This window comes from Euleptes europaea, chromosome 17, assembly GCF_029931775.1.
Source record: "Euleptes europaea isolate rEulEur1 chromosome 17, rEulEur1.hap1, whole genome shotgun sequence".
NCBI classification, from domain to species: domain Eukaryota; kingdom Metazoa; phylum Chordata; class Lepidosauria; order Squamata; family Sphaerodactylidae; genus Euleptes; species Euleptes europaea.
In genome coordinates, this window is record NC_079328.1 from 20,800,750 (window position 1) to 20,872,838 (window position 72,089).

General features: G+C 45.8%; 1 protein-coding gene across 1 annotated transcript; it reads right to left on the reverse strand.

Moving 5' to 3' along the window:
- Positions 1-17,150: 17,150 nt before the first annotated feature.
- Positions 17,151-18,955, reverse strand: LOC130488946 (potassium voltage-gated channel subfamily A member 5-like). The gene has a single exon (XM_056862637.1). The coding sequence runs from the start codon at positions 18,953-18,955 to the stop codon at positions 17,165-17,167; it is 1,791 nt and encodes a 596-aa protein (XP_056718615.1). The 3' UTR covers positions 17,151-17,164.
- Between the last annotated feature and the right edge of the window lie 53,134 nt (positions 18,956-72,089).

Consider the following 72,089-nt stretch of genomic DNA (forward strand, 5'->3'; position numbering starts at 1 on the left):
TAACGTCCGCGAAACAAAGTTATAAACCCATAATAAATTAATATTTTCAATTAAAAGTTCTCTATTATAAAAATATATATTCAAATATTATTCTAAGTTTAATGTTTAACTAACAGTTATGATTAAAGTTTATTTTCAAATTCTCAGAATTTTTATTTTGAACCTTGGGGTCCCTGCACCGAACAAAAAAGTCCTAGTGGTCCCTGGTCAAAAAAAGGTTGGGAACCACTGTTCTAGAGGCTTCGAGGAGCTGCAAACCTACACCCCTAGTCTAAAAAGTTGACGAACCTTTTCCTCCAAATGAGGTACAAATAATCTCTCACAACCAGTTCTTTCCCTTTAAAGCCCTTTACGGCTTGGAGCCCAGCATACTCGAAGAACCGCCTTCTCCCACAGGAACCTACCCAGTCTTTTGAGTCATGTTCAGAGGCCCTGCTTCATGCGCCCCTGGCATCTGAGGCTAGACAGGTGGCCACTCGAGAAAGGGCATTCCCAGTTTGTGACATCCAAACTTTGGAACTCTTTCCCCAGGGAGGTTCGTCTCTATCCCTATGCTGTTATCTTCTGCTAGCGAGTGAAGACTTTTTTGGGGGTTTTTTTTGGCATTCCATCAGTAACTCTTACTAGCCCTCCTCTGTTTGTGTGTCTCTGTGTTTATACATTTTGTTTATTTTAAAATATTTTGAGCATTTATCTATCTATCTATCTGTATTTTTAACATTGTTTTGATTGTTTGCTGTCTTGGGGACCCAACGTTGGGTGGAAGGTGGGGCATACAAATGTTTCCAATAAATAAACAACAGTAATAACAGAGCCAGTGTGGTGAAGTGGTTAAGAGCGGTGGTTTGGGGCGGTGGAGTCTGATCGGGAGAACCGGGTTTGATTCCCCACTCCTCCACATGAGCGGCGGAGGCTAATCTGGGGAACTGGGTTTGTTTCCCCGCTCCTACACACGAAGCCAGCTGGGTGACCTTGGGCAAGTCACAGCTCTATTAGAGCTCTCTCAGCCCCACCTATCTCACAGGGTATCTGTTGTGGGGAGGGGAAGGTGATTGTAAGCTGGTTTGAGTCTCCCTTAAGTGGTCTTCAGAGAAAGTGGTAGAGAAAGTCGGCATATAAAAACCAACTCTTCTTCTTATCAAACACTGAAAATGCACACACATTTGAACTGAAGGCAATACTTTTAGTGTCAAGTGGCCAGGAGGAAGAATTGGCAGAGAGGGGGAAGGTGGCCAGTCTACTAAAACCACCAAAACCATTAGGGCCAGCTTGCATGTGGGTCAGTAGATCTGTGGTTCTAACTCCTGAGTTTCTTTCGATGTTAAAACGAGCAGTAGCACCAAGAGTAAAGAGATGTTTAGTAAATCATTATTCCTATTTTTGTAAGCTTGTAAAGATAAATTTAAAAGGATACCACTGGAAGGTGGATTATACTGTATGTATGGGAACGATTGAGTTTGTCATGTGTGGTTTTGTTTTTGTTTTTAAAATTTCAATAAAAAATATTTTTTTAAAAAAAAAAGAGTAAAGGGATGTTTTTCCCCTTCCTCCAATCTAAAACACTACCACTCCCAACTAGTATGAGCCAGATTGTAAGAGAACATCAGCCTCAATCTAAACTCCTTTGAGAGCCAGCAGGGTGCAGGGGTTAGGGTGCTGGACTAGGATCCAGGAGACTCAGGTTCGAATCCCCACTCTGCTATTGAAGCTTCCTTTGTTGACTTTGGGCCACCCGCACATTCTCATCCTAACCTACCTCACAGGGTTGTTGTTAGGATAAAAAGGAGGATAGGAGAATGATGTAAGCTGCTTTGGGTCTCCTTTCGGGAGAAAGGTGGAGTATAAATGAAGTAAATAAATTGCACTAAACAATGGTCAAGGAGCCCAGTGGCTCAAGGTTGACTCAGCCTTCCATCCTGACCCATGGGGTGACGTCACATCCTGACGTTTACTAGGCAGACTGTGTTTACGGGGTGGTTTGCCATTGCCTTCCCCAGTCATCTACGCTTTACCCCCAGCAAGCTGGCTACTGATTTGACCGACCTCGGAAGGATGGAAGGCTGATTCAACCTTGAGCCGGCTACCTGAAACCAACTTCTGTCGGGATCGAACTCAGGTTGTGAGCAGAGCTTTTGACTGCAGTACTGCAGCTTAAGACTCTGCGCCACGGGGCTCATCTCCAAACTGTGTACATACAGCCAGAACTGGAGGTCTAACCAACAGACCACCCGCAATGGAAACAGAAGCCTGATAGAATGATGATAGCCATTCCTCTCCTTCCACTATCGAGCCTCGTCTTACACTGCACCTAGAAAACCAGTGAGCAAAGGTACGAGAGATAAGTTTGGTTCGTCCAACCAAGTGTAACTGAGGCATGACAGTTCAGCTCCTCTTGTCCAGGATTAACATGACATTCGCAACTGCATTCTAAGGCCTGATGAAGCCAGAATTCTGCTGGTTGAGAGACGAGTAAGAATGGAGTACAGGCAGACTTCCCTTCATCTGGCCAACTCATCTCCTACCATTGTATCCCCTCCACAAACACTAATATTCAAACACACAATACAAAGGGGGGGGTGGAAATCGTAGGGAATTCTCATACCCATTTAACCTAAATGGGCAACCTACCCAGGGCTTTTTTGTGTGTGGTGGTACTCACAGGTACTGAGTATCAGCACCCTTTGGAGGGCTCTCACAAGTCCTGATGGGGTAACTGGTGGGAATCACTGCAACCTTACCTATGAGTACTGGCACTTTTTTAAAACAAAAAAGCATTGGTGTCACCCATGTTCATGGATATGTTCATGGAGGAGAGGGGTATTCATGGCTACTAGTAAAAATGGATACTACTAGTAAAAATGAATACTAGTCATGCTGCATACCTATTCTCTCCAGGATCAGAGGAGCATGCCTATTATATTAGGTGCTGTGGAACACAGGCAGGATGGTGCTGCTGCAGTCATCTTGGTTGTGGGTTTCCTAGACACACCTCATTGGCCCACTGTATGAACAGACTGCTGGACTTGATGGACCTTGGTCTGAGCCAGCATGGCCTTTCTTATGTTCTTATGTACCCCTTTGGAGGCAACCGGCCCACAATAGGGTCCCAAAGGACATCAGTGGCAAGGGGGGTAGAAGTAGTTGTTCTACACATTGATGTTTACTCTGTACTGCCAATACACTTGTTCCCACTCCTATCACGTGACATGGTGACACCTTCCTTTTAAAAATATTTTGAAATGTTACATTTAACTGTGATGAATGCATGCAGGCATAGGAAACAAAAAGAGTGTTAAGAATTCCACTGAGGATCAGAAGTGGGAAGAAGCTGAACCAAGTGTGATATCAGCTCTACGGGAATTCAGCTTTTTGCATGTAGCAAATTCCTATTTGCATCTGTAGCCCAAAATCTATTATTCATGCCCTTCTTTGGAACCTTTTAATGAGCATCTGACTAGAAAGGATGCTGAACTAGACAGACCTTTGGTCTTATCCAGCAGGGGTCTTATATGTTCTTACGCATGGCAGCGGGGTGAAAAATTTTATTCTATGCAGTGTAATGAATAAATAATTATGAAACAATAATTTTCATAGGACCTGTTTGCTGTGATATAATGTTAGCATTAATTAAGGCTGTGCTCAAATACGTTTTCAAAGAAAATTTATCTAAAATCCTCTTCACGCTCTCCCTTTTCAGATTGCTTCTCCTCTTTTTGCTTGTTTCGATGTCATTATTTTCCACTGGTTAGGCTTTTTTTCTTCCAACCAATCAGGGATCAATTCAGTGATCATTACACACAACTGTATAACCTGTTAGGTCCAGATACATGATGACTACTGAGGGCAAACAAAACCAACTGAATACAAAGGCAATGCTTCCTGAACCAGTCACATGGAAAATCTAGGGTTGCCAGGTCCCTCTTCGCCATTGGCAGGAGGTTTTTGGGGCAGAGCCTGAGGAAAGTGGGGTTTGGGGAGGGACTTCAATGCCATAGAGTCCAATTGGCAAAGTGGCCATTTTCTCATGTGGAGGAGTGGGGAATCAAAACCGGTTCTCCGGATCAGAGTCCACCGCTCCGAACCACCCCTCTTAACCACTACACCACGCTGGCTCTAAGAAGCACTTTGACCATTCAAAGATGGCTATAGAAAGGAAGGGAATGCAAGTGGCATGTTATAGGGGGCAAACACAGCAGCGATGGGGAGCTGTGGAGCTGCACCGCCGCCGCCCCCAGCGCGGCCACGCCAGCAGGGAATTCCTGGAAAGGAAAGCCCACGCCAGCGTGGGGAAGGACGTTCATGGGAGCAGAGCTGCTTTCAGGCAGTTTCCTAACCACTTTCGCCCCGGGAATGCCCCCTCGCACTGCAGTGTTGCCGCACCACCTTTTTTTGTGATGGCAATGGGGGCATTTTCTTATTTCCTTTTAAAACGTTTGATTTTTCTCTTATGGCGGCTGGGAAGCCTCTGAGGAGGTGGCGCAGCTGTGCCACTCCTGGCGGCCACGGATCTAACCCCCCTCCCCTTCAGGAACGGCATGTCCGGCTCTCAAAAGCTACTAACACAATAAATGTGTTAGCCTTAAACGTGTTAGCCACAAAACTCATTGTTGCTTTGGATGTAACAGACTGGCAGGGCTATCACTCTGGAATTTAGATAATTTATAGCATCACAGACTGGTAGGTGAAGTTCTTGAGAAGACGAACTTTCAGACAACAGCAACCTCCCAACACAGTTTGAATTCTGCATGCACCACTCTGCTTTTCTCAAGAGAGAAAATGCAGCAGGGAAAATGGTATAAATTACATTTTAAAGTAAACATTTATATCTAACCTGCCAGGAATAGCTGGCTAATGTACCCACTGTGGTATATAGCTAGCTCTGCAAATTACGAATCTTTACTTTAAAAATACTTGATCAAGAATAACGGGAGAATTAGTAAATCAAGGGGTTTTGTTGTACATAGCTCTAGCCTGTCCGGAATTATCTGTTTTATCTATTGTTGTTTCAGATGTTTATAGAAGTCTCTTGCTTTCTGGGGTCTTTGAAATAGTAACACGTTGGCTAATTGCATACTGTGAAGGCTTTGCTCCTATTGTACCAGGACATATCTTTCCCAGACATTTGTAAGCTGAGACATACTTTTCCTGAGGCGCATTTCACTCTTACAGAAAATTATTACTTTAAGATTAAGGATTATTTACCCTTAAGACCAAAGTGGTGGTGGAGAGTGTTGCCAAGTTACAGTTGATATTCCATAGGGTTTTCAAGGCAAGAGGCTGACCAAGGTGGTTTGCCATTGCCAGCCTCTGCATAGCAATCCTGGACTTCCTTGGTGGTCTCCCATCTAAGTACTAACCAGAGCCGACCCTGCACAGCATCTGAGATCTGGCAAGATCGGGCTAGCCTGGGCCATCCACGTCAGGGCAGGACCAAACTATACGCTACCTTTTCCTTATGCATTCCTTATGCGTTTCCCAGATCCATCGCAACGATTTTTGCTTGCTTTCAGGCAACTCTGAACTCAACTCCCAGATGTGGAGAGTCTAATTCTAAGAAGACTGTGGCACGTGGAGTGGGGGTTAATCCTTTCCCCCCCCCACACACACACACCATTTTAACCTGTGAGGTAGGTCAGTCTGAGAGACTGACTGGCCCATAGTCACCCAGCGGGGCTTCTATGGCAGAAAACAGATTTTAACCGGGTCCTCCCAGACCCTAATCTGACACTCTGTTCATTATACCACACTATTTTCCCTGATGGGGAACCATACACATAGTTTAGTTTAGTTTATTGCTGTTACACAGTCTTGAACCATCAATACAATACAACATTCCACACTAAAAGAGTTACATAAGCCGCCATAAAAGTAAAATTATGTACATCCATATTGACACATGTACCTAGTTAAAAAAAACCTATACAGCATACCTAAAAATGCTATAGATAAATTATGTAAATCTTCACTTCAGCACATGATTTTACTTTGAATAAAAAGTTATTAACCGTCGTTCTTTCTTACTAATTCGTTTCTTTTCTTAATGGCCAGATGACAAAATTTTGCCACAGCGTACGACACATGAGCCTCCTTATCTTCCAGTAGGTATCTAATCTGCTCTAGCTCCGTAAACCTCGAGTAATAACTTGTTTGCTCAATACGAGCTAACAGAGGGGAAATGAAATTAGCTCTAATATCAGTATAAAATTAGCACTGCAAAATTGTATGTGATAGTGTTTTGACCGCGTTGGTCGAACATGGGCAATGCCGTTGCTCCAAAGGTAAATGTAGGAACCTTCCTTCCAGCACAGCAGAAGGCATGGGGAAACATACACATAGTTGTCAGTACCCTGTTGGGGAGGGGCGGGATATAAACCAACCAACCAACCAAATAAATGTAAGTTTTCTTATTAGGGCAAATAGCTGGAGACCTCTTTCTTTGTGCATGTGGTCCCAATCCAAATGGGCCCCCACAACCCTGGAGAGTAAAGAAGAAGAATTGGTTTTTTATATGCCGACTTTCTCTGCTACTTAAGGAAGAATCAAACTGGCTTACAATCACCTTCTCTTCCTCTCCCAACAGACACCCTGTGAGGTAATTGGGGCCGAGAGAGCTGAGACTAGCCCAAGGTCACCCAGCTGGCTTCATGTGTAGGAGTGGGGAAACAAATCCAGTTCACCAGATTAGCCTCTGCCGCTTACGTGGAGGAGTGGGGAATCAAACCCGGTTCTCCAGATCAGAGTCCACCGCTCCAAACCACCGCTCTTAACCACTATACCACGCTGCTTCAACTAGTCATTATGGTGTCCCCGGGGACAACCTGGTACTGCTGCCACCATTTTAGAGCTGGACGCAGGCCATTTAAAAACGCTGCAGGGGTGGGGGAAGCTGCAGTTTCAACACTTGAAAAGGTGTGGGGCAGAAACACTGCACTGTGGGCCTGATCGGGTATTTTCCCACTGAAATTTTGTTAGCCCAAACATTTAGTTAAGCCCTGTGTTCGAAGCATGGAACTTGAAGCATGCATGTGATTACAGTTCTTGTGGCAGACCTGGAGAAGATGCCCTCAGAGGATCCTACCAGTGTCTCTGTGTGTAGGGGTCCCAGCTCTGGTAGGGTTTCCAGGTTCCTCTTCGCCACCGGCGGGAGGTTTTTGGGGCAGAGCCTGAGGTGGGTGGGGTTTGGAGAGGGGAGAGACTTCAATGCCATAGAGTCCAATTGCCAAAGTGGCCATTTTCTCCGGGTGAACTGATCACTATCTGCTGGAGATCAGCAGGAAATCGCCAGCTAGTACCTCGAGGTTCACTTAATCAAGGTAAGTACTAAACGTTGTTGCCATTAATAATCTGTCAATTTTCTTTTATAGAGTACAAGCTTCCAGGTAAGTGCAATTGTCCCAAAGTATATTGAAGACAAATAAGCGACCAGTAAACCGGTAAACACAAACTACACACGGAACACGACCCGCATGGATGCAACTTATATATTTTTATATTACAATAATTTTTATTGTACATAGAAAGTAATCAGCTGATGAAGCCTTTGCGAAACATGGACAACGATCTAGACAACATGTCCGTCCATCTTCATCTTCTTTCCAGCTGTTTCTTGTCGCTTATTTGTCTTCAATATACTTTGGGACAATTGCACTTACCTGGAAGCTTGTACTCTGTAAAAGAAAACTGACAGATTATTAATGGCAACAACGTTTAGTACTTACCTTGATTAAGTGAATCTTCTTGTTCTTTGTATACTTTGTGTATTGTCTGTTTATGTATCCACTTTACACCTTTTGCACCTAACATATATAATTGCATTGAATATTGTGCTGTTGTTGTTTTTCTTATACTACACAGCACAGAGCCTTGTTTTTCTGGTAGTACCTGGCGGTTGGCAACCGTAAGCTCTGGGTGGGAAAATACCTAGAGATTTTGGGGGTGGAGCCTGAGAAAGGTGGGGTTTAGGGAGGGGAAGGACCAAAGCAACACTGCCCAAAGCAGCCATTTTCTCCAGGGGAATTGATCTCTATCGTCTGGAGATCAACTGTAATAGCGGGAGATCTCCCGCCACCACCTGGAGGCTGGCAACCTTATCTGCATGAGTGCCTTTTCTGAGCAGGCCTCCTGATTGGAAGAAGGGAATCTCAGAGTAGTGACTCAAAGTAGTATCACAAGGGATAGGTGCCCTTCTGTGAGGGCAGGGAATTCTGCAGAATTTCTCTTTTGGGATACAAACTTAAGTGAGAAAGACACTTGACCAGACTAATAGGAAAGAGGCAAGGCCACAGCATAGATGCGGCAGGCAACCTCCTCTCTGGATGGGCGCTTTGGACTCACAAGATATTGTAACTATTTCATTAATTCATTTCTTGCACACTGGCACCTGTATCGTGGTCGAACTGTCTGCCTCAGTCCACAGTGTGGGAACTACAACCCTAGTCATCCCTGGATCCTAAGGCCAGCATCCGAAGAAGAATGAAACTAGTTCCGTGAACCTCCAAGGGCCATTGTTCCTTTCCCTCAAACAGCAGCCTTCCCCCACATGCTACACTTATTCTTTTGAGCCATTTACATCCTGCCCCTCAGTAGGGTTACCAAACTCCAGGTGAAGCCTGACCTTCTTCCAGAACTGCATCTGACCTCTGGACAACAGAGATCAGATCGCCTGAAGTAAATGGAAGCTTTGGAAGGTGGACTCTATGATATACCACAGAGTCTAGGGGGCAACTGATGTCCCTCCCCAGGCACTGTCTCAAATCTCCAGGAATTTCTCGAGACAGAGTTGGCAACCCTACCCTTAGCCCAATGGCACTTAGAGTGACTCACAGCACAGTAAAAAAAAGTAGTCAGTCCCCACCCAAACCAACAATGTAGAATAACAAATCACAATTAAAATTAACTTAAATATAACTCTCCAACCTAAATAAAATAAGTTGCCAACCTCCAGATGGCACCTGGCTCCCACTATTACAACCCATCTGCAGACAACCAAGATCAGTTCCCCTGGAGAAAATGGCTGCTTTGGAGGGTAGACTCTATGGCATTTTGGAAGACTCCATGGCATTGGAAGGTGGACTCTATGATATACCGTAGAGTCTGGGGCAACTGACGTCCCCCCACCCCAGGCTCCATCCCCCAAATCTCCAGGTATTTCCTAGCCCAAAGCTGGCAACCCTAAAATGAAATCATATGTTGCGAGCACCTAAATTAAAATACGAGCAGGGAAAATGAAAGAACATAAATGGTGGACCTGGAACAGAGATATCACATGACAGAAATAGCAACCAAAGTGAGCCGGTTAATTGGACCTCCATGAATAATCCGAGTGAAGCACGATCAGTCACCAAACCCTAAGATGAAACATCTGAAACCGACTGTCAGTGACTTTAAAAAGCTAAAGGTCCCCTGTGCAAGCACCGGGTCATTCCTGACTCATGGGGTGATGTCACATCCCGACGTTTTCTAGGCAGACTTTGTGTACGGGGTGGTTTGCCAGTGCCTTCCCCAGTCATCTTCCCTTTACCCCCAGCAAGCTGGGTACTCATTTCACTGACCTCGGAAGGATGGCAGGCTGAGTCAACCTTGATCCGGCTACCTGAAGCCGACTTCCGTCGGGATCGAACTCAGGTTGTGAGCAGAGCTTGGACTGCAGTGCTGCAGCTGACCACTCCTGCTTCGTTGAAAGCCAAGAGGATGGGAAATGTAGCAACTCCCACAGTCCAGTAAAAATATGGTTTCGCATCAAACTAATTGAAAAATAATCCTGACTGATCCAATTCAAACAAGCCATGCACTGAACAAACCAAAATCTAGAAAAACACAGTTAGGAAAATATTTCCAAAATGGCAATTTTAAAGACGGCTGCCCCCTAATGTGATACAGCATTGAACTTTGACAAATACCACATGCATTAACAAAACAGATCTGTCACAGCTTCACCTTGAGTAACTGTTTGCTTCCCACTGACAAAGAATATGTTATTTGGTTAATACCTTTCTGGGTGATTTTGGGCCAGTCACATACTCTTAGACTAACTTCCCTCACTAGATGGTTGAGAGGATGCAATGGAGGACAGGAGAACTGTGCAAGTTGCTTGGCAACGTATAAATAAAGAAATAAATGCAACAAAACAAATAAAATAAAGATGTAACAATGTGTGCTCAAATGTACTAGGAATAACAGGCCAGGTTGGAAGATCACTGTTATTTATAACCTTTACCGAGCCTTTTTGGAGTATTTTCATTAAGAAAACTGAAACTGGTATAATCCGGTTTCTATTTGGTAAGGAGCCTGTACAAGGCATTAGGTAGGGACAGATTCTTGCGCTTGAAAGGTATATTTACGACTTCTTTAAGAGCACCGTTCATTGAATATACCACATGGTACTTGTAAAATGAAAACATCAATATAAAATATTTTTAAAAATGCAATCAAAGATGGTCAATACTGTGTTTCATCAGCGAGATGCTTGAGAGAGTGTGCGGGTGAGTCAGTTCAGCTGACGCCACAACAATATTTGCCTGCCACTGAACACTATGTTTTTGACAACTGCATCAAGCACTCTCAGATTGTTCTGACACTTGCACCTGAAGGCGTTGAGGAGATCTGGAACTGCTGGTGCCATTTCAGTTGTTACGGGACGTTAAGTCTGTTTTCTGTAATTACCCATCCATAATCTTCGACCCACAAACCATCCACTTGTCCAGTCCAGCACGGGATCTGAGATGACACATGTAAACAGTGGCACTGGACAGCTATCGCATGTAGTAAAAGTTCTGCAAACCATGAACTTCCAGAAACTTTCTCACAAACGGACTTGTGGCTAAGGGCATCCAGGCTCTCAGGAGGGAAACCATGGCACGGGCAAACTGTGTTGCAGAAAACATTTTACTGTTAAGGTGGAGGGGAGGGGCTGTTGCTGCTAACCATATGCCCGGTGGAACAACACTGCCTTACAGGCCCTGCGGAATTGGTTTAATTCCCACAGGGTGCAGATCTCACTTGGCAGAGTGTTCCACCAGGTCAGGGCCAGAGTCAAAAAAGCCCTGGTCCTGGTTGAGGACAGCAGGATGTCTTTCGGGCCACGGATCACCAACAGATTTTCTCCAGCAGAGTGCTCTTTGGAGGCTGTAGCGGGAGAGGCTGTCCCGCAGATAGGATAGTCCCGGACCGTTAAGGGCCTTGAACGTCAATGCTAGAACCTTAAACCTGATTTGTCCTTCAATCGGGAGCCAGGGCTGCCGGCAGAGCACTGGTCGAATATGCGCTCTCCACGGGGTCCCCATAAGGATGCGCCGCTGCATTCTGGACCAGTTGAAGATTCCGGAGCAGTCTTAAGGGCAGCCCTGCGTAGAGCAAGTTACAGTAGTCTAATCTGGAAGTGACCATTACATGGATCACTGTGGCTAGGTCATGGCGAGAGAGGTTGGGCACTAGCTGCTTTGCCCCGCAAAGATGATAAAATGCTATTCTGGCAACAGCAGTGACCTGTGCCTCCATTGTAAGGGAAGCATCTAAGGTCACACCCAAACTCTTGACGGAAGGTGTTGGTGTTAATTGCATGCCATGAAGAGCCAGCTTTTTTCAGTGTGAGTTTTACCTGGTGTGTTTGTAGTGCACCATGTGTTCATCTGCCCTACTTTCATAACTGTTCTTTCACTTATTCAACGGTTATAGCAGTTGGTTAATAAATTAGTCTTTTGTGTTCACTCAAGTGGGGTCCTTCATGCCTCATATTTGGCCATGCAGCAGGGCACACACTGACCAAAGAGGGAGTGGTGGGGGGCGGAAGTAGGGTAGTCAGGTCCCTCTTCACCACCGGTGGGATGTTTTTGGGGCGGAGCCTGAGAAGGGTGGGGTTTGAGGAGGGACTTCAATGCCATAGAGTCCAATTACCAAAGCGGCCATTTTCTCCAAGTGAATTGATCTCTATTGGCTGGAGATCAGTTGTAATAGCAGATCTCCAGCTAGTACCTGGAAGTTGAGCAACCAAAAAGGACACCTCTGTGCTATTCCCAAGGGTTAGAAACTTAGCACAGGAAGGACCAAAAATATCAAAAATATCATAGCTTGACAACAAACTATATAGAACATGAATAACACATCAATTTTATCTCTAAATAAGTGTATACAAAATAGGTAGAAAATTATACAGCAACGATCAAACCAAGGTCGACGTCTTCAAACGAAGAATAGGTAAAAAGGGATACGATCATTTCAAGTCTTCCTCAGTCCCGTTTAGTTTCAATGTTGATGTATAAATTTGATTAATTAATAGCTTTTACAGCTTTCAGTACAATTCTCCCATAGGGATGAAGAACAACCACATACAAAGTTCCACTTTATAAATTCCTGAATCCGGATAAGTATTTTTCAATATACATGGTTGTAACGACAATTTCAGCAACTTTCCAAGTTCCCCAAAGGGATACAATTTAACTACCTACTTTATATACACTTATTTAGAGATAAAATTGATGTGTTATTCAAGTTCTATATAGTTTGTTGTCAAGCTATGATATTTTTTGATATTTTTGATCCTTCCTGTGCTAAGTACCTGGAAGTTGGCAGCCCTAGGTGGGAGGGTGTTCTGGGACCTTACCAGTCCAGTCCTTGAACCAGAGTGGGGGAAGCCAGCAAAGCCGGCTCAGGGACTGAAGGGGCTCCTTGGAAAGGAATCCCCATCCACAACAAAACCCTTCATGGGCCAGCCCGTTTCTAAGACACTTACAATAAAGGAGTTCATTGCTCTGGGGTTTTAATACTTCTGTCACATGTTTTCTTATGTGAAGTACCACTAAAACGACATTGGAGTCTGTCAAGATCCCAATTTCAAGTGAATAGGGGAAATGAAATGCTGCACACCTCGGATATTGGAAATCCACATGACCCCCAACATGGTGAAGATTCTAACAACACAATGACAACACCTATTTTCTACTAACAGAGAAGGCTAACGTAATGTGGTGTAACGTATACTGTATTTTGTTTCTGTCACGCTTATAGAAGGCTTTGAGGTGGAGGCGAAACTATCAGGTTATCATGCAGCTCCATAGAAATTAACATGGAACCATCCATATTTAATGGTACCTGTATGCTATAAACCATGGTCCTTATCATAATTTTGCTCCAAGAAATTGGAGACATTTTCATATAAAACTGCAACAAAACTTTGGCTTAACTGACATCTATTTGGCCCCAGTACCAGATAGACAAAACGCTTCTTGCAAGTGCAAAGGATGAAGAAATAAAAATCAGTAATGTGCTGTTATTGCCAGAAAAAAATTGTTTCAAGTTTGCCATGTTAACTCAAATGCTCAGTAAGAGGCCCAGCCGAGACCCTTTACATGAATGTGCAATCCCTGTCTAACCAGAATGGAATATTCACCACTCATCTCAAGGGAAGGAGGGAGGAACAATCAGATTCTTTGCTTAACATTTAAATGGCAAATAATAGGTTGGATCCAGCCAGCTTTTCCACCCAATCTCTCCCAATTCCCCTCCTTACTACAGCCTCTGCCCCACACATCTTTGTCAATGCAGGCCCCAGGGTCCTCAGCATAGCATTTTCTTTTATTTTATTTTTGAATGGTCAAGGGGGATCCTCTTTCCATTTTCACCACCAGAAAAGCTGATGGGATCCAACTCCATTTCTTTAAACATTAAAAGCAAAAATGCATCTCATAAAAAGTTGGATGCTTTGTAATTTTAACAGTGTCATCCTAAGCAGGTCTATTCAAAATTCTACTCATAAAATAATAGAATCATAGAGTTGGAAGGGACCACCAGGGTCATCTAGTCCAACCCCCTGCACAATGCAGGAAATTTACAACTACCTCCCCCCACACCCCGTGACCCCTACTCCATGCCCAGAAGATGGCCAAGATGCTCTCCCTCTCATCATCTGCCTAAGGTCACAGAATCAGCATTGCTGACAGATGGCCATCTAGCCTCTGCTTAAAAACTTCCAGGGAAGGAGAGTTTACCACCTCCCAAGGAAGCCTGTTCCACTGAGGAACCACTCTAACTGTTAGAAAATCCTTCCTAAGGTCATGATGGAAACTCTTTTGATTTAATTTCAACCCGTTGGTTTTGGTCCGACCTTCTGGGACAACAGAAAACAACTCAGCACCATCCTCTATATGACAGTCCTTGAAAATGGTTATCATATCACCTCTCAGTCTTCTCTTCAGGCTAAACATACCCAGCTCCTTCAACCTTTTCTCAGAGGACTTGGTCTCCAAACCCCTCACCATCTTTGTTGCCCTCCTCTGGACACGTTCCAGCTGGTCTACATCCTTCTTAAATTGCGGTGCCCAAAACTGAACACAATACTCTAGGTGAGGTCTAACCAGAGCAAAGCGATACCATTACTTCGTGTGATCTGGACACTATACTTCAGCCCAAGATCGCATTTGCCTTCTTAGCTACCGCATCACACTGCTGACTCATGTTCAGTATTTGGTCTACTCATGTATATTCATTGGGTCTTAGTCCCAGAAGAGTTCTTAGAATTGTACTGTAAAACCTAGAATTAAGCATTCACACTCTCACACTCACCAATACCATGAAATGGCTTTCTGTAAGATGCTTGTATGAGTCCTGGAACATTCCCTCTCCCATCTTTGCCTAGATCAGTGGTTCCCAGGCTGTTTGTTATGGTGATCCACATATCAATAAAAATGCAAAAACCAAGTTTCACAGGCATCACAACCCACTTTGGGTTGGGACCCACAAGTTGGAAAATGCTCACCTAGATTAACATCCTTTCAAGATGGAGAATATCCACTTTTTATGCACCAGTGCGGGGGGGGGGGGGGAATCACTTGATGTGCACACAATGGTCCCCCTTAGGGCAGGAATAGAGTAACGTGAACTGGGTTATGTCACATTGTTTGAAGCAAACCCCGATTCTTTCTGAGGACAGATCAGGCGACCAGGCAGGTACTTGCAAAGTATACACTCGGCCTAGTTGTCTGGGTGCATAAAATGACTCCCAGGCAACCAGACAGCAAAGCTTTGAAAAAGCTCATTCCTTTAGGTCACAAACAACTAACACTGGTACATGTGGATGAGAAAACTAGTAAAAAAAAAATGTTGAGGCTTGGTAACTGGTATGAGCTTATGTGCAAAAACTGGCCGATTGCATGTGCAATTTTGGAGCAACTGAGGGTCAATTTATATAACCAGCAGGTATTTTTTCCTCAGACTGTACCACTTCAAGATGGGGGGGGTTGCGTGTTTAAATCCTCCCTGCTTATGGGAAACCAGGGTACTAGAAGGAAGGAGTCCATCAGTCTTTTTTTCCCCTGATATGCTATTTTCCTATTTACAAAATGTTTTGTTTCATTCACGCATGCAACACTCCACCTGCAGCTGCAAGTGGTGCAATCCACAGCAAGCTAGACTTGATTCCACTGACTGTATACACTAGCCCTCAGATTGGAGTGACAGTTCTGCCCAGAGCATCACGGCAGATCAGATCATAAGTGATCATCAGCTTAAAGAAAGGCGAATCCTTGTGTTTTTTCAGACCGAAGCTTTACAGACAAAAAACATTTTTTTTTTTTTTTACCCTGCCTCCCGCTTGGACGCTCTGCTAAAATGCCAACCCGTGCATGTGAATGCATTAAGAACATATTGCTGAATTAGGGAGAAACTAACCTTGATTGGTGATCCTCTGGTACAAACTCGTGTCACACGGTACGGAACAAAGGAGCGAGACCTCCACTCACGATGCAGCAGGAGCGTGCCGAAAAGTGGAGAGGGGGGGAAACAACCACGCAGACCCCAGAGAACTTGGTCCTTGGCAGCCGTGACAACAACAGAACGACGTAGACAGATCTCTGATTATTTTTCCCTATTTCAGCCGTTTGCTCCGCCAGCTTTGTGACCTTAGCGGCTGTGATGCAGCGCACACCTGGATGAAGGTAGTTTGTTCAGGAGCCTCTGCGCACACGCAAAAAAATCCATCCGAATTTTTGAAAACAAACCTCTGAATAAAACAGGTCCCCGGGATGATCCTTCTCCACTTCCCCACCCCCACTTAGCGCAACACGTAAGCCACAGGAGTGTTACCGAAGTCGCACCGCCTTCTGTGTTAGATTCTCTTGCCCTCCATTGTGGAAATACTGCCGTTAAAAGCTGGCAAGACGTCTATCCGAGCGGACGCACAATGGGACGGATTTATGGTACTAAGTGGAGCACAAATCCAAAAGACTACCTGAACATATCTGTTCTCACGTTGTACTTATCCTCAGTGCCTTGATCTGTTGTGCACTTGGACCAAACTTAAATAATAAATAATGTTCCAATTTTTTTAAGTATTTGAAAATACTAATTATTTTAAAAAAACTAACACCCCCCCCCAAAAAAAAACCTACCGATTTTTGTTTCCTGGGATAAAAAGCACACGACTTGGATTGTCAGAAATATGATAATGGTATTAAAGGTATGTATCAAGAAACGGATCTGCGTTTTTAATAATTTAAGGCTCACCAAGAAAACAAAAACCGAACTCTGACAACAAAGACGTATTCTGCTAGAAGGCTGAAAAGTATCACATTCACATCACACAGGAGAAAACTGATTTTGTACTTTAAAAAAAAAAACATGGGGAATGTGTTCCTTAGCTAAAAGGTACTAAAGCTTTCGTGAAGCTCTATGTCCTAGAAAAGTGCCTTTTCTCTCTGTCAACTGACTGATACATATAGAAAATAGAAAATATTTCAGGTGGAAACTACAGTACCAACAAATAATCCATTTACTGTGGGGAGAGGGGGGCGGACGAGTAAATTGTGCTACAAATGAGCTGTTTAGAAACCACTTCATATCATGTATGTTGGGCTTTTTTGTTTAGTTTTTACTAAAATACATATCTGCAAGCAGTATCTATTGCACTTGTTAAGGGCAACAAAGCCCCAGGGAGGTGGAGCCGGCTTAATCTTAGCTGGTTTCATAAACAGGTGACACTCTCCGTGTCATGGAAAAGAATATATATATATATTTATATTTTAAATCTTTGCATTTCCTGGAGGTTTTTTTTTTCTTCCTAAGAACAGCTACCCTGTTTAAAATATATCCTAATTCAAACGGCTAAGTGGCAGTGCTAGGTATCCTTCCCAACGATTCCATCGCAGCAACCCACACCCCCTCGGCGTCCCATGCCCTATAAGTCTGTTTCCCTATTGGTGTCTAGACAGAGTGCATAGAGAGATTTTTTGAGATCTACGCTGCTTTTAGCTTTAATATTGGCTTTCTCTACCGATCCAGTCCTGTTGTGGGCCCCTTCTACGTTCTCCAAGTGCACAACAGATTTGTCCAAAGAGTTTTTGCTCATGCGTCTCTTCAAGTCCCCGGCTGAGCTACCTTGCGTGCTACTGGGCTCATCCTTGAGGATGGCCTGCTCTTCGTGGTCTGTTTCCCGATGGTAGAAGTAGTTAAAGTTGGACACAATCACAGGGACGGGAAGGGCAATGGTGAGCACGCCCGCGATGGCACACAAGGAGCCCACAATCTTGCCCCCTACTGTGACGGGCCTCATGTCTCCGTAGCCCACCGTGGTCATGGTGACCACCGCCCACCAGAAGGCATCGGGGATGCTGGAGAAATGCGAATCGGGGTCGTCGGCCTCGGCGAAATAGACGGCGCTGGAGAAGAGGATCACCCCGATGAAGAGGAAGAAGATGAGGAGGCCCAGTTCCCGCATGCTGGCCTTCAAAGTCTGCCCCAGGATCTGCAGCCCCTTGGAGTGCCGGGAGAGCTTGAAGATGCGGAAGACCCTGACCAGGCGGATGACCCGGAGGATGGCCAGGGACATGGCCTGCTGCTGGCCCCCGTTGCTGGAGCTGCCGGGCTGCTCCTTCTTCTGCTGCTCCTGGGCCAGCTCCGTGCCCAAGGTGATGAAGTAGGGGATGATGGCCACGATGTCGATGATGTTCATGATGTTCCTGGAGAACTCGGGCTTGCTGGGGCAGGCGAAGAAGCGCACCAGCAGCTCGAAGGTGAACCAGATGACGCAGGTGGTCTCGATGATGAAGAAGGGGTCGGTCAGGGTGCTGGGGGGCTGCTGGGGGGGCGGGGGCGCCTCCCCGGGGGTGGCGTTGAGGGGGGCGAGGAGGGGGACGTGGAGCTCCCGCTCGTCGCGGAACTCGGGCAGGGTCTCCAGGCAGAAGGTGATGATGGAGATGAGGATGACGAGGACGGAGACGATGGCGATGCCCCGGGCCGAGCTGGAGCTCTCGGGGTACTCGAAGATGAGCCACACCTGGCGCTGGAACTCGTTGGCGGGCAGGGGCCGCTCCTCCTCCTTGATGAAGCCCTCGTCCTCGCGGAAGCGCTCCATGGCCTCCTCGCCCAGCTGGTAGAAGCGGATCTCGTCGGCGAAGACGTCGATGGAGACGTTGACGGGGCGGCGCAGCTTGCCCCCGGACTGGTAGAAGTAGAGGATGCCGTCGAAGCTGGGCCGGTTGCGGTCGAAGAAGTACTCGTTGCGCAGGGGGTCGAAGTAGCGCATGCGCTTCTGGGGGTCGCCCAGCAGCGTGTCCGGGAACTGGTTGAGGGTGCCCAGCTGCGTCTCGAAGCGCAGCCCGGAGATGTTGATGAGCACGCGCTGCTGGCCGGGCAGGGGGCCCCCCGCGCCGCCCCCGTCCACCTCCTCCTCCTCCTCCCCCGGGGCCGCCGCCGAGGAGGCCCCGCCGGAGAGGGACCCCCCCCGCGCCATGGCCATGCCCAGCCGGTGGTGGCCTTCCTCGGGCGCCAGCGCCGCCTCGTCCGGGGGCCGCTCGGCCGCCTGCGGGCAGCCCTCCTCGCCGCCGCACCCGCTCAGCCACGAGGAGGCCGAGGGGGGCAGCTGCAGCAGGTCCCCCCGGCGCCGGCGCCCCCCGACGCCGCCCCCCGCCTCGTCGGGGATGGCCGTGGCGCCTCCGTTCTCCAGCGTTACCAGCGTGGCCAGCTCCATGGGCGGCGGCAGCAGCAGCAGCGACGGCGGCCCCGGGAGGCGGCCAGCATGCTGCGCGCCCCGCTCGCCCCGCTCGCCCGCCCGGCCGGCCGCCCCGCGCGCCTCCGCCGCCGCCCTCCTCTCCGGAGCGCACCAGCGGCCGGCCGGGGAAGCCGCGGCCCCGCCTGACGTCAAGCCAGGAGCCCGGACCAGCGGGCTGGGGGGGCCGCCGCCTCTCCACAACCCCCCCCCCCCGGACTGCCTTGCTTTGCCTTGCCTGCCCTCCCCTCCGCCGCCAGCCAGGCCCGCCCACCCGAGGAGGAGGAGGCGGCGGCGATGGCGATGCTCCGGCTCGGAGAAGGGAAGAGGGTGTTGTGTCTGTATTTCGTAGGGTGGAGGCTCAGGAGCGCACGGGGGATCCGCAACCCTCCTCGCCCTATTGGCCCAGCGGACGGATCCCATTGGCCCCCAGCCAGCAGGTCCCATTGGTCACCCAGAGGGTATCCCCCCCCCCATCACGGATCGGGGGGAGTGGTCAGGCGGCCAGGGGGGCATAGTCAGTGTGTCCCCCGCCCCGCCCCATTGGGCTGGAGCGCCCGGGCCGGCCCCCTTTGGGACGCCGCACCTGTCGGGGAGGGGGGGGGAGGCTGGCGCTGCCCCGGCGCCCGTTTAGAAAGACGGGCGTGCGGACAGACGGCTGCCCGCGGCCGAGGGGGAAGCCACCACGCTTGCCGGGGGCTGGGGAGGGGGAGGGAGGGAGCGATGCCCCCCCTCTCCCCCGGGGGGGGCCCCGCTTCCAATCGCAGTCGGCCTTTCCCAGGTCTCCGGGGGCTGCTTGACGACAGGGAGGCTTCCCCTCCTCGCTGTCGGCTGGGCAGGAGGGAAGGTGGTGGGGAGATGGCCTGGCCTCGGGAGGCGAGAGGCTTGGAACGGGCCCCGGGGATGAGCGGTGATGAACCGGGATGTTGGAAGACATCTTCATGGAAAGGAGGGCTATTCGTGCTTGCTGGTCAAAATGAATACTAGTCGTGCTGCAGACCAGGATCAGAGGAGCGTGCCTGTTATATTCGGAGCTGTGGAACACAGGCAGGACGGTGCTGCTGCAGTTGTCTTGTCTGGGGGCTTCCTAGAGGCACCTGGTTGGCCACCGTGGGAACAGACCGCTGGACTTGATGGACCTTGGTCTGATCCAGCAGGGCCTTATGTTGTTATTATGCAGACCCATCCTCTCCAGGATCAGAGGAGCATGCCTATTATCTTAGGTGCCGTGGAACACAGGCAGGACGGTGCTGCTGCAGTCGTCTTGTTTGGGGGCTTCCTAGAGGCACCTGGTTGGCCACCGTGGGAACAGACCGCTGGACTTGATGGACCTTGGTCTGATCCAGCAGGGCCTTTCTTATATTCTTATTATGCATACCTATTCTCTCCAGGATCAGAGGAGCATGCCTATTATATTAGGTGCTGTGGAACACAGGCAGGATGGTGCTGCAGCAGTCGTCTTGTTTGTGGGCTTCCTAGAGGCACCTGCTTGGCCACTGTGGGAACAGACTGCTGGACTTGATGGACCTTGGTCTGATCCAGCAGGGCCTTTCTTTCTTTCTTTTTTTTTAATGTTATTAAATTTGGACTTTCTTGTGTTCCTAAAGCACCCGTCACTTGGGTTTCTCCTTTCCAAAATGGGCTTACTGAGACCCTCCCAGTGCATCTGATGGGAAATTTGAACCAGGCACTCGTGATCTTGAAGCTCCTGTTCTCTCGACCTGAGGTGCACCTCTGATATCCCTGAAATGCATCTGGGTTTTGCAGTCTTAGCTGGTATCAAACCTTCCGCCAGAGCATCACCACCAGAGGCCGGGCTGCAAAAGCAAACCTCGCATCTGCAGAGTCTCTTTGTAAAAAGAACAGACGTCCTCCTGCCTCCCTCCCTCCCTCGTGCGTGCGCAAACATTCCTCTCCCCGCAAAGCACATACCCCCACCCAAACACACGCAGCAGAGCGAGAGCGCGCTGTAGAAGATTACAGTGTCGTGGCTCTATTCATGGATTATTTGTTAAAAGGATTTTACACACATGGAGGCTGGGATACTTTCGCAGCGGAATGTATGCAAAGAAAGGCTGGCATAAATTAATGTTTCCTTTTCGGAACCTGGTTTTGATTTCAGCGGTAACTAAGTAAGCTCAGAAGCAATTGGGGGGGGGGTGGAATCGTTGAAATGAACTCCTGCCTAGCATTTGATCCCCACCAAGACATTAGGATAATGACAGCACACTCCTATGCCGAGAAGATTACACTAGAGTTACTCTGCATAGGATTGCCCTGCAAATGTTCCACTGAATCGGCTGTGGATTTTTTGAGTTCTTTCTGATTCCTTCCGCTCTCTTCTTGCAGCTGTTCTATAATGAACATGGCACAAAGCAAGTTCTGGATGGGGTTGGTGGTACGGGGACTTCTGTCTCTGGACAGAGAAATGAAACCCGCTGACAGTCAGGTTCGTTCCTGCCCCAGCGTTCTGTGATTCATCATCCTACAAAATGGTTTCTTTTTAATCCTTCCCTGGGGCATCTTGGCTTGGCTCACATCGTAGCCATTAAACCGTTTAGTCTTGCGCCCAGTGGGTGGATTTGGGAAAGCCGTTCCTTCCCAAGAGGAAGGAGGTCATGCAACCCTGCCTTGCAGTTGTTGAATGGATATAGATGGAGTTTCTAGATAAAGGGCCACATGACATCCGCGCTAGGTAACATTGCAGTATCATGGGGTGGCTTTTCTTGTCTCCATCTCTTGTAGCTTGGATTTGCCCTTGTTATAGTCTGAAATACAAAGGCTGTAACCTGCCCTGATGTGCTAGTTTTGTTTTAATGTGGTTTTTTCCCCCTTTGTAGGGAAGTGCCCCTCTGCGGTCTGAATGTCACAGATTCTACGGCGCAAAACTATTGAGTCTGGAGATTTTGATGTGTTGGCATGTGATTGGTCAGTTGACCGTATTAATTTGATTTGATTTGATTTGAATGTCACAGAAACTCTTGACTGTGTGGATTAGCTGCATTGTTGATTCACTATAAGAACATTCAGATGAGGCAGGTGATGAGGAGGGGAATAAATGTCCTTCACCCCCATCCTACCTCCTGATCCACAGCTGTAACTGTAGAGGTGGCAGCCAACTGCTAACGTTCCTGCCTTCATCAAAATGAAATAACCTACAGGAAAAAAAATTCACGTCAGATGGGATTGCTTTTATCTTTTCCTTGCCCTTGTGTGAGCTTTCTTTAGAACGAAGAGATTGTTCACATCTAGGGTCCAAGCTGACTATTCCGCATCTTACCCTTGACAGGCTTTCTAAAGATTATGTATGTTGAGATAAATTATACAGCATAAAGGTTGGGGTTTTTTTGGACTGTAGTGATTTAACAGTGTAGTCTGTCTACGTGGTGGTCCGTTTAGGACGCCATATACCAGGATGTTAGGATGGCTAAGTTCTTAGGGAAAAAAATCGAAGTGAGTGCCAGCAAATTCAGAAACACATACAGTCCACCTTATTTCTGTGTAATGTTTTCTAGCCCAGCCCGCTGCATATCTTCAAAGATCTCTCACCCAACTAAACTTGGATATTGGGGGAGGTTCAATTCTCTAGAGAGCCTAAACATATGGCTGGGAGGTTGGGGCCTTTTCTGTAGTAGCATCGAGGCTATGGAACAACCAGGCCTACGTTTTCTCCTGGGAGTTGATAGAAAATGAGACGTTTTGGGGGTCCCCCCCCCCCTGCTGTCATTTAATCTTCTGGGTTGGACACTTTTTAAAAAAGTTACTTGGTTATTTTGAGGATTGTTCTTATTTTAAGATTATGTAAGCTACCTCAAACAGCAGGCGAGGAAGGCTACAAATGTTTTAAATAAATAAAATGAAATAAAAATCCACAGAAGCAGTCACTTCTGATACAGCGGGGTAGGCTACGAAAGCATTTCTCCTCATACTACATCACTCTAACTTCAGGAGGGTGGCATGTTAGAAAATGACCCATAAACAGGGTTCTCGCCTTCCCTCAGCACCGAGGCAAGGATGAGGAAGAGATGGGGAGCGAGCCACGCCAGAGTAACATTACACTCTGTCTGGTGTGTTCATCATGCCGTATAATTCCCAATTTCCAAAGGATTAACTAATTTCCACTCGATGCAATATGTTACCTCGGAATTCAAAATCTGCCCGAAGATATAAAGTATTCCTTAAATAGAAAAAAATTAATTATGTTAAACGGTTATCATTAGTGATTATTTCCTAGCAGCACAGTCATTTTGATATTATTTTAGTCCCACAGTTAAAATGTCGCATTGGTGGTGTGCACGATTACTAAGTAGCAACATGTGACCCCATTCAGTCAATGAGGATTATTTATTGTTGAGTTTGCTGTTGGCTAAACTAGAGATTCTGGTGTATGTGTGTGTGAGAGAACAGTCAACAGTGCATCATTGTAGGGGACTTCCTGGTTGAAAACAGGTCTTAGGGGTAGGTACTAAGAAACAAGCATGAAAAGGGCCAAGGTATATTAAAACTGAATATCATTATATGCACATAAAGGCTTGGATGTTGCAGGAAGGGGTAACTGGTTGAAATTGCCCATTTATCTTGGATCCAACTCGATACGTGTAACAGGTTCTCTGAATTCCCAGCTTTTTTTTAAGTCTGTATCCCCTTTTGTTGTGGGGATATGCCTTTCCCCTTTCATCTCCGCAACAAAAGGGGCTAGAGGCTTGCTTTTAAAATTGAATGATGGGCATTCAGAGAACCTGTTCATATTGTTATAGGTTTATATTGATATAACAATATTCAGTAGCCAATTAAAAAAACAAGTTTGGGGAAGGAAATGTCCACTGCAATGATAGGGGCAGGCAAAATGGCTACTGTTTGGGCAGGACTAAGAGAATCCAAACTTTCCCACCCACACAGCAGCCATCCAGGTTTGTTGCAATCGTTCCCAAAACATCAGAGCAAAGCAGGTTTGGGAAAGGTCAGGGGAAAGACAGGGGAATCCTAGGAGGTGCACAAATGTACCATGATGCTTTTGGGAAACAGGAAAAACCTGCTTTGAAATGGCCCTTATCTAGCAAGGGAGAATTGCCCCAATACATTCATGGCTTGTGGTTATTAGCATTGGCACCATTTGCTGATATTAAAATGAATTTCACGCGGAGAGACTCCTGTTTCGTATCCGGCACACGTAAGGCCAAGCAGGATGCTCCATCTTTTTAAAATCCTGAGCCACCGCTTTCCATGGAAAGGTTTAACATTCCCCCCCCCCCACTTATCTGCTCTGAACTGCTTCCCCCTCCCCAAGCAGTTCCCACCACAGCATCCCTTGCAAGAAATATATAGTTGGAATCCCACAAATGGTTGCTTGGAAGGAGAAGAAAACCGCAACAATTGGAATCACTTTCCCCCACTAAACCCCTCCTGAAGCATTTCTTTCCGCAAAGCATGTGGGCCAACAATGAGGCCTTCCACCGGTAATGGTTGAAAAATGAGTATTTGTAGGGAAATTGTTTAGGGAACACCCAGGGCATCTTGGATCACAGGGTGACTGAATACCTCTACCTTAAGCATTGAGCAGGGGGGAATTTATGTGAAGGAAAGCAGTTAAAAGGTAAAGATGGAAGCTCTGTTCTGGGAGGGATTGCCCCCCCCCCCAATTTCATTCCCTCCAAATGGCATTAGACGAAATGGCGGCTTCGAGTCTCCTGAACGCCATCTCTCCCAACAGTCCAGCCAGGGGAGATGAGCGCAACGTTTAAATGAGAATCCATGTCCTCTCTCTAATTAATCCGACATCCTCCTGACCCTGCATTGCAACGGATTGGGAAGGAGAAAGGAGAGGCGATTTCTATGTAAGCTGCCCGAGTCCCAGAGGGAGACCCCACCCCACCGCAAAGGCTCTTTTATTTTCCGTTCGGAGGGATTAAGTGCCAGGCCATTGACAAATCACAGCAAAACATCTGCGGAGGGCGCATCCTCTCTAGCCAGGCCTAATCCAGAACAAAATTCATTAATGCATTCAGGCCATTCACACACTTCTATCTATAGAGCCTGGCTGTTCTATTTTCGCTGTGTGCTTGCAGGTGCCGAGGGCTTTCGCCTCCCCCCCCCCAAGCCAGTTTATAGAGGTCTAGATATCACCCAAGGCTATTTGCCAAGTCTGGGGGCAGGAACCAGGAAGAGAACACCTGTTTGGGGCCGTCATTCCCTCCAATAGCAAAGCAGGTGACCCCGTGCCAATCAGGAAGGGAGTCGCAAAAGGAACTTTGTGCAAACCTGGGAAACCCACAGGTATGCAGACCCATATTAGTTTCTGCTTGTCTCCCCCCAAAAGGGATTCTGTCTCCCCACCCCCCCCAAAAAAAGATAGGGACTCAGATTGCACATTGCCCTTGAATCCCAACGACATGAAGATAGAGAGTCTGAGGCCCCGTATGCCTGGTGTACCTTTGGATGCTACAGGCTCCCCACCAGCCTAACGGGGCGGGGGGGCATAAAAAGGCAGGCATCGGCTGATTCTAATTTCTGCACTCCTCCTGGATCTTTTAGCCGTTAGGAGTTCTGTCCCCCCTTTCCTTTGCAACATAAGTGATTCTGGAATGTATCACTTTTTCTCAAGATCTAATTAATCCCCCCCCCCCAACAATCCCATCTTAGAGGATCACAGACGGGAAGATAGGGAAGGAATGTGCACAAAATAACATCAGAAATAATTTATGCAAGGCATTTGAAGCCATTACATAAAAACTGTTATATGTAATTGGGAGGGAAGGTAGCATGGGTTAGCCCGAGCTCGTCAGATCTCGGAAGCTTAAGCTGGGTCAGCCCTGGTTAGTATTTGGATGGGAGACCACCAAGGAATACCAGGGTTGCTATGCGGAGGAAGGCAGTGACAAGCCACCTTTTAGTTTCTTGCCTTGAAAACCCTGGTGGGTCGTCATAAATCAGCTGCGACTTGACGGCACTTTACACACACACACAGTTAGTATAATTAGAAGTAGTAATATTCATGGGATGCTAGATTTCACAGTGATGCAGATCCCATCCAGGTTTGAGGAGCTGTGCTAGCCATTTCGATGGGAACAGAAGCAAACTCACTTGTTTTGCAAATCTGGATTTTACAGTCTATTTATGTTTTGATGTCAGCCAGAAAAGTATGAATCATGGGGCCCACCTGACAGACAGAACTTCCATTTACAAGACATGATATTAAATAGGAAAATAATCTTTTCTTTAGTTTAAAAAAACACCATAAAACTTGCAAAGTTTTAACTACTGGTACCATTCTCAAATCTCTTAATCCTAATTCAAATTGCTTCATAAAAAATACAAAAAATATATTTGTGCGTATCCTTGTGTACATGCTTGGGGGGAGAGAAAGGGGAAGCCCAGCAGCTTTTTCTGGATATGCAGTTCTGGCTCCAATCCAGAGATGCATGTGTGATGCAGTCATCCATATACACTACTCAGAATGCCTTGGAGGCAGAATAGGATGTAAATGTGAAAAATGAACAAATTAAGTAGGCAGTGTGTGTGTGTTTGTACACACCCATAGTTCATTTGTGCGGGCTCTCAACCAGGTTGGCCTGCGCATACATTCACTTAACTGTTGTTTGAGCACCTATTGTTCTGCAGAGGTTATTTTATCTTTTTTTACTTCATTTATAGTGGATTACAAAATACAAAAATTAATTCAAACAAGCATCAAAGACTATATTGGCTGAGAAGGGGAAGATCCATCTGTATTAAAAATCTATTTCTTGGAAGCATTTATAAAAAGGAGACGAGAATTTTTTATACAGTATGGAAAAAGTAAGCCCTTTCCCCCTTGTCATATTCTTGGGAATCACCCAGTTGAATGGAATTGGAATGGATCACAGACAGGATTATTCCACAAGATAGCGAAATGGACCATCCCCGTTCAAAAGGAGTGTGTGCACATTTTGAGTATAGGTCTGAACGGGATAAACTAAGGGAATAGACATCACTGTGTCGGGGTTTCTCAGAGACACCTGGCTGGAAAGAGGATGCTGGACTAGATGGACCCTTGGTCTGTTCCAGCAGCTCTCAATTTCTTTGATTATATTTATGCACACATGCTCCCCACTTCCTGAATGGCAAGAGATTTCTGTTTGCAGGCGAGAGCAGTGGAGACTTATGGTCTCTGTGTAATTTTTTTTTTTTTAAAAAAACATACAAATGTATGAGCAGAGCACAGATGGAGGCGAAGAGGCAGTCCTACAGGGCAGCAGATGTGCCATCCCATATTAGGTCCCCAGAGGCGGGGAGGAGAGAGAGAGAAATCCTGAAGCCCCAAGATATTTCAGCCAGCTCACGGTTCTCTGAGTTTTTCCTCTCTCTGGCTTTTTCTCCCTGTCGGCCTCTTCCAAAATTCAAATCTGCAGTTTCTCCTCGTCTGCGTATAAACCTGCTTCCCTCTCCTCAATTGGAAAGGGTTGCAGCGTACTCCGATGTTTTCAGTAAAAAGCAGGATACTTCCGGCGGGGAAGGGGGGGTTGCAGGTGAACTGCAAATTCCATTATACTGAGATGAGCAAAGCATGTAAACATCCCAGATTTTTTTGGGGGGAGGGGGGAGAATCAGCATGCAGATGTCATACCTGGCCATCTGTCACAAGGACATGACAACTGTCAACCCAGGGGGAATCCCATGGAAAAATTCCCCTACACTGACATGCATTCTTTCCCCTCTGCATCCCACCTCTTTGCACCTCTCCGCTAGAGGGGCTGGAGGCAAAATATCCTAGGATCCCAGGGAAATAGATCATTGGCCAGATCCTCTTGGAGGGAAGTTTGAATAAACATCCCATTTTCTGACTGGGCCAAAAAGGAACTCCTTGCAGGGACCTCGTGAAATATGGGACAGAGATGAGAAAAACTTGCCATTCTTCTCCCAAGGCCAGACGCCTCCTGTGTGAAAAGTGACCCCTTTCCAAGGAATGGGGATGTCTGAAGTCCTCTGCCTGAGACAGCGAGAAAACGGTTTTTCTGTTTTGCATTCTGTAGTCTGTTGTTTCACCAATTAAATTTCCCCATTCGCTTATTTATGCATATGCATAGAATAAAACCTTTTTAAAATTGTCCTTTGATTTCTCAGAGACTTCCTGCAATATTTCCCTCATGCACGAACCACTGTACCAACTGAGGGAGAGCCAGTAGTGATTAGAGTTTAAGACTAGGATCTGAGTGAACCAGGTTCAGATCCCTGCTCTGCTGGGTAAGCCCACTGGAGCCAGTTACTTTCTCTCAGCCTGATCTACCTCACATGGTTGTTGTGAGAATGACACAGAAGAGCAGGTAAACAATGTACACTGCCCTTTGCCATTTGCCATCAGAGAACCACCAAGAGGAGCTACAAGCAATATCTGTTGTGCGGCCTAAAGACAAATGTGCCCTTCTCTAACTCTACAAAGGCCACCAAGGAGGCCATGAACACTTCTAAGAATGGGCACCTCCCACCAAAGAAATGATATACCCAATCCTGCCTCTGGGAGACTTGTTGGGGCATTAGCAGTATACCAGGACTGGCTACTACCCACATTTTTTTAAAAAATTCCTCCCAACTGAATTTATATATGTCAATTATACTTGCAGTAATGCTGAATATAATATTACTTTTGTATTTTGTACATTTTGGAGTAACAGCAGGATCATTATAAGGAAAATGGGGCAGTAGGATCCTGTCTCTGACCACCAAGATCAAGTTAATTCATGCCATTGTATTCCCTATTACCATGTATGGGTGTGAAAGCTGGACACTGAAAAAAGCTGATAGGAAGAAAGTAGACTCCTTTGAAATGTGGTGTTGGAGGAGAGTGTTACGGATACCGTGGACTGCCAAAAAAACAAATCAGATGGTTATAGATCAAATCAAGCCTGAAATGACCCTAGAAGCTAAAATGACTAAACTGAGGCTGTTGTACTTTGGTTGCATTATGAGAAGACAAGAGTCACCAGAAAAGACAGTCATGCTAGGAAAAGTTGAGGGCAGCAGGAAAAGAGGAAGACCCAACAAGAGATGGATTGACTCAATAAAGGAAGCCACAGCCCTCAATTTGCAAGATCTGAGCAAGGCTGTCAAAGATAGGACATTTTGGAGGACTTTGATTCATAGGGTTGCCAAGAGTTGGAAGCGACTTGACGGTACTTAACACACACACAGGATCCTTTTTGGTGTCTTTAACACGCATGCGGACTACACTCAAGAGGAGAATTGCTAGCTAGCCTTTAAGATAGTTTCAGAGGGTGGGCATTTTGGTCTTCAGTAGAATAGATTTGAGTCAAGTGGCACCTTACAGACCAACAAGAATGTTGGGGTATAAGTTTTCCAGAATCAAAGGTCCCTCCTTCTGATACTTGTATCCAATAAAATGAGTTTTGACTCTTGAAAGCTCATACCCCAAAATTTGTGTTGGTTTCTACAGTGCTGTTTGTTAAGTGCCGTCAAGTCACGTCCGACTCATGAATCAATGTCTTCCAAAATGTCCTATCTTTAACAGCCTTGCCCAGGTCTTGCAAATTGAGGGTCGTGGCTTCCTTTATAGATCCATCTCTTGATGGGTCTTCCTCTTTTACTGCTATGTTCATCTTTTCCTAGCATTATTCTCTTTTCCAGTAACTCATGTCTTCTCATAATGTGACCAAAGTACGATAGCCTCAGTTTAGTCACTTTAGCTTCTAGGGTCAGTTCAGGCTTGATTTGATCTATAACTCACCAATTTTTATTTTGGGCTGTCCACGGTATTCATAACACTCTCCTCCAACACCACATTTCTACAGTGCTACTGGACTCAAATCTTGCCACCTAGCCTTAAAGAACATTCACATTATTTTGTCAAAAGCCCTGACTCCCATACAAGAGCACATGAGGCCAATCGAGAGCAATAAATCCATTCACAGCAGCTGGACTGCAATGTCACAACAGTAGCGGGTCCTTCCCACACAGAGGGCAGCCAAGAATAAAACAACCCAGGACCCCTGCAGCCCAATTATATCAATGTCTACTTCTATGGGATTTATCCTCAAGCAACTGCATAGCCCCGTGGCGCAGAGTAGTAAGCTGCAGTACTGCAGTCAAAAGCTCTGCTCACGACCTGAGTTCGATCCCGATGGAAGTCGGTTTCAGGTAGCCGGCTCAACATTGACTCAGCCTTCCATCCTTCCGAGGTTGGTAAAATGAGTACCCAGCTTGCTGGGGGTAAAGGGAAGATGACTGGGGAAGGCACTGGCAAACCACCCCATAAACAAAGTCTGCCTAGTAAACATTGGCATGTGACGTCACCCCATGGGTCAGGAATGACCCAGTGCTTGCACAGGGGACCTTCACCTTACCTTAACTGCAATTACAGTTAGAACAGCATGCAAAGTTTACCATCATAAAATGGAATAAAATCACACATCTTGTAGTACTTTTTGCTTTATGCAAAAAAGTGAAAAGTCTTCTGCAAAAGAATCAGAAATGGCAAAATGGCAGAAATTGAATGGCAAAGATGGAGACATTCCACCCTCCCATACACATTGTCATTCACAGAAGCATCACTCCAACAGACACATCTTGCTTGGGCTCTCTCACTCTGTTTGACCCTCAAATGGCTATGCCTCTAGAAATCTCCCAAGCAGAATGTGAAGACAGTCCTCCCCAAGGCCTGAGCTTACCACCTGATTATTCAGACAAACTACCTCTGTACATGATGGTAGTTGTTGATAGTCTCACTCTCTTCAATATCGTAAGGCAGGCCCTGCTTTTCTTATCTTGGACAATACCAAGGGTCCAGAGGAAAGCACCACAAGTAGCAGAGTGGAGCTGTAGAATCCAACCCAATATATCTGGCATTTTTTATTCCCCTCCTACAGGGTGCAGAGCTAAAACTGGTGTTCAGACTTTAAATGCCGTAAAACATACACGCCAAATTCATTGTATTTCACTTCCAGTCAGAGAAAGAGCACGGTGGTGCATTTTACACCCTTCTTGGCCTACCAAATATGGTGATGGGGGAAAAAAAACAAAGACTGTTGACCATAATTAAACAAAGATTGTTTGACCATGAAAGACAAAAAATCTTGCCCGCAATACCTCCATCTTGTTCTCCATCCAAATTAGGTCGGTCTTCTAATTTTGGTTTGCTCCAGGGTTATTTCTACTCTTTAAGTGATCCCTCCCTTCGTAGGGCTTTTACACTAGCAAGACTAAATGCCTTCCCGTCGGAGGTCTTATTTGGGAGATTTAATAATACCCCCTTGGAAAAGAGAATTTGCTGTTGCGGCATGAATCAGATAGATTCCATTCATCATATTTTATTGGAGTGTGAAAGGTTAGTCCATTTACGCACCAAACTTTTAATGTCGTTAATTGTAAACAGGAATTCTTCTCCTCATTCCCTTTTTAGATTCCTAATGAATGGTTACGATTCAGAAATTACAGAAACAGTAGCCATGTTTTTGAAGTACGCCTCAATGATTTAAGATCAAATCAAAAATACAATAGCTGATATCATCATTTGTCTATTTTAGATACCTGTTTTATATGTATTCCAAATGCATCTTATTTTGGCATACTCCATTTTATCTATGTCTATTGATATTTAATTATCTGATTAACCATGGAATGTCCTGAATGACTTGCTATGCCAATAAAGATTTTGAATTGAATTGAATTGGTGATGGGGAAGTGTGTGCCAAGCTGGTATTTGAACCTGAAATGTAGAATTGTGTCCTACACATGCTTAACCAAATTTCATTCCAAGCTCTTGGTATTCAAAGAAAGTACCATGTTACAAAGAAACAACACATCCACAAAGGAACAGAGAATACAGAACAATCTCTTCCCCCCAAAAAAACAGTCAGTGTCCCAAAATAATCACTGTGGCTTCAGTCAGCACAGCTAAATGTGCAATTAAGAACTGTAGTTCAGTGGTCTGCAAGGTATTTTTTTAAAATCAGGATATAACAGATCAATTAATAGAAGAAGTGTTGGTTTTTTATATGCCGAATTTCTCTACCACTTAAGGAAGAATCAAACCGGCTTACAATCGAGTGTGTGACTAGCCAAAGGTCACCCAGCTAGCTTCATGTGTAGGAGTGGGGGAAAACAAATCCATTTCACCAGATTAGCCTCCACCACTCATGTGGAGGAGTGGGGAATCAAAAGAGGTTTTCCAGATCAGAGTCCACCACTCCAAACTACCACTCCAAACCACCGTTGAAAAATGATTACAGCTATTGTAACATCCTAGTGTTAGAAGGGGGCCTTATAGGATATCCTGCTCAACCACACTAATTGAAGACCAGCTAGAATGCATTCCCAACATTAGGAAGGGCACTGCCAAGTCTAAAAGAATGTCTGCTTGGTTAACAACACAAGTTAAGGAATGGTATAGTGGCCAAGTTTGCAGATGATAAACTTGGATGAAAACCATGGATGACTGGTTTTCCAGGAGGGTCTCCACAAATTGGGTGAGTGGGCGACTGTGGCAGATGAAGTTAAGTGTCAGATGATGCACACTGGGACAAAAAATCTCAACTTCAAGTGTAGGCTAATGGGGTCTGAACTTGCTAAGAATGAGAGGGGGAAAGAAATTGTTCTCTCTGCCAGAACACTAGAACTCCAGGTTAGTTTACTCTCTGATCTATCTGTCTCATCCAGTCCTTCCTCCAAGGAGCTTAAGGCAGCACACCTTGTTTTCCCCCTTGTCCATTTCATCCTCACAACAACCCTGTGAGGTACACTAGGCTTAGAAACAGCAACTGGCTCAAGACCACCCCATGAGCTTCCTTCCTTTATTTATTTATTTAGGGAATTTATGTGCAGCTCTCCAGAGTTTTGCTCGAGGCAGCTTACAAGTAAACACATCATAGAACTTTTGTAAATTATAGATATAAAAACAAAAGAAGCCATAAAAGAGCACAAAACAATTGCTGAGCACAGTAAAAATTATCCATAAAACAGACAGCAGACCAGAAGCAGACCATAAAATGCCTAAAAAGATAAAACCCCACAGTGAAAAGCCTGGGTGTAGGGTTGCCAGGTCCCTCTTGGCCACCGGCGGGAAGTTTTGGGGTGGAGCCTGAGGAGGGCGGGGTTTGGGGAGAGGAGGGACTTCAATGCCATAGAGTCCAATTGCCAAAGCGGCCCTTTTCTCCAGGTGAATTGATCCCTATCGGCTGGAGATCAGTTGTAATAGCAGGAGATCTCCGGCTAATACCTGGAGGTTGGCAACCCTACCTGGGTGAAAGAAATGTTTGTGCCTGGCGTTAGAAAGACTGTATGGGAGGTGCCATGTGAACCCTAAGAGAGAGGGAACTTTGAACACAAGGGGGCTCAAATTTGAGGCTTCCAAGTACAAGTTCAACACCAACTACTGCACGGATCCCATCCCCCTGAACAAGCATGTGCTTCTTACGAGCAGTAAGACATGACTCTGTCTGGAATCTAGGGAACTACTACAACCATACAGTCTACCACATACTAGCCACAAGACGGGAGCTGCATTCCAGGAGTGTCAGACAAAGGAAAGGTTCAGTTCCTCAGTGCAAATTTCCAAAGCCATCTGTCCCCTTTATTTCCAGTTCCAGCAAGACAGCTGCAAAGCAACCGAGAAAAAGCACGTGGCGTCCGCCCTCACCGTTCCAGGCACTCCGTCAGGCGCGAAGGAAGTCCACACCCCAGCAGCGGCCACAAAATGTCGCTTGTGCTTCCTTCATCACGATTTCCCCTGCTTTTTTTCTAGATGTAGGTCCAGCAGTGGAGGTTTCTGCGGAATACAATGAGTCCGAGCATAGAGATGGAGTCGCCCAGGGTGCATCCGTCAAGGCACAGGTGAAGAGATTATTGAAGGCATGGGAGCAGCAACGCCCCCAAATTAGAACTGCAAAGGTGAAGGAAAGGAGAAGTAATTTCACATACAAATGGCTAGACTGAAAGAGGTAGGACCACCTTACCACTTATGGACATCTCCTTTATGATTTACAGATGACATTTCTATTGATTTCATTTGTTTAAAAAGGTAAAGGTCCCCTGTGCAAGCACCGGGTCATTCCTGACCCATGGGGTGACGTCACATCATGACTTTTACTAGGCAGACTATGTTGACGGGGTGGTTTGCCAGTGCCTTCCCCAGTCATCTTCCCTTTACCCACAGCAAGCTGGGTCCTCATTTTACCAACCGAAGGATGGAAGACTGAGTCAACCTTGAGCCGGCTACCTGAAACCAACTTCCATCGGGATCGAACTCAGGTTGTGAGCAGAGCTTGGACTGCAGTACTGCAGCTTACCACTCTGCACCACGGGGCTCCTTTCATTTGTTTACTTTGAGATATTTAACACTAAAAGAATAAAACCATATGATTCAAACCACCCTGCCCTTGGGATGCTGAGAGCAGATGAGAATCAGTTGGGGGTGGGGGTGGGGGAGACAGAGATGGGGAAATCAACCTCTTCAAACCCCCAAGAGCTTATAGTATCCTTGAGGTAGGTAATCTGAATCTGAGGTTATGGTCTGTGTGTGTGTGTGAGGGGGGATTTCGCAACTGTTTTTCTTCACTCCCCTGGGAATCCTTGCCAGCCCCCAACTTAACCCCTCCAAAAGCAAGCTTAAGTCCATCACGAAGACCCAACCACAGAAAAAAAAATTGGGATTGATTAGATTCAGAAGAAGAGTTGGTTCTTATATGCCGACTTTCTCTACTACTTAAGGGAGACTCAAATACTTTCCCTCCCCTTCCCCACTACAGACACCCTGTGAGGTAGGTGGGGCTGAGAGAGCTCTAACAGAGCTGTGACTTGCCCAAGGTCACCCAGCTGGCTTCGTGTGTAGGAGCGGGGAAACAAATCAAGTTCCCCAGATTAGCCTCCGCTGATCATGTGGAGGAGTGGGGAATCAAGCCCGGTTCTCCAGATCAGAGTCCACTGCTCCAAAAGATTCTCTGCACATGCGGAATCCAGAAACAAAGAAGCCCCACCCCCAGCTCTGATGAAGGCTGAGCATTTTCATTGCCCTTGGTATGATGAGAACATAAGAACATAAGAAAAGCCATGCTGGATCAGACCAAGGCCAGCTGACCTAACAGCTGAGAGTTAATTAAATGGGGGTACTAAAAAAGGGAGGAGGAATTTGTCCACCTCCAGCTGTTTATCTCCCCCTCCCTGTTTCACTGCAGGCCCCCAACTTGTGATGATGCTGACAATGAAGCTGATGATACCTGTCATCTCTAAAGTGCATAAAATCCATTAGGTGTGTTACAAAAATAAAATGGACAATATTCCGTGTGCATGGACATAAAATGGGTTGGATCTAGTTTTTTTCTCACTCAGTTTCTAACCCCCCCCCCCATTGCCTGCCTCCGCACAGTGACCCTTGTATTCCTTGGCGGTCTCCCATCCAAATACTAACCATGGACAACCTTGCTTAGCTTCCAAGATCTGATGAGATTGGGCTAGCCTGGGCTAACCAGGTCAGGGCCCTATAGCACCTTACAGATCAACAAGGTTTTCAGGGTATGGGCTTTTGAGAGTCAAAGCTCCCTTCATCAGATACAAGCTGGAATGGAAATCTCTGAGTCTTTATATCCCAGTCATAAGGTGGGAAGAGTGTTGCAAAGAAGGAACTCAGTATGCAGAGGTACAATGTACACTGTGATTAGCTTGATAGAGCGGAGGGGAAATGCTTGGGAGCAGAAAATTATCATCTGTAGTACAATAAGGATCCTATGTCCCTATTCAGCCCTGGGGAGTCCATTGTTTTGAATTTGTGAATAAACTCAGCAATCTCATGCTGTAATCTCCCCTTGAAGCTTTTCTGTTTGAGGACTGCCGTTCTTAGGTCAGCAATGGAATGGCCTAGAAGACTAAAATGTCCTCCCACTGGTTTTTGAGTGTTGTGGTTTTTGATGTTGGACTTATGTCCATTTATTCTTTTGTGTAGGAACTGACCTGTTTGTCCGATGTAGAGAGTGGAAGGGCACTGCTGACATTTGATGGCTTATATAAAGCTGGAAGATGAACAAGCGGATGAACCTGAGGTGGTACGGCTGGTGTTAGGTCCGGTGATTGTCAGAGTGAATCTGGGGACAGAGTTGGCATCTTGGTTTGTTGCAGGCCCTGGTCCCAGAGTCCGTGCCCATGTTAGGAAGGGCATTGTTATGGGTGAGAAGTTGTTTAAGGTTAGGAGTTTCATTGTCCAGCATGAGACAGGAGTTTCATTGTCCAGCATAGGTTGTTAATGATGCATTGAACTGATTTGAGTAGAATCTGTCCACCAGTGGTGTTCTGTTGCTGTCTCATTTGGGCCTATCTTGTAGCAGGTTATTCCTCAGTATCATTTTGGTTTTGCTGATTTGTTTCTTTACTACATCAGGTGGGTATTGTAATTCCAAAAAAGGTTTGTTGCAGCTCCTGAAGGTGAGAATCTCTGAGGAATCGAAACAGGTGCGGCTGTAGCATAGAGCTTGGCTATAGACGATGGATCATTTGGTGTGTTTAGGATGGTGGCTGGAGGTATGTAGATACGATTGGCGATCAGTAGGCTTCCAGTATAAAGTGGTTTTTATGCTACCATTAAGCTACCAAGTCCTTTGAGGAAAGGAACTGGGTATGTTTTGCCTGAAGAAAAGAAGACTGAGAGGGGATATGATAACCATCTTCAAGTACTTGAAGGCCTGTCATATAGAGGATGGTGCCGAGTTGTTTTCTGTTGCCCCAGAAGGTCGGACCAGAACCAACGGGTTAAAATTAAATCAGAAGAGTTTCCATCTAGACATTAAGAAGAATTTTCTAACAGAGCGGTTCCTCAGTGGAACAGGCTTCCTCGGGAGGTGGTAAGTGCTCCTTCCCTGGAGGTTTTTAAGCAGAGGCTAGATGGCCATCTGTCAGCAATGCTGATTCTATGACCTTAGGCAGTTTATGAGAGGGAGGGCATCTTGTCCATCTTCTGGGCATGGAGTAGGGGTTGCTGGGGGAGTGTGGGGGAGGAAGTTGTGAAATTCCTGCATTGTGCAGGGGGTTGGACTAGATGACCCTGGTGGTACCTTCCAGCTCTATGATTCTATGATTTGTACAGCGGTGTCTAGAAAATGTACTTCTTGTGTGGATTGGTTCACAGTCAGGTTGATGGTGGGGTGGAAGTTTCTGAACGCCTCGTGAAATTTCTCCAGTGCTTCTTTCCCATGTGTCCAAATGATGAAAATATGATGAAAATAAGGCTTTGCCTTATCAAGCAGCATTCTAGAGAAGAACCATCTGCGCACTCTTGCCATCTGCTGGGCAAAGAGAAGAAAATGTCAGTTACTTTAATCATCAGAAGATGAATCTTTTATTTTCTTCTGCCATTAGCACAGTAAGAACATAAGAAAGGCCCTGCTGGATCAGACAAAGGCCCATCAAGTCCAGCAGTCTGTTCACACAGTAGCCAACCAGGTGCCTCTAGGAAGCCCACAAACAAGAATACCCCCAAACCAACCACAAAAGCAGAAAATCTGGGCTACCCATAGATATGTACCTGAAGGACTTCCCAGATATGCAGAAAAATAAGACTTTTTAAATAGACCAAAGAAACCCCCCCCCTTCCAAAATGGTTGTGTCCAAAATGGACCCTTAGGGCTGTTTAGCTTGGAAAGAAGGCGGTTAAGGGGAGACATGATAGAGGTCTATAAAATTATGCATGTCCTGGAGAGAGTGGACAGGAATAAGCTTTTCTCCCTCTCTCATAATGATAGAACGAGGGGTCATCTGCTGAAGCTGAAGGGTCAGAGATTCAAAACAGATAAAAGGAAGTATTTCTTCATACAACGCATAGTTAAATTATGGAACTCCCTGCTCCAGGATGTGGTGATGGCTGCCAACTTGGAAGGCTTTAAGAAGGGAGTGGACGTGTTAATGGAGGAGAGGGCTATTCATGGCTACTAGTAAAAATGGATACTAGTCATGATGCATACCTATTCTCTCCAGGATCGGATGGCCAGTAGCTCAGGGTAGCAGCTCTAGCCGGGCTGGGGAGGGGGGTTACCCAGGCCAGGGCCCAGGGTGCCAGAAGCCCTCAAACTGGTCCTGTTTCAAGCTTGTGCAAGAAGTTTAAGTTTAGTGGTGCTTCAGAACTCTACTGTACCCATGTTCCCAGGTTACTCCAGCAGTATCCGCTGGCTGAGAGATATACGTGTAGCTGGGGAGAAATGATGCCATCAGGGACTGAAAAAGCAGGACTGCAGAAAGAAAAAAGCCTGGTTAGTCAAGGATTGCTTAATGTCCTACGTCAAGTCTAACATTTGTTTTCTCTCTGGAACCTAAACTGATCAACCCACTGCATTTTTGAACCAGTCTGCAATGATTCATAGTCATGGCTCCAGCAGTGACAGAAGATCTATTTCCCAGAAATATCTGTTGGAAGACTCCAGTCTCAAAGGCATACTCTTCTTCTTAGGTATCCGCCGCTCTTCTTATTACCCTTCCTCTCCCCACAACAGACACCTTGTGAGGTAAGTGGGGCTGAGAGAGCTCTGAGAGAACTGGGACTAGCCCAAGGTCACCCAGCTGGCTTCATGTGGGGAAACCAACCTGGTTCACCAGATTAGAGTCCGCCGCTCACGTGGAGGAGTGGGGAATCAAACCTGGTTCTCCAGATAAGAGTCCACCGCTCCAAACCACCGCTCTTAACCACTACACCATGCTGGCTCCACGACACCACTCCGGCTTCAAATGCCGAAACAGGATCAGGCCCTCACAGCATTTTTAAAGGGCCGAATTCTTCTCTAAAATAGTACTGGTGGACATGGGTCAAAAGGATGTTATTTACCAGGTGATGTTATTTATTTCGATGCAAGGAAAAGCTTCAACTTCCCATTTTCTGCACATTATGCCTCTATTATCGGGGCAGGACATTTTCCTCCAGCCCCATTGGCAGCCCTAGCTGTAACCCAAGGGTTGCCACCTCCGGGTTGGGAAATACCTGAAGATTTTGGAGGTGGAGTCTGAGGAGGGTGGGGTTCGGAGAGGGGAGGGACTTCAATGCCATAGAGTCCAATTGCTAAAGCAGCCATTTTCTCCAGGGGAACTGATCTCTATTGCCTGAGTATCAGTTGCATTAGCGGGAGATCTCCAGCCACTGCCTGCAGGCTGGCAACCCTATGTAACCCAGAAAAGCAGAAGAGAGGCTGAGGGAGTTGCAGTTGGGCTTACCTCACAGAACATGGACATTAGCAGCACTTCCATCCAGAAGCTTTTATGCCGTGGCTGTTCTTTCTTCCACGTGGATATATGGGCCCAGCTGCCATGGTGGTAAGGCAATGATGAGAATGACGGGAAATGGAGAGTAAAGCAACCATTGGCGATCCGTCCTTGGGTCTTCAAGGCAAAATACAGAAGAGAAACACTGTCATGCTCCCAGGCCTGAGGCTGAGGAGTGGAGTAGTCCATATAAAGTTGCTAGCTGAGGGCTGGCAACCACCCTGAACCTTTGGGGGGCAGGTGTCACACGGCATCATGCGACGCCATTTCTGGTAGTGCAACTGAAATTGACATCACAGTGTCACCACAACGCAGCAGCAATTCCTCCAAACTCTATAGCTTTACTACAGAGCTGGCGGGAATTACTAAAGCAGGGGTCCTCAAACTTTTTAAACAGGGGGCCAGTTCACTGTCCCTCAAACACTGTTGGGGGCCGGACTATAGTTTGAAAAAAATATGAACAAATTCCCCACGTGTGCGGGGGAGGAGGCGGCTGCGCGAGGGGGCTCTCCAGAAAAGCATCCTCCTCCCGAGCCCGGACCTTTCCCCTGTAGTGGTTAAGAGTGGCAGTTTGGAGCAGGGACTCTGATCTAGAGAACCGGGTTTGATTCCCCACTCCTCCACGTGAGAAGCGGAGGCTAATCTGGTGAACCTGGTTGGTTTCCCCACCCCTACACACGAAGCCAGCTGGCTGATCTTGGGCAAGTTACAGCTCTGTTAGCGCTCTCTCAGCCCCATCTGCCTCACAGGGCGTCTGTTGTGGGAGGGTATGGGAAGGGGATTGTAAGGCAATTTGAGTCTCCCTTTAGTGGTAGAGAAAGTCGGCATGTAAAAACCAAGGCCATTTATTCATGGAAGGGTTTGCCTTGGATTTGCCGCTCTCCAGATGCACATTTTCCCCATCCGAATTCTCCAAACTCTGCCCAGAGGTGGGGGGGGGGGAGCTTACTTTTGAGTTCTGAGAATTCGGATGGGGAAAATGTGCATCTGGAGAGCGGCAAATCCAAGGCAAAACCTCCTGTGAATAAATGGCCACAAGTCTTTTTCTTCTTCTCCCTGGAGATATGCCCGCCCCCCCCCCAAGGGGCTCTACAATTACCTCCAGGCCACAAGGATACCCCCGGGAGGAGAGAGAGCCCTGAGCTGTGAGAACGCTGCCAACTGCGGCCAAAACAGGAACGCCAGGGCCACGATGGGCTGCATCGTGGACGGCCCAAAGGACCAGGCGCAGCTGCATGGAGCTCGAGGAGGCCAGGCCCAGCCAGGCCACAAAGCTAGGCAATAAGAGAAGTCTCCCGGTGGGGCGTGCTGCGGAAGAGAAGGGGGCGACAGGGCCCAGGAAAGAGGGTTTTGGGCCGGGGAGGGTGAGAAAGGGAAGGGGGCGAGCGGGCGGCGCGGGAGGCAGCAAGATGTATCATGCACCCAGGAAAGGGGGTTTTGGGCCGGGGAGGGTGGGGGAGAGAGGGGGAAGGGGGCGACCGGGCAGCGTGCGAGGCAGCAAGACAGTGCGCCCAGGAAAGCAGGTTTTGGGCCAGGGAGGGTGGGAGGGAGAGGGGGAAGGGGGCGACTGGGCGGTGCGCGAGGCAGCAAGATGCCTCGTGCGCCCAGGAAAGGGGTTTTGGGCTAGAGAGGGAGCAGGGAAGGGGGCGACTGGGGCGGGAAGGAGGCTTCTGGCTGGGCGCACGCGCCCAGGAAGCCCAGAAAAGCTCTGGGGAGGGGGGCAAGGGGGGACTGGCTTTCTCGGTCCCCGGCCGGACAAAAGCCCTCCGGGGGCCGGATCCGGCCCTCGGGCCGTAGTTTGAGGACCCCTGTACTAAAGCATCATAGCAACGAGTGACATCACTTCCAGTTACACCACTGGGACGTTGCCACAACACCACTTTTCCCCATCACCTTCTCCTGCGGATGAATCAGGCAGCAGAGGGGGACCAGTGATGAGGGACGGGAGGTCCCTATCCCCCTAGGTCTGTGGGCCTCGGACAACCTTTTCCTTACATCCAGGCCCCAGGTCATTGTAAAATTTCCCGGAGGCCTACATTTCCCACACAGATGCCAAGCCTCAGGACCGGACTAGGGGAAAATGGAGGGTAAACAGGAGCTAATCACTGATGAGCATGTAGAGCCCAGAGAGAGAGAGACAGACAGACAGACAGACATATAAGAGTCTACACAGGGATGGAAAGTGTTCACTCCCTGAAGCTGAAACTGCCTTTGGAGTAGGCTGATCATTTAACCCAAGGTAGGTGTGAGACTGTATTTCCTTAGGGGAAGAGGTGTTTATAGTGTTGCCAGATACCCCCTGGCAACCGGTGGGGGAGGGAGGGTGGAAGGGTCTTACCAGCTGCAAATCGAGGCCTCCGCCTGGGCACCATTGGCATATTTAATGTCACTTCCAGAAGTGACATTATCACATTCCTGACGACGTGGGATGCACTCCGATATTTGGGCAAAACTGTGTGGTGAAAACAGCTTCTACCATAGTGTTTTGCCCAAATACCAGAGCATCTCCAAGAGTGTAAGCAACGTGATGATATGACTTCCAGAAGTGATGTCAACATGCCGACGACGTCCAAGTTGAGGCCCCTGGTATTGTTACTCTGTAAAAAGCCATGAACAGTGATGATAATATCTCTAAATTGGGCTAAAGTAATAATTCTGCATGAACTGTTCCAACTCTAGACTTCTGTTCTACCACTCCATACTTGCAACGATTTCCCAACACCTCTTGACTCTACCTCTTGTATTGATTAGGTCCCCTTTAAGATAACTTCGGTTATTGATGAATTGACTTCCTAATGTAATGAGTTTTAATTCCAATACTAAAGAGAGCCTTCCTCCCAAATTTCAGTCACACTGTAGTAAGTCTCCCCATTTTATATAGACATCTTGCTTGCACAGCAGGTCTGAATTGGCCCGTGGGTAAGTTTTTCCCTCTTATTACAAGTTTAGTAGTGAGTGTGTGAATAAGGTAAGCAAAACACTGTCCGTTCCTCAGTCATACAACATGGCAACTGTGCATATTGGCAAGATTGTGCGCAGTGTGTGTTCCCATGGTTGGAGCACCAAAAGTGAACATCTACAAAGGGCTTGTGTCTTGTCTGCTATGTGAGGCTAACAAAACTGACAGGTCTATTGCTAAGATTACAACGGTAGTGTAAAGAAAGCACTTCAAATTCTTGAAAGCACTGTGTAAATGTTAAGGATTATTATATCCCCAAGCATCAAAAGAGGTTTTAGCTTGGAAAAGAAAATCTGGATGCTGCCATATTTATAGGCCAAAGAGACCATGGAAGTGGTGTGTCTATCCTTTTTACACTTAGGCATTTAAAATATGTTCTCTTCAGGGAGGCTTCTCCCACAAGAGCTGCTCCCACAACTTTCTTGCAGGTCTCCCCTTAATAGAATAGAACAGAACAGAACAGAACAGAACAGAACAGAATAGAATAGAATAGCTTTCTCAGTCTTTATGGTACCACAAGACTCTTCTTTTGGTATTTGCTGTAACACACAAACTCAGCTATCCCACTGGAATCTCACATGGATCTGTATCTTTCTGGCCTCTTGTGGGGGACACTCAAAACTCCTTTCAGATTAGCTGTTTGCTATCTTTGTGGCACAAGGGATCCATCTACAGGCCTCATGCTGGGTGCATCATAACGATTCACACAATCGAAGGTGCTGGGTTGTCTCTCTTTCTTGAGTGTTCTGCTATGTGGGGTGTTGATATTGTCAAGATAGCAAGTCATTGTGTATCAGGAACTGAGGTCAGGAACACATTGCACTGTGGGAAACTGGATTGAGCTGGATAGAGCAGGTGTTGCTCATGAGCTGATGCAAGAAGGTGAAATGGGTGCAATGACTAAGCAAATGAGTCAGCTGTGTGCTGATTGGTTCCTGTAAACCTGAAGTGTATAAATGTACTGAGAACTGTAACCAACAGTGCGGGAGATAGTTGGTGGAGTATCGAGAGTGTGGGAGTTGGATTTTATGCACTGTAAATAAACAATCACTGGCTTTTTGTAGCTTGGCTGTTTCTGGATTCTGTACTAAGGACTCTATAACTAATCCGCCAAGCTCCTCGCGACAGGGTTATGGGCCCAGCCCGCTACGCTACACAAGAGTAGGTAGTGGTGGCATTACTGAGTCAGAGGATCCAGAAGGCTACAGAGCAGTGAGAGAGTCTGAGTGAAGATATGGCTCAGACTGGAATTCCAGTGGAAAAGCGGACTGCTGAGAACTACCACGTCTGGTCAGTTCGAATGGAGCAGTATTTAAAGCATGAGTCCCTGTGGGGTGCTGTGGAGGGGGCCCCTGCTGCTGAAGATGATGAAGAGGAGGAGGCCCCAGTTAGTGCAGCAGATAGGGACTGAGACCGAAAGGCGCTGGCAAATATCATTCTGACAGTAGATGATAGCCAGCTAACGTTTGTGGCTGGGAAAGATAATGCTAAAGAGGCGTGGGTGGCTTTGCGGGCTGTGTACCTACGCACTTCGGCCGGGACTGTCCTTGCGTTAACAAGGAGGCTATACAAGTGCCATAAATCGTCCCTGACGCCAGCCGGGGAGCACCTCAGGACTCTAACAGATTTGTTTAGACAGTTGGAGCTGAGGGGAAAACAATATTCTCCTGAAGTATGTAATGCTCGGGTCTTTAGACGAGAGTTTCCATGTACTCATCATGTCACTGGAGTGCATGGACGAAGCACTACTCACGCCAGAGTATGTGACCAGACGGATCCTTGAAGATGAGGCAAGACGTGAGGAATGCCGAGGGTAGATGACCTCAGCTGTGCAGCGAACACAACCGGTGATTAGAGTAGCTCATCAATCATCGCGGATGATGTCAGCCCAGCCTGGAGTTCACCTGGGAGGAGCCCTGCAGATAACGTCAGCCCAGGTGGGAGTTCACCTGGGAGGATTTCGGGAGACTACGCAGATGACGTCAGCCCTGGGGAATTGCCAACCCAGAGAAGCAAGTTTTTTCCCTACGCAGAAAGCGCCGAAGCAAGCGCGTGGAGCTGGGGGCCGTGGGCATGAAGATTACAAGCAGGAGCAGGAGGAGCACGTGTGCTTTGTGAAGAAATGCTACAGCTGTGGCTCAACACGGCATCTTCAAAGAGACTGTCCGCAGAGGAGAAGAAAACAAAATAAAAAGGACTGCACAAGGCCGTTTACTATGTCTACAGCTGTTGTTCTGGCAGAAGCCGGTAAGGATAGCGGAGCAAGTGAGGTATTCACTAATGAGGCTATTAACTTGAGCAATAAAACAGAGTCAGCCAGAACACATGTGAGCTTAGCTGATGGGAAGAGGTTGGCTGTAAAGTGTGAGGGGGATTTGTTTTTTCCAACCTTAAATTACACTTTTAAAAACGTATTGTGCGTACCTTCCTTAGAAAATAATGTATCAGCCCTGGCAAAAGCCCAGTGTATCAGCCCTGGCAAAAGCAGGCTTCACTGTAATGTTTAAAGACAAAGCATGCAGTGTAAGTTGAGAAGGAGCTTTGCTGTTAACAGGGAACCTGAAGCAGAATGTATATGTGGTTAGCAGAGAGACCCTACAAGCCAAGAATGTAGAGGTGGGGAATGTAAATCCCCATGATGAATGTGTTCATTTATTACATCGCAGGCTGGGTCACGCCAATTTTCACATCATAAAGAAGACCCTAGAGTTGTTGGGTGATGGTGTGAAATTAAATAAGTGCAGTAAGTTTTTGGACTGCACAGTCTGTAAATCTGCAAAGAGTAAAAGGTGCCCCATTGCCAAAGCAAGCCAAAGAGTGACCCAAAGACCCCTACAATTAATCCATGTAGATATCTGTGGCCCTTTCACTGCAAGTGTGTCAGGAAACCGTTATGTTTTGATGATCACAGATGATTTGGGTGGGTCTACTTGCTTAAGCAAAAGAGTGAGGCTTGTCAAACCTTGAAATATTGGCTTGACAGAGTGGAGAGGCAACTAGATTTGCAAGTAGTAGCCATTCAAAGTGACAGAGGCGGCGAGTTTCAGTCTCAGGCCCTGATGCAATGGCTGGAAAGTAAGGGGATAGAGCACCGCTTAGCTAATCCCTGTGTGCCACAAGAAAATGGGATTGCTGAAAGAAGAGGAAGGTACTTACAGTCTATGATGCAAGCATTGCTCGAGGATGCTAACCTGAAGCCTACATACTGGGCAGAGGCAATTAAAGTAGCTTGCTATTTAATTAATAGACTGTGGACTTCAAGCCTTAATGATATTCCCTACACAGGGTACTTTATGGGAAGAATCCTTCTTTAAAACACCTGAAAATATTTGGAACAAAGGCGTGGGTCAATATTCCACTTAAGCATAGAAGGAAAGGTGGCAAAAAGTCCAAGCAAATGCTGTTTCTAGGGTACCAGAGTGCAGCTAAATCCTACAGATTTGCAAATGACCAAAACAAAATAGCCTTTAGTAGGTCAGCAAGCTTTGCAGAAGCTCAGAATTGGCAAAGGCTGCATGGAGCAGAAAAGGAAAATGAAACTGTTACCTTGCCAATTAGTGAACAGCCTGAAGTTAAGACAGAGAGTGTTTCCTCACAAAGGTCTCCAAGAAGAGAAGCTAGCATGCTTGAAACTTCAGAAGGAGGAGAGTCAAGTGGAACACCTGTTAGGCGTTCAAAGAGAGCTACCAAGGGCATTGCACCTGTGAGATTTGGGTATGATACTTGTGGTCGGATTTGCAATGTGACAGTTTGTGAACCTGAAAGCTATAAACAAATGTTAACCTTAAGTGAAAAGGATAAACAGGAATGGTTCCAAGCTATGAGAGTAGAAATGAAAGCGCTGAAAGAGCACAAGCTATTCACTCCCACCAATCTACCAGACGGGCAGCAAGTAATAGGCTGCAGATGGGTTTATAAAATCAAAAGGCTTACAGATGGAACTTTACAACGTAAGGCCAGACTAGTGTGCAAGGGTTTTGCACAAAGAAAATTTCTGCATTATGATTAGACCTTTTCTCCCATGGTCAGGTGTGAATTGGTGTAGTCAAGTCTGGCAGTAGCAAGTTTGAAAGGTTTGGTAGTATACCACTATGATATTCAAACTGCCTATCTAAATGCTCCCTTGAAATAACAAATCTATATGACTCAGGTACCGGGTTTTGAACTAAATAAAGGAAAGACAGTTCTAAAGCTAAACAAGGCTTTGTATGGGCTTCATCAGTCAGCCAAAGAATGGAACAATTGCCTTGATAATGCAGTAAAGCAGTTAGGCTTTAAGCAATGTGTGTCTGATTCATGTTTGTACACAAGGTGCAAGGGTCATAAAGTCATTTACCTGCTGATTTATGGTGATGACAAGCAATAAATATGAACAGGAGCAGTTCCAGAAGGAGTTGGGTGAACGATTTAAATTCAAGTGTTTGGGGAGATTACTAATAACCTAGGGGTGGAGATAAGGAGAGACACTGATGGAATGTTCTCCCTATCACAACGAAACAAAATTCAGCTATTGTTAGAAAAGTCTAATATGCTGGAAGCAAATGTTGTGGAATCCCCTATGACAACAGGCTATGCAAAAGATGAAAAAGAAAGCAAAGGTTGTGATAAAACGTTGTACCAATCTATGATTGGAAGTTTGTTGTATCTGGCATGTTGGACTAGACCTGAAATATATCAGTCTGTACACTGTTTGAGTAAACACAATGTTGATCCCAAAGACAGGGACTGGAAAGCAGCAAAGAGAGTGCTGAGGTATTTAAAGGGTACCATAAACAAAAGACTGTATTTGAAGGCCAATAGTGGAAAATTGGAAGCATATGCAGATGCTTCCTGGGCCGATGAGAAACACGCCAGGTCTACAACAGGGTATGTAATCTATTTAGACAAGGCACCAATACACTGGAAGTCACAGAAGCAATCGTTTGTGGCTACTAGCACCTGTGAAGCGGAGTACAGTACGATCAGTGAATGCAGTACTCAGAATGAATGGTTTGTGTATTTGCTAAAGGAATTAGGTGTAAGTGTGCCAATGCCTGCCGTGATATACACAGATAATGAGGCAGCTAAACAATTAGCCAATGAACAGTGTTTTAGGAACAAGAGTAAACACATCAGGATACGATATGAAAATGTATCTGATGCTGTGGAGAAAAACCTGATATGTGTGAAAAAATGTTCAGGTGTGGAAAATGTGGCAGATCTATTCGCCAAAACAATAGACTGTCAGAGGTTTGTAAAATTGACAGACCTGATATGCATGGCTTGAGAAGGAGTGTCAAGATAGCAAGTAATTGCATATCAGGAACTGTGAGGTCAGGAACACATTGCACTATGGGAAACTGGATTGAGCTGGACAGAGCAGGTGTTGCTCATGAGCTGATGCAAGAAGGTGAAATGGGTGCAATGACTAAGCAAATGAGTCAGCTGTGTGCTGATTAGTTCCTGTAAACCTGAAGTGTATAAATGTACTGAGAAATGTAATCAACAGTGCGGGAGATAGTTGGTGGAGTATCGAGAGTGTGGGAGTTGGATTTTATGCACTGTAAATAAACAATCACTGGCTTTTTGTAGCTTGGCTGTTCCTGGATTCTGTACTAAGGACTCTATAACTAATCCGCCAAGCTCCTCGCGACAGATATCTTTCATACATGGATCTACTCTGTGCCTCAGATCACTTCCTTGAGTGCTCTGCACGGAATTTGAGTTCTTCCCATGGATTTCCTTGATAGGGGGCTTTGATCACCTCCTTAAACAATTACCTTTCCACAGTTTTTGCATTCTGTGCTATGCATTCACAAACTGTCCTTCAGGCTAGAAATAGGTACATTGTTTTCCAGAAGGTGTTCTAATGACTGATTCCTTTACAAAATGGTGCATGTATGTTTATACATTTGAATTCTAGCTGAGCTTACTTGCTTTGGTTAAGCACTTCCAGTTCTTCCTTTGATTTCTGTGATCCGGATGGAGTAGGGAGATTTCTGTAGGCAGAGCAATGATCAGGATTAAGTTATATCAAATACAGTAGAAACCGTTAGCAAAGTAGGGCAAGGTGGGTGTTCAACTATTTCAAAAATGTCATGCACTGAAGGGATATAAAACTTATTTTATTGTCCAAATGGTTTCCCCATCTGGTTTGGTAAGTTTTCCCTGATGAAAAGAGTTTCACCTGTACTAAGTTATCAGACATGGCCAAAAAAAACAACCTTTGCCAACCCTGTAAACTCCCTGCTTTAGAGGAAAGCTTTAGCCTATTCACAGTAAACTCATAAAAGCCTCAACAACAACAGAGCTTGGAAATGTGTTCTCCGGGGGTTCCAAGTCTGAAGCTCTAGAGAAGTTCATATGTCACCTTGTGCCTAGGATGTCGTCATGGTCTCTCACCCCCTCTGACACCCTAGATATCCTCCCACCGCCCCCTCCTTTCCCCAAAATCTGTGGGGCAGCTATGGCAGGACTCTGTGCTCTGGGACTTCTCCCCTTCTTCTCTCCCTCTCCCTTCTTGCATCAGGGATCTGCCAGTGCTAAAGAGCCGGCTTTGACTCAAGCCAAGAAGGATTTCCATCCCCACACACAAATTGTAAGCATCCCAGCCTGCTCCAATCTAGCTTCTTTACTTAATTTCTTTATGCAGTCAATAAAACCTTCAGCGGAAAAGAAAAGACAGTAAACAACTGAAACAGACTTACCCCCTTGAGAGCAACTTTCCTCATCACTTCCTTCAAGGATATCCCCAAGATGCGGTCTCTGAATCTTTCCAGGCGGGTACTGCAGATGGCAAAGTGAAGAGCTGGAACCGATCTCTGCTTCTAACCAGGTGTCCCATGGTACAGTCCTCTTCTTTAAATGCACGACCCACTTTGGACGAGTCCTTGGACAATTGCATCTTTAGATTTGAGGACGGGGTCGAGGTCTCGGTTTTGTTGCAACAGCCAGTAATCCACAGACCCCAGCTTTTTTGTCTTCCTTCAGTCTAGAGAATCAGTAACTAATGCGTGTACGTTTCCACTCCTCTGCCTTATGACCTCAAATTAATGCCGTGAGGAGCAGAACTTCTAGAAGCAGGCAGGAACCTACGGCCTTGTATCCTGGGTCTGGGAACTGTGCCGAGGGGTTGCATGAAACCAAACAAATGTGTTGGGCCTGAATTCCCAGGACCCGACAGGAGAGGGACCCAAAGTTACTTAACTCTGTCTCATCAAAATATTTGCCCCAGCCAAAGAACAGAAAGGCCCTGCTGGATCACACCACAGTTCCATTTCATCCAGCATTTTGCTTTCAATGGTGAGCTCCCAGATGCTCCCAGGAAGCCCACAGGGTGTAAAGGCAATAGAGCCATTCTATTGTTCATCCCCCAGCAACTGGTAGAAATACACTTCCCCTGCAAATGGAGGCTTCACTTACCTAGTGTAGCTAATGCCCAGCAACTGGGGTTGCCAACCTCCAGGTATTAGCTGGAGATCTCCTGCTATTACAACTGATCTCCAGCTGATAGAGACCAGTTCCCCTTGAGAAAATGGCCACTTTGGCAATTGGACTCTGTGGCATTGAAATCCTTCCCCAAACCCCACCCGCCTCAGGCTCCACCCCAAAAATCTCCTGCCGGTGGCAAAGAGGGACCTGGCAACCCGACCCGCAACAGAACTATTTGTCCTGATTTCCTCGCATCCTTCTTTAAATAAAGGGTTTGGGGACAGTGAATTCAATACATTAATTATATGCTGTGTGGGAAAGTATTTCTTTTTTTTCTCTGTCCTGAATCTACTGCCATTCGATTTGGCTGGGTGATCCTGAGCTGCAGAGTTAACAGAGGGAAGAAAAAAAAATTCTCTGTCCACATTCTCTACACCAAACTTAACTGTACAAACTTTTATTGTATCTTCCTCCTATGCCCAGCCCAGTTGTAATCTATAAAGCCCAAACCCTTCCACCTTTTCTTCCCTTAATTACCTGCCTCCTTCGGCACCTTTCCCAGTACTGTAATATCTGTTTGATGAGACAACCATCCTATGTACCACAGGTTTATAGAAAGCCATGATGATCCTGGCTTTTTGTTTCCAACCACTGGTCATTCCTAAGATTGAGTTAACCTTTTCATCCCTCCCAAAGAATCTGTGGATTTTGCAGTGATATATCCATTCCGACCTCAAGGTCTCCTCCCTGGATCATCCCCAGAAGTTCAGATCCCATCAAATATACACAGGAAACTGAGAATGTGTGTTTCTATTGGCATTTACCTTAAATGTCGTTTGTGCTTTGGAGTGGTCCTTTTTGAGCTCTAACAATCCTACCTAATTTGATGTCTTGCACAAACGTGGCCACCTCAGTCATCTACAGACAGCAGAAAGTCTTTGCACGTAAGTTAAATAGCCTCACTCCCAATGCCGATTTTCCCCTCCACCATTTCAACCCTTCATTTCCTGCTCTTTAACCACTTAGCACTCTAACAGGAAGGCCATTTATGCTTGGTAATTAGCAGCGCGTGCCAGGCTGAACTGCCCCGCATTTTTTTTTTGAGTTTTTCACGCTGAACCGTCATTTAGGAAGTGACTGCGGAGCCAGGGCATACCAGTTTCACATTTCTTAAGAGCCCCTTTAACACTACCTTTTGTGTTTACTCTACCCCCACCTTGAAGAATCCCCTCAAGGAAGCATGCAAAATCACAGTCACACGTTAGCTATGCAAACGGCGATTGCTAATGGAAGGAACAAAGGAGCAGGTGAGTGGTTTGTGTGTGGAGTGTCTCCTTTTGCGTGGGGAAGTGAATAGGCATTTTAAAGATCACATTAAAAAAAAAGAACTTTGAGCGAGCATCAAAATTGACCCTGCATAAATGGCCGAAGAGTTATCGTTTTATGGCTGCTGTTTGCTCAGGGACCTTTGGTGAGAGTGATTGCGACTAGAATAGTAGAGAATTGTCTACAGATCCACCTTCACCTCATTTCTGATGACAATTTCAGAGAATTCTAAAAAGACTGGTGAGGCAGGCCTTCCCTTTGCAGGATTCCTGCTGATACTTCTTGGAAAAGTTTGTGCTCCTATAATCCCACTGTTAATCACTCTTTCCACCACTTTACCAGGGGCAGCAGTTAAGCTAATCGATCTGTAATTTTCTTCTGTCTTCCTTTCCAAGGTCCCTTTAAAAAATGGTTTACAGCTGCCGTCGACGACAATGCATATTCTTTTAAGAAGATTAACAACTGTGCGTTTGGACCTACTCTTGGGTATGTACCATCTGGACATGACAATTTGTTACTTTGTAATGTGTTAATTAGCCCTAGAGCGTAATTTCTTGTTACCTCTCACTGCGTTGTTCAAATGCCCCCACGCAGGGGTCCAACATCTTCCACAATGAAGGCTGCTACCAATAATTCATTTGGCTTCCCTGCATTCCCTCCACGCTCCTTTCACAAGCTATTCATATCTTTGTTGTCTAATGGTCCAGCAACCTCGCTGGCTGGTTTCTTGTTTCTGGTGTTTTAAACTACGTTATTGTTTCTCTAAATCTGTAAATTTGAAGGTTGAAGACCTTTACTCTTCTTCTGTAAAAAGCATTTGGCCAAATTGATCTATGCTAGAGATAAGAGTTACACTCATTTTGATGCTTGAAGGACATGTTCTTTGTGTGCCCTGGGCCTGTTATCTAAGGGTTATCTTCCTTCCTATCTGGATTCCCTAGTTTGTCCAAAGTTACATAGAATCTTTATGCATTCAAGATTTAATTGCCCCTTTTCAATTATTTAGCTGGGCCATATGCTAAGGATCCCGTTTTCAGACCGGCTGTGTCCCTGCCCTCTTCAGTCAGTGGACTCCTTGGTACATATCCTTTTGCATTGTCCTTACGTGAACCAACTTAGGCTAAAATGGATTATGCCATGTTTTAACAAACGGTCTGGATTTTCTTGAGCAATGGAACCTTTTGCTCCAGAGGACTCTGACCCTCAGCATACTTATTTTGTTGCTCCTTTTTTGGAGGCTGCAGAGAAGAGTCGAAGGGAGGTGTTTTTAGAGATGGGTCTTATTTAAGTTTTACGGTTTTATAGTTCAAGACCTCGGTTTAAGAACAGGGAGAAAGAAAGAACGTTTCTCTAAATCTGCAAGTGTCCCCCTGCAAGACTGACAACTGCCCGTACATGTGCCTTCTTTGGAGTGGCCTCCACCCTGTGGAACGGCCTCAGTCCCAATGCAGATAATTTCCCTCCACTATTTCAACCCTTGGTTTCTTGCTCTTTCCTGGAGAGGTCAGGAAGGCTCCCCCTTTCCTGGCATTGCGCAAACTATGCAAAGCTGCGTTGTTCAGGGGGACATTTTTATAAAGTAAACAGGGCTACATCATAACAGGAAAATGCACTGTTTCTGCCAATATAATACCATGTTCTGCATTGTTTAACGTCTTGTTGAACACTTATGCTTTGTTGAGACAACAGCTCCATTTCAAAATTCAGCAGTTTCTAATACTATTACATTCCTTATTAGATGTATCATCTTGTTGATTGCAATGATTTACATTGTGTGATCCACCTTGAGTCTCGGTGAAAAAGAAGAAGAGTTGGTTTTTAATATGCCAATTTTCTTTACCATTTGAGGGAGAATCAAACCGGCTTACAATCTCCTTCCCTTCCCCTCCCCACAACAGACACCCTGTGAGGTAGGTGGGGCTGAGAGAGCTGTGACTAGCCCAAGGTCACCTAGCTGGCTTCATGTGTAGGAGTGGGGAAAACAACCCAGTTCACCAGATTAGAATCCACTGCTCACGTGGAGGAGTGGGGAATCAAACCCAGTTCTCCAGATTAGAGTCCACCGCTCTTAACCACTACTCCATGCTGGCACCACACGGTTGGAAATAAAGGGGGACTATTAATAAAATAATTAAATGTGTTTAACAATATGTTCCTCATCTCTCTCTCTCTCTCTCTCTCTCTCTCTCTCTTTGCTCTCCTCATTGTCAAATTATATTTGTTAAGAGTTCCTGCTCTGTTTCACATTTCTCCTTTGCATAAGAATGGAAGGAAGCTTTCTTGGCTGTTGTGCAGCTTCCTTCACTTTGTTTGTTAGCTGCTCTGGCATCCCTCTTAGATCTGTATTAGCATCCATTATCCTGGTTTCAAATATCTCCTCAACTTCTTGCAGAGATTTGACTCCTGCCAAACCACCTTCCCATAGATTTGGCCAGAGCCCTCTTTTAGCTCTTCAAACAACTTCTATGTTTCTCTAAGGATGAACAAGACCATCCTAAACACACACACACACACACACACACACACACACACACTTAAGAACTGTCACTAAAGCTGTTTTAACATTGCTGACAATTTCAAGGAAGAACCATCCTCTGACAATCAGATCCCTTGTCCACCCTCTTTCCACCGGCAAGCAGCTCCCCAATGAAACATTCAGTTGAATGAGCTATCCAGTTGAAACTGCAGAAGGATTTAAGGACAAGCAGAACGCTGATGGGATTTTCACTTCAAACCAACCGCTGAGAAACTAACTTTGCCGTTTCAATTGAAGTAAGGATTTTATCTGATCACGTGCCAGTATGCATCTGTCTTTGGGTGTTTACTTGACAGCAAATGTGATAGCTGTGCTAAATGTTAATAGAAAGTAAGGGTCACGCAAACGAGCCATTTTAAGAATGAAGCCCTCAAATCTTTCAGCTAACTGAAAAGGCAAAGATAAGGAAGGGTTTGGGCTTAGGGCAAAGGGGAGGGAGGCTAGAGTTCATGGGAAGGGTAATACTACTCTGTGAATTGAGGCAGTGACCTTGACACAAGAGAAACAGGGAACCCACAGCTGTAGGACCCTTTGGCATAGTAGGCTGATGTGGAATGCATTAGAGGTTCAGCTAACTGGGTTGCAACACCGCTAATGCTCTAGGTAAGATTGAACTCGGCCTGTTTTTGAGTTTTATATTTGCCTGTTCCTGTCCAGGGGCATGTGTCTGTGGATAAAAAATAAAGAGAGGGCCCTTTCAAAAGTACAGATTAACATTTACTGATGATGCACCCCCCATCCTTTCCTCCCCATAAAAACGAAGAACCTTCCAGACTGCTCAAAACAGGATGGAACCACATACAAGCAGCCACATCATACGATCTTCTGCAGATTTCTACCCTGGTGCATTTCAAGAAGCTTCCTCGCAGAGACGCTACCAAAGTTTGCCTGCCATGAAATTAAAAGGAAATTTAGACATTCCATCTCGGAAGAAAAATCCATCAAATTCTGTGGGAAGCAAGAAGGTTTTTGTCGGGAATCACAACACGTATCGGGTATGCATGTTATTGCACATTCCTTTCTGGGATCTAAAAAAATCCCTGAACATTCACAGAGACCAGCAGCCAGGTTTTCCCGTGGGTGTCAATTGCTTCCCAACAGGAAAAATGATCTATTGGGAGGTGGGAGGATTATGAGGGGGAAAACCCTCTTCACCTCAGTTTAGAGTTGCCATTGAATTTTTTTAATGACATTAAATTTCAAGGCAAATTTTTAAGACCTTTCTTCAGGAAAATGTTCAAATAAATCTAAGAGGAATAAAAGATGGTTTCTGTTAGGCTAACCAATTCCCTCCTGCACAAACATACACATGTCTCTGTATTCTGTTTCTCCAAATCCATAAGCTTTCATCCAGTCTTTCAGAAAGCCCAAATACTTCTGCAGCAAGCATGCTTACCTGATTCCATTTATTACCGCTAGAGGACGGTGTGGTTCCAGAAGTCAGCAACTGAAGTTCACAAAGCTCCCCTTATCACTGATGTTAAAGCACTTTGAATGCAAAATCTCTGCAGTGCTTTCAAGGAAATCTGCATATAATCAACCTTAATTACTTATTTCATAGTGACAGATAAAGAGAAGACTGGATTCTTACATATTTTTGAGAATGATCTCCATTGAGGGAGGGGCAGTCTTAAATTTAGACAATGCCTTTTGAGCTAAAGATTTCTGGTTTGAATTGTGTGGTACGTCTTCCCAAAAGATGCCATGAATTAGTTCTGAATATGTTGGTCACTTTATGTTTTGGTCACATTATGAGAAGGCCGGAGTCACTAGAAAAGACAGTCATGCTAGGAAAAGTTGAGGGCAGCAGGAAAAGAGGAAGACCCAACAAGAGATGGATTGACTCAATAAAGGAAGCCACGGCCCTCAATTTGCAAGACCTGAGCAAGGCTGTCAAAGATAGGACATTTTGGAGGACTTTCATTCATAGGGTCGCCATGAGTTAGGAGCAACTTGACGTCACTTACACACACATGTTGGTCACTGCTGGATTGATCTGTGCTTGATATTGGGGACAACAATCTTTTCCAACAGAACACAAATGGTTAAGTAAAGTATAGATTTTGTTAAGGTTAGCCAAGTTAAAAGCTTATTTAAAATGGTATATTAATGCACATTTTTGTTACTCCAGGCAGCTTGGTTTAGTGATGAACAGTAAGGCAATTGTATAAGAATTTTTAAATATTAGTAACTGTGCACATTAGCTGCGACATTGTTGACTCTGTATCTTATTAATATTCATCTTTTTATAAATTTATTATTTGACTGAAAACCAAGAAATGTAACCTTGTGTACTTAAATGTGTTGGAAAGCATGATATTTTTAGTTTTGTAAATATAACAATATTATATTCTCTGAGATTAGAGATGGTGAGCTGTATATTTGATAATTTTGTTCATTTATACACCGCCTTTCCCCCCAATGGGTTACATTGTTTTCCTCTCTACCATCTGATTCTCGGAACAATCCTGTGAGGTAGTTTTGGCCAAGATACCATGACTGGCCCAAGGTCACCCAGCAAGCTTCCATGGCAGGGTGGGGAATCCGTTCCTGAGTCTCCCAGATCCCAGACTGGCCCTAACCACTATACTACACCACACGATCTCTCCTGCAGACATGCCAACTATACCCTAAACATAGGCAGAAGGTATTTACGTAAATTATTCCATGTTTCCATCATGAGTTCAAAGTGACTTATGCGATGGAAAAAAAACAATGATGGTGTAGTGATATCTTGTTGGACTTAATGATTTATCAAATAAAAATTATTACAAAAGAAAAACACCTCAACGATATAAAATCAATAAAAATAGTACCAAAACGAATCAGAAACTTTGCTGGAAGGACAAATTCCAAAGGAATTCAGCAACTTTCTGTTAGTGAGCATTGGCCCGAGGTAGGGTTGCCAACCTCCAGGTAGTAGGTGGAGATCTCCTGCTGTTAAACTGATCTCCAGCCGATAGAGATCAGTTCACCTGGAGAGAATGGCCGCTTTGGCAATTGGACTCTATGGCATTGAAGTCCCTCCCTTCCCCAAACCCCGCCCTCCTCGAGCTCCACCCAAAAAACCTCCCATTGGTGGCAAAGAGGGACCTGACAACCCTAGCCCGAGGCAAACTGGATCAGATTCTCAGTCCTTTCACTATAAGGCTGGTGATCTTAATGAACAAATGAAGAGGCCAAAGATCTAATCCCGAATGTTAAATACATCAGAAACCATCCACACATCCTCCACAATGACATATGTACAAACATGAATTCATTCTTTGGCAGTAACAAACAGCAAAAATGAGCAATTCAGAGTGATGCCTCATTCCTCCACCCCAGGAATACCTCATTCTAGCTGCTAATTAAATTTAGAGATGAGATAAATGGAACTTGCACATAAAAGGAGAGTTTCCTAGAAGAAACCGCAGCTCATACTGAATGGCAGTGCATTGCAATGGAGAGCAGCTAAGACTTTGGCTAAGGAGACATGAGTCTGAAGCCTTTTACGCATGGCTTTTCTCGTGGTCACTCCTCCAATGTCTTCGGTTCTTTGTTGCGATTATGCATGCCGTTGCCAGCCGTCAGAGGTCGCCTCGCTCTCCCCCTGCGTTTCCAAATTTGAGACAAAACAGGTCCCTCAAAATGCGGGGAAAGGCAGGGGGAGAGCGAGGCGACCTCTGACGGCTGGAAACGGCATGCATAATCAAAACATAGTCGTAGGAGGGGTGACAGCGAGTGAAACAACCATGCATAAAAGACCTGAAACTTTGCTAAGCCAAGGCATTCACTTATTGGTGTAAGGCAAGAAATTCTTTCCGGAGGTAAATGACCTCACAAGACTGTTGAGGTTAAATTGGTAGTCTTGTGACCACTGCCCTGATTCCAGCCTTATGAACACTGAGGCCTCGTAAAATGTAGTGGCAGAATGATGGGGTCACGAGCTCATAGAAATGGATCACACCCTTTCAAATTGCAGGTGATGGGCTACCTTCTTCAGCATGCCCCTATCGAGAGATAATGAGCACCGCGTATGACAGGCTAGAACGTTTCTGACTGATAGACCAAACTTTGATTTTACATTTTTTAAAAGGTAAAGGCCCCCTGTGCAAGCACCGGGTCATTCCTGACCCATGGGGTGACGTCACATCCCGACGTTTCCAAGGCAGACTTTGTTTGCGGGGTGGTTTGTCAGTGCCTTCCCCAGTCGTCTTCCCTTTCCCCCCAGCAAGCTGGGTACTCATTTCATCGACCTCGGAAGGACGGAAGGCGGAGTCGACCTTGAGCCAGCTACCTGAAGCCGACTTCCGTCAGGATGGAACTCAGGTTGTGAGCAGAGCTTGGACTGCAGCACTGCAGCTTACCACTCTGCATCACGGGGCTCTTTTACATAGTGAAGCATTAAAAATGTAGGTCTTTCCCATAAGAATGTAATAAGAGCCCTGCTGGATCAGACCCCCTGTTCCTTCATTTAGAATCATTCTGACCATATTTCCTAAGGTGTTGATAAACCTGATACCAACTGTGGGAAAGAAAAGGGGAACATTAGAATCATAGATTCATATAATACAATCATAGAATCAGAGAGTTGGAAGGGACCACCAGGGTCATCTAGTCCAACCCCCTGTACAATGCAGGATATTCAGAACTACCTCCCCCCCACTACACACACACCCAGTGACCCATACTCCATGCCAAGACGATGGCCAAGATGCCCTCCTTCTCATGATACAGAGTTGCTGATACAGAGCATGCCCTATTGTAAGGAAGCATGCTCAGTGGCATTTTGACACAAAATCCGACAAGCAGCATCTATATTGTCCCATTTATGTTTAAACTTTTGCTGCTGACATCAGCAGGCAGATCAGGTGGAGACTGATGAATTTCCAGGGGTGGGTGTTATTCTATTAGTTTTATCTTTATGTTCACTCATGCACTCTGCACCCAAATCCTGCCCCACACCTCAAAGCCATTTCTTGCAGGTGGTGGCCAAGATATAAGCTTGGAGACTGGCACTGCCTGCTAAGGAGCAACACCTCCCATGTTTCCTTTTGAGCCCTCAGGTAGTAGAAAAATCTTCTGGCCCACCACCAAACATAAGCAGTCACCCTGTGCCTCTGCATTTTGCAGCCATGCAAAAGTCCTGCCGTTCTGACTTCATTTCCTTCATCTTGCGACACCCCTGCTTCCACTCTAGACCAGTGGGAAAGAACCCTGCAGTATAATACCAAGCCTACTGGTCAAAAGCCACTGTGGCCAACGGGCTGATGAATAAAAATAGAATATAATAATGCTGATGAGTTATGGCAAGGAATGTATTCTATCATCATTACTGCACAATGATGAGAAAAGATGGACTTCCAGAGTTTCTCTCTGACATGTAACGAAGACACAAGAACCCCCTTTCAGTTCAGAAAATGACAAGGACAGGTCACATATAATCTTGAACACACAAAGCTGCCTTATACCGAATCAGACCCTTGTCCATCAAAGTCAGTACTGTCTACTCAGACCGGCAGCAGCTCTCCAGGATCTCAGGTAGAGGTCATTCACATCTACTTGCCTAGTCCCTTTAACTGGAGAAGTCCAGGGATTGAACCTGGGACCTTGTGTATGCCAAGCAGATGCTCTACCGCTGAGCCACAGCCCCACCCCAGCCCTTACTCATCTCTGCAGTAGCTTCCATCTTTACACTTCACAAATCCATCGAATTGGCTGTTGACTAGGAAAGTGCAAACCTTCCCACTATTTCCATAGATTTCAGACACTTATCCACAGTATAGCTGAGGTTCTGTTCACATGGGGAGGGCGTTTGTCAATTCCTAGTTCGTGTGGGTGATTGTTGCACATGCAATATACAGTTGGTTTAATGGTACATGAATCTCCATTCAAAAGGTCATTGGTTGCTGTGCTGTACTTCACAGCAGCTACTTCTGATAGGTGGGGAGGCCCAGAGGACAGGTGTGCCTTGCTTGGGGCAACAAAACAGGCCTAGGTCCCCTACCTAGGGTTGCCAGGTCCCTCTTCCCCATTGACAGGAGGTTTCTGGGGTGGAGTCTGAGGAGGGAGGGGGTTGGGGAGGGGAGTGACTTCAATGCCATAGAGTCCAATTGCCAAAGCGGCCATTTTCTCCAGGCAAACTGATCTCTATCAGCTGGCGATCAGTTTTAATAGTGGGAGATCTCCAGCTAGTACCTGGAGGTTGGCAACTCTACCCCTACCATTTGTGTTTGGTTGCACTTTATTCACTACACAGAAGAAAAGCCTGGAGACATCTGCTAAATTGTCGAGTAATATGCATTTATTAATATGCTCACATAATGCAGTGTTTCTTTCCACCAACACAGAATGAATTAATGAACTTGCTTAACCTTTCAGAGTGCCCGAAATCCAGAGGTTATCTCAAATCGCTGTCCTCATTTTTTTTTTTTTTTTTGCTGTTACAGTATTTATTGCTAATTTGTCAGAGGGGAGGGGGTGAGAGCAAGATGATCACGTACGTTGCATAAAAATAATTTCTTTTTAAAGGCTTCAAAAAAGACTTAACATTAATTGCTCATCAGTTCATTCAGATACCCAAAACAGACTGGATAAAAAGCTGCAATGCTGGAAATTGTGCGGCTCCTCTGCAGCTAGCAGAAAAATACTCTTTCCTCCAACACCCCCCCCCCACACACACACACACAAAGCCCAGATACAAACTGCATCCTGGAGACGGTTTGTCTTTGCAAAGTATCTTTCAACCTTACACTTGGAAACAAAGAATTCTTCATATTCCATTAGTTCAGGAGCCTACTGGCTACCTGCCTGGTTTACATACATTATAAATCCGATCCGTGTATGGTATCTTCTGATGAGCAGACACCGTAATGTTATCTCTCCCGCCCAACCAGCCTCTCTGCACAGCTTTGCCGTTGCAGCTGACTTCTATTGACTTTGTAACATAACCTGCCCCCCTTTACACTGTTATATAATGTCCCGAGACCTCTGCGCTGGGAACAAGCTCTTGTCACACGGTGTCTACGTAATTAGCTGTCGCAGGTCCCCCCTAGTTTTCTTGCACCTTGTAACAGAATTCCTTTGCACTTCTCCTGACACTGTAATGTATATGGCAGAAAAACGCCTAGTGTGGATTTTGAGTTGTCACCGTTAAGAGAGCATTTACTGCTACTAGATCTGGTGATAGTCCCGTGATCTCCAATGTGATGCCGCCTGGCGCCCGCTTGCTTCTTGAATTTGGGGGATAAAATCCTATGGATCTTGAACAGAACAGGAAGAGTTTGGGATCACTCCCAACAGTAGACTCATGAGCAAAGCATTAACTGCTTCACGAGAAGATGTGTCACATCCTCGGCTTGGCCACAGACATGGACTTCATAGAATCATGTGTGTGTGTGTTAACTGCCTTCAAGTCACTTCCGATTCATGGCGACCCTATGAATAAATGTCCTCCAAAATGTCCTTTCTTTGACAGCCTTGCTCAGGTCTTTCAGATTGAGGGCTGTGGCTTCCTCATAGAATCATAGAATTAGAAGGGACCACCAGGGTCCTCTAGTCTAACCCCCTGCACAATGCAGGGAATTCACAACTACCTCCCCCACACATACCCAGTGACCCCTACTCCATGTCCAGAAGATGAACAAGATGCCCGCCCTCTCATCATCTTCTTAAGGTCATAGAATCAGCATTGCTAATCACGAGTAGATGGAAGACCTATTTAGAGTGGATATCAACGGAAGGAAGAAAAGACATTCGGTGGAAGATCCAGACTTTGTGCCGGTGGCTGGGTTTAAGAGACTAAAAAATATAGAGAAGGAGTGGGGTTAGGGAGGGGGATGGGAGGGATGGAAGGGAATGAGAAAAATATGTGATATAAACAATGTATGCAGAATAAGAAATATATATTTGAAATATGTATAAAAAGAAACAATAAAAAAAAGAATCAGCATTGCTGACAGATGGCCATCTAGCCTCTGCTTAAAAACCTCCAGGGAAGGAGAGTTTACCACCTCCCAAGGGAGCCTGTTCCACTGAGGAACCACTCTAACTGTTAGAAAATCCTTCCTAAGGTCATGATGGAAACTCTTTTGATTTAATTTCAACCCGTTGGTTTTGGTCCGACCTTCTGGGGCAACAGAAAACAACTCCACACCATCCTCTATATGACAGCCCTTCAAGTACTTGACGATGGTTATCATATCCCCTCTCAGTCTTCTCTCCAGGCTAAACATACCCAGCTCCTTCAACCTTCCTTGTGTCTCTTGGGCCAGCCATGCCGGAAGCAAATTCTCCCTTTTCTTTGGAAACAGAAGCCAAAGAGCATGGCTGTCCCAACACAAAGAGCTAATCCCAACTTTCCTCTACCCCCTCAGTGGAGGAGGAACTTCAAAATGCCCAAGGAAGCAGCACCTTTGTGTCTGCAGGAGGTGCCCATTCAGAAGCAGCTGCCTCTATTACTCTGAACAGCACAATTTTTAATTTTGTGCTGACACCCACTAGCTTTCCTCAAAATTCCAAAGTGTCCACAAACTCAACCAGGTTGCCAACTCCTGCAGCCACCTGTATCAATGCTAATTCATCACTGGCGTTTCCCATTCCAAAACAGAAATACAAATTACAGCACACAGCCAAATGAAAAGCCTAAGAAAGTGCTTATTTACATAATCCAATTATAAGCAGCTAACTATTCCAACAGGAGCCCCTTGGCGCAGAGTGTTAAACTGCAGTACTGCAGTCAAAAGCTCTGCTCACGACCTGAGTTCGAGCCCGACGGAAGTCGGTTTCAGGTAGCCGGCTCAAGGTTGACTCAGCCTTCCATCCTTCCGAGGTCGGTGAAATGAGGACCCAGCTTGTTGGGGGTAAAGGGAAGATGACTGGGGAAGGCACTGGCAAACCACCCTGCAAACAAAGTCTGCCTTGGAAAGGTCGGGATGTGACGTCACCCCATGGGTTAGGAATGACCCGGTGCTTGCACAGGGGACCTTTACCTTTACCTTTTTAACCATTCCAACACCACAATACAACATAAACAACCAAGAGAATAAGGGAACTAGATAGCTAAGCAATGTTCCTGTTGGAACATAAGTTAAGCAAAACATATGTCCTTAATTGTCTGAAGATACATAATCCAAACAGATGGCCTTGAAAGTCTGAAGATGGAGAGACCTTGAAAGTCTGAAGATAGATACGAAAGTCCGGAATTATTCCATTTTCATTTGTAAAAGAACTTCTTTAGTCATAATATAATGCCAAGCATAGAAGACACACTCTGGTAGTCTTCACATATGCATGTCATGAGTCAGTTACTGAATATAGGAAACCTGATGCTTCCTATATACAATTAGGGTTCCCAGCTCCAGGATCAGAAATTCCTGGAGAATTGGGGGTGGAGCCTGGGGAGGGTGGAGTGTGGGGAGGGAGCTCAGTAGCATCGAGTCCATCCTTCAAAGCTGCCATTTTCTCCAGGGGAACTGATCTCCGTAGTCTGGAGCTCAGTTGTGATTCTGGGGTAACTCCAGGTTTCACTTGGAGGTTGGCAACCCTACCTCCACCACAGTGGCCAGGGGAGGGAAGGAGCCGGCTCACTGCATGGCAGTGGCAGCTCTTAAGATCCAACCCCCTTGCAAGGACCAGCAGCTTCCAGCAGCAGTGGCTCCCTGACACTTCGTGTGGTCTCCCCAGGCCACCGAACCACCAGGACTTTCCCCAATGACCTTGACACCCAGTCCTCCTCTGCTGGGCACTGTAGGACATGGCATTCTCTCTCAGTATGAATTCCTGCTCTGCCAAATGACAGTCAGGTTATCACAGCAGTTGAATGCAGATTCTACATCCAATGAGAGTTTGTGGTCACCATACTTTAGGTCCCAAACTAAGGTCTGGAGATCCAAAATCCAAAGAAGGAAATCCTAGCTTAGAGCTGGGTCATTTTCAACATTTATTTTCTGAGAGCATAGGATATGCACTCTGGAGCTGAGCTGGCACCGATGGTTGAGGACTGAGCTACCAATCCATTAAATTCTGCCAGGTTCTTACAGCAGCTGCCCAGATGAGAGCAGCAAGCGTCCTCATTGAACGGACCCCTGGCTGCACTCCGAAAATGGTCAGCATCATTAATTTTTTTTTTCCAAAGGACTGCAGTGTCTGGCTCTGGAGCGAAGCCATAGTTTCAGGTTTCTTTGTCCTGCTGTGCCTCACAGATCCTCTAATGCAGACTTTTAAAGTTTGGCTTGTTGTGAAGGAGAGCAGAACCATATTTCTTTCCCAAATGGATGGCTGGTGCCTCGCAACGATACTCTAGTCACCCCACAATCCTCGACATGTAGCCATCCATTGTCATGCTGCATTCCTGCTCTTAAAGAAAGGTTTCTAGGACTTCAGGAGGAGGTATTTCGGAGAGGCCATGGCTCAGTGGTAGAGCACATGCTTGACATGTAGAATGTCCCAGGTTCAATCTCTGGCATCTCCAGTAAGAATCCATCCAAGTCAGTATTGTCTACTCAGACCGGCAGCGGTTCTCCAGGGTCTCAGGAAGAGGTCTTTCACATCACCTACTTGCCTACTCAGCTACTAGAGAGGCCGGGGATTGAACCTGCGACCTTCTGCATGCCAAGCAGATGCTCTGCCACTGAGCTACGGCCCTTCCCCAATGGTAGGGCTCGCATCCCCAAGAATCTTGTCCACTTCTTTAGACTGGATTAATATGAACCTTTCCCATTGGAGCCCTCAACTACATCCTGTGTTAACAATCATTAACACAGAATCTAACTCAAATCAGACGTGAGCTATTCAGAACAAAATTTATGGCATTTGTGACCTGTGAAGTACAGTGTCATTTCCTAGGTGGTTTACTCCCACATCCTTGGGTGAAAATAAATCATATCTGGACTGCTGGTACTGTCTATGGCTCCTACATACCAGCTGTAGTCCAACAAAATGTTTACACTCATCTTGCTGGCCTCAAATGTCCACTCTTGGTTTTTTGTTCATTCAGATTTGGAGGGGAAAAAGTAGGAAAAGGCTCCTTTTAAGCCCCCAATTTAGATTTGAATAAATATGAGTACTGGTTAGCAGATTTTATTTTTAGAGTATAATTCCCCGGTGTGGTTGAGTCATATTAATAAGGCACATGAAGTCACTCACCAAAACCTAAGCGTTGCCAGGTGGTTTTCTGTGCTGTGCTTTAAGCTTGTATGAATACAACAGGACAATCTGTTATGAACTACCAACCGCTGAAACTGGCATACTTTGATTTAAAATGCAGTTGAAATGAGTTGTGGGTCACAAACAGTTGCCAAATTTCATTCAGGGCAAGGTTCCCATGTCTTAGAAGTTGTGTGGAAGAGATTTCAGAAGGTGCAACTTTCTCCTACTGCTGTAGGAGATGTTCCACAACGGTGCTTGCGTAGCACAAACCAAAAGCATTAACCTTTGTGGTATAAGAAATGAGGCTTCCCACTACAGAAAAGGTGGCTGGGCTTTAGCTTGTATGAATGCAAAGAGGCCAATCTGTCAGGGGCTTTTGAGTGGTGGCCCTCTAGAATCAGTGACCATCTGAGACCCGCCCTTGTAGGCCACACACAGACAATACAAACATTTCGCTGAAACTTGCTTTTAAAATTTAGTGGATAACAGCCATGGTGAGAGCCAGTGTGGTGTAGTGGTTAAGAGCGGTGGTTTGGCGCGGTGGACTCTGATCTGGAGAACCGGGTTTGATTCCCCACTCCTCCACATGAGCGGCGGAGGCTAATCTGGTGAAATGGATTTGTTTCCCCTCTCCTACACATGAAGCTAGCTGGGTGATCTTGGGCTAGTCACACACTTGATTGTAAGCCCGTTTGATTCTTCCTTAAGTGGTGGAGAAATTCGGCATATAAAAAACCAACTCTTCTTCTTCTTCTATTAATTGATCTGTTATATCCTGATTTTAAAAAATACCTTGCAGACCACTGAAATACAGTTCTTAATTGCACATTTAGCCATGCTGACTGAAGCCACAGTGATTATTTTGGGACACTGACTGTTTTTTTTAGGGGAAGAGATTGTTCTGTATTCTCTGTTCCTTTGTGGATGTGTTGTTTCTTTGTAACCTTGGGCTAGTCACAGCTCTCTTAGAGCTCTCTTGGCCCCAACTAGCCCACAGGGTGTCTGTTGTAGGGAGGTGGAGGGAAGGTGATTGTAAGCCGGTTTGATTCTGCCTTAAGTGGTAGAGAAAGTCGGCATATAAAAACCAACTCTTCTTCTTCTTCTTCAACAGTCTCACTGTATTATTTTGGGGGTGCAAGAAAGCTGAAGCTTCCATGAGGCCCCAAGGGGCTTGTTGCACACACTTTGACAAGGGTCTGTCGTGCCGAATGAGAGAAAAGGGGAATGCTTGGGGAATTGCAATGGTTTTTTTGTAATAAAAATGGATGTCTTCAGGCTGTTAAAGGTTGAGAACCACCATTCTATATATAATACATGACATTGCTGATATTAACTGAAATGCTGCTTGGTAACAGTTGCTGAATTTTTCATTTCAGGTCTCATAACCTGCTAGAAGATGTCAGCCATAGAAGGAAACTGCCTCATTTGTGCCAAGAGCATGAAGACAGAAGGAAGCTGATGAAAAAGGAGACTTGCGGACAAATACGAGCAAGTTACACAAGGAGTGAGTCACAAAGAGCTACCAAGAAAGCTGGGCTACGCTTCTTCAGTTCCTCGGCAAAAGCTGGGACCCCCCCCCCCACCTGGGATCTCCCTGATGTTGTTTTGCTGCATTAAATGGTTGTTCAAATCAGGGGAGACCTGTCAGATCACCAATTCAGAACATGACAATGATATCAAGGCAAACCGAAGCTGCCTGTGTATTAATAGACAAATGTGTGCATCAGGAAAGGCCGCTTGATCCAGGAGAAACCACCTGTCTGCATTTCAGAATCTGACTGCAACTTGGCTTTGGCCCTGGAAACCTCTGTTTTTCTCAGGTTCATTTCTAACCAAGCAAGAGTCAAGACTCTATTACTCTCTATTACTGCAAAAAGGCCCACTCTCATACAGAAGGCAAAATATTCTAGTATGCTAAAAAAAATACTCCCCCCACCATCTGCTTATGCTTCTGACTAGCGTTGTCACTGAATTTCACCTACACTGACATTTTGAGAAGGATTTAGCAGTTCCTGCTTAGGTGAAATTTCTGAGGATTTTTGAAGGACGCCAGATTCATCGAGGAGGAATCTATCAATGATTTGGCCATGACAGCTAGAGAGATCCTCCATGTTCAAAGGTCGTATGTCTCTGAAAATCAATTGCTAGGGTTAGGGGGAAACAGGGAAGGGCTATTGCTTTCATACCCTGCTTGTGACCTTCCTAGAAGCATCTGGGTGGCCACTGTTAGGAGAGAGAGATAATTTTAAAATTCTCTTTTGCTCCTGGCCTTGAAAATTGTTTCTTTTTTTTGGCGATGATGACCTCAGAACTTAATGGGTTTGAATTAAAATGATGTTTTCATTTCGTGGGGTTCGGCGGATATTTGTTTATCCATTCCTAACGATCAACAAATATCAGCCAAACCCCATGAAATGAAAACAATATTTTAATTCAAACCCGTAAGTTCTGAGGTCATCATCGCCAAAAAAAAAAGGGGGGGGGGAGTGTGTAAAAAAGAAATCCAAACAGAGAGGCCCAATATAACCACTTCTAGTTCAAGACATATTTCTTCCCCCACCACTCCCTGTTGCTTCAGCTGCAAAGACCTGCAGACAACTGCTAACAAAGATTTCATTGACTGGGCTTGGCGGCCTGGCAGGCTGACGTTGTGTTGGTCTGGAGCTTGTGTTAAGAGTCTGGATCATGATGTCAGAGATTTTCAGTGGTGAAACTAAGGTATAAACAACCCATTTCATGGAAGCTGGTTTTTCTCATTTTCCCAGGTTTGCTGCTGCTGCTTCTTCTTCTTCTTCTTCTTCTTCTTCTTCTTTTTTTAGTAGACCACACAAAATCAGTCTGGGCAGACCCTGAGTCTCAATAAAAGAAGGGTGGGCAGAGAGAGAAATTGCTTCTCCAGCAGATCATTTTTCCGCTTAAAATCCTCCCTCACCCCGCCCCGTATATTTTCCTTGCAATTAAAAAAGCAACTTAGGGAACATGGTTTTCGCTTTAAAAATGCTGTTAAGGTAATGGTCAAACTGCAACCCACCATTTGCAGTGCCGTCCTAAGCAGCATTACACCCTTCCAAGCTCATTCCCTTCAATGGACTTAGAAGGGTATAACTCTGCTTAGGATGACACTATGAACTGGGTTAAAACAAAAAAGGGGGAAGGAAAAAATCACAGAATATTAAGGGAGCAGGGAACTAAGAAGGGAACTGCTTGTGAGCTCATTAATTCATTACAGGATATAAAACAGTCCAATCAGACAGCACTAAGGCAATTAAAGCATAGAACAATACAGTAAAAGTGTAAAATTATGCATGGGGTAGAGAAATTGGATAAAGACAGCTTTTCTCTCCCATAACACTAGAACTCAGGGGAACCCAATGAAGTCGATGGGCAATAAGCTCAGGAGAGACAAAAGGAAATACTTCTTTGCTCAACAAGTAATTAAATTGTGGACTTTACTGCTAGTAGACTTAAGCCTTTTATGCAGGGACGTTTCCCTGAGGTCACCCCCGCTAACTGCTTCAGGCCTTTTCCGCCCATCAGAGGTCGCCTCGCTCTTCCCATGCGTTTTGCCCGCTTTTTCCAGATTCTGGCTAAAACCGAATCTGGAAAACACGGGCAAAAAGCATGGGGAGAGCGAGTTGACCTCTGACGAGCGGAAAAGGCATGCATAAACCAAAGGAAGCCCCGAAGCAGTCGGCGGGGGTGACCGCGGGGAAAAGTCCCTGCACAAAAAAATCTTACTCACGGCCACGAGCATAAATGGTTTTAAAAGGGAGGAGAGGTCCATCAAAAACTACTAGCCATGGTGGGCAAGGGGAACCTCCATATACAGAAGCAACATCAGGGGAAGGCCTTGGCCTGTGTGCCTTGTTTGTTTGGCCCACCAGGGCAACTGGCTGGCCACTGTGTGAAACAGTATGCTGGACTAGATGGACCACTGGTCTGATACAGCAGGCTCTTCTTATATTCTTATATATTTTATGAAGGCTAAATGCTGAATATACACTGTTCAACTGGGTAAGGATGTATGTTCATTTTTACTGCTATAAGGGATGGGCTGTTTAAGGTAAAAGGTAAAGGCCCCCTGTTCAAGCACCGGGTCATTCCTGACCCATGGGGTGACGTCACATCCCGATGTTTTCTAGGCAGTCTTTGTTTACGGGGTGGTTTGCCAGTGCCTTCCCCAGTCATCTTCCCTTTCCCCCCAGCAAGCTGGGTGCTCATTTCATCGACCTCGGAAGGATGGATGGCTGAGTCAACCTTGAGCCGGCTACCTGAAACCAACTTCCATTGGGATCGAACTCAGGTCGTGAGCAGAGCTTGGACTGCAGTACTGCAGCTTACCACTCTGCGCCATGGGGCTCTTGGGCTGTTTAAGACACAGCCTTAAATCTAATGCCCTGACTACGTCTTATATACCCAGGTTTATGTTTGGGACCATGTGGAATTTGCACAGAGAATCTCTCTCATCTCTGTCTCTCACTTGCATTGTCTTTTGCCTCCCTCTCTCTCCCTCTCTCTCTGAGTGACCAGGAAGAACATGTAAAGCCTGGTCAAGCCATGCAGCAGAACCGAGTGTTAAACCTGTGAACAGGTAAAATGAGCTGTACCACTCCACATCATTGCCCAGAAGATAAAGGACCACTCGGCAGGCCGCCACACTTCCTGCATTCGGCCTTGTAAACCTTTAAGTCTTGTGTGATTATGTGGAAGCAAACTCCAGAAAGGAGGGGAAGAACGGAGGTAAAGGGACCCAGGATTTACAAATGCCTTTCAGCTCTTTAACAGCCCAGGCAGTTGCTAGGAAACAATCCTTTTTTGTTACTATGGCAAGATGAGTACAGAGCTGATTACCCCATCACACCCACCATTAAAATGATGCTCACCAGATAGGAGTCTTGATTCTTTTGCTTGATCATGGAGTGGAAACAGTTGAATGCAACTACGAAATTGGCATAACTGAGAGACAATTCAGGTTATGGTACTTCTTAAGAGATCATCTTAGGCTCCCCAGTACCATGAGCAAGAGGACATTGCAGGGGCAATCTTTTTGCAGAGTCACTTTCCTTGTGGAGAGAAAGTCTGCACCTTGTATAATACCTGATTGTTTATAAATTTGTAAGCTGAGGAGGGGGCAGACAGCAGATTCCTAAACAGGCAGCAATTGTGTGGAAGCAGCATCAACCCCCCCACCCCAAAAAAAGAAACACGACATCTTTGCCAGGCGGCTGCAAAATCAAAGTTATGTCTTGGGCCACAGTCATAGTGCAAGCTGTTTCCCTAAGCTAGATGGTCAGCTGACGGGGTATGACACTGGATTCATCAGTTTGGAGAAGTCTCAGCCATTAATATACGAAAGCCTAGAGATAGATATGGAAGGAGGGGATTTTGCTTAACCCGAGGGGAAAAAGCAAGGGACATCAGTCCCTTTGCTACAAGGAAAGCTTGAATCCCCACTCCTCCACATGAGCGGCAGAGGCTAATCTGATGAACTGGATTTGTTTCTCCACTCCTACTCATGAAGTCAGCTGGGTGACCTTGGGCTAGTCACAGCTCTCTCAGCCCCACCCACCTCACAGGGTGTCTGTTGTGGGGAGGGGAAGGGAAGGAGATTGTAAGCTGGTTTGAGTCTCCCTTAAGTGGTAGAGAAAGTCGGCATATAAAAACCAACTCTTCTTCTTGGCAGACAAGAAAACAAATCGGAGGAAAGAGAAGTGGTTAACATCCTCTCCCACAGTCGAACCTCCATTATCTGAAGCGCAGGGATCTAAATTTCCCTGTCCTTACCTACTGTGTAGCAGTCTTAATAGCCCAGAATAGCCCAATCTCACCATGGCTTAGAAGCTAAACAGGGTCAGTACTTTGATGGGAAACCACCAAGGAAGACTGGGGCTGCTATGCAGAGGAACGCCATGGCAAGCCCACCTCTGCTCATCTCTTGCTTTGAAAACCCCATAAGGTGGACCTCCATGGGGTCACCATGAGCCGGTTGCGGCTCGATAGCACACTTGATTTGTATTTACCTGCAGTGCATTCTGACCCACCTCAGCTCAGTAGCATTCCATTCCTACTTTATCCTCACAATAACCCTATGAGATAAGTTAAGAGAGATGGTTGGGATAAGTTGATGGATGGTTGAGATAAGTTGAGAGATGGTTGACTGAACAGGGATCGGAACCCAGCTCTTCCCACTCCAACCCCAGTGCTCTAGCTCCTCTACCACCCCCAGCTCCTTTCTGTAAGGCCTCCTCAGAACTCCAAAACGGTCAATGCACAAAGCTGGGATCTGGATCAGGCCCGCTGTCCCCATCTCTTAAAATCTATGCACTGATTGGAAGGTCAGAACAAAGTAGGATCCCTCCATGTAGTCAGGAACCCTGTGTTCTGGATAATTCCTGATCACACAAACAGAAGATATTCATGTAGCTTTGTATATGTTTGAGGCAGACTCTGTTCCGGCCTCCCAACTAAAGCATCAAGATTAGAGGGCGAAGCCGGCTGGTCCAATTCCCTTTGCCCTTCAGTTTGCAGGTCTGAAAACACTTCGGTATAGCCTTATTTAGCTTAAAGTCCTGTACCGACAACAACAACAAAAGCTCCCCTCACTGTATTCAGTACATATGTATATTTTCCTCTCCACAGTCAAACTCTTTAAAATTGGTTATATTTCCAATCTGGAGTCTTTGGACATTGCTAGTAAGATTGCTTCTGTGACACCACCAATATACTTCCCCCTTCAGGTAACCTCAGAGCTGGTTTGCAAGATTTTAGCATGTTTCCTTTCTTAAGGTGAAGGAAGCTAAACAAACATACATGCTGCATTTTAAAAAAATATTTTAAAAAGGCAAACAGAGCATGGGAGGAGGGGACAAGACCAACGGCTGGCCCCGTGTTTGAGTTGGCAGGAAGCTCTGCTCAGTCCACAAGTGCAAAACCTGCTGTACCTTCTTATTAAATATTACACCCATCTTCATCAAACGACTTGCTAAAGACTATCCAGAGGACTTCATTTGATTTATGTTAAAAACATGGACAGCCCATCTTTTCATCCCATCAGGTCCCCAAAGTAGATTACAACCCTGCTCAGAAACAATATATATCTACCATCTAAGGTAATCAGCTAATCAATTTAAAACAATTTAAAAGCCAACAGACTCCAGAAATCTCAACAAAACTATCAAAATAGCAGCTCTACAGTTCACTGGCAAAAATGTTAAATAAACTTACAGACTAAATAAGACCAGCTATAGGCAAAAGGCCAGTAAGGATGATGCCTAGCAACAATTCTTTGAGAAGGCATTCCACAGACAAGGAGCAGCTACAAAGAAGGCCTGCCCACCACAGGTCAGTTCTTAGAGAAGGAAATCTTTGTGATACTGTGCTCCCAAATTATCTTAAGTAGCCACCAAGCTCTTCAAACAAGCTCTTCAAACCATCTCTGGAGAACGAGGGACAGCCAGCAATCATGACAGAAAGCAAGCATAACAATCTGGCCACCATATTCTGGACCAGTTGCAGTTTCTGAACAATTTTTGAAGGTAGTC

Coding starts and splice junctions, on each gene's coding strand:
- LOC130488946 (XM_056862637.1), bottom strand. CDS start 18,955: ATGGAGCTGGCCACGCTGGTAACGCTGGAGAACGGAGGCGCCACGGCC.